General features: G+C 39.7%; 1 protein-coding gene and 1 long non-coding RNA gene across 3 annotated transcripts; one reads left to right on the top strand and one right to left on the bottom strand.

The window, feature by feature from the left end:
- Nucleotides 1-7,790: 7,790 nt before the first annotated feature.
- LOC138068196 (uncharacterized) lies at nt 7,791-53,048 on the top strand. The gene is made up of 4 exons (XR_011142890.1): nt 7,791-8,117; nt 37,036-37,177; nt 42,256-42,430; nt 52,725-53,048. It is a non-coding gene; the product is annotated as an uncharacterized lncRNA (long non-coding RNA).
- On the bottom strand, nt 20,626-47,016 carry AGTR1 (angiotensin II receptor type 1). Of its 2 annotated transcripts, none has more exons than XM_068954646.1 (3): nt 46,901-47,016; nt 41,426-41,557; nt 20,626-23,038 (listed from the first exon to the last, which is right to left on the bottom strand). In XM_068954646.1, the coding sequence occupies exon 3, from the start codon at nt 22,984-22,986 to the stop codon at nt 21,946-21,948; it is 1,041 nt and encodes a 346-aa protein (XP_068810747.1). In that variant the 5' UTR covers nt 22,987-23,038; nt 41,426-41,557; nt 46,901-47,016; the 3' UTR covers nt 20,626-21,945. The 2 variants fall into 2 exon arrangements, with proteins under 2 accessions (XP_068810747.1, XP_068810746.1); XM_068954645.1 differs by having other exon boundaries at nt 41,426-41,543; nt 46,901-47,006.
- Nucleotides 53,049-60,948: the final 7,900 nt, after the last annotated feature.

Genomic DNA, 60,948 nt, shown 5'->3' with positions numbered 1-60,948 from the left:
TCAGAAATATTGTAGTCTCTGTGTGTGGAAATGCTTAGACATCAGAAATGACAAGAAAGCTGCTTTAAATTCAGTGTCTGGATTCTGCTTTATTACACCCATGCAAGCCTGGGTGTTTGAATTGAGTCATTTTGCTTTATTGCTTGATAGAGTATAAATGAAACAATATTATTTTTACCCATTGGATTAGAAGCAGTTTATAAAACTCTACCTTGCAATACAGAAACCATCTCAAACACTGGGACCGTGCAGGGCCAGTTTCAGACAGAGGTTTTTTGTTACTAATTTATCTCTGCTTCCTACTTACATTTCTCTGCACTTCTCAGCTCCCTACCCCGAAATCACATCTGCTGCGAAGGGGTGAGGCAGGAGAGACCCACGCTTTGATCCACTGCCTCCCGAAACATCACAGCTACCTGAAATCCTCGCATTATCTATGAATTATTTAAAATATTTTCTCAAAAAAGATACATTTTGATGTGGAAATGTTGCAGTGCTTTGTGGAAATGGTAGGGAAGGTATCCCACAGCCCCATGCTGGATCCTGCACCTGGTGCGTATCTCCCGCGATGCCTGCGACTACGGACACCAGCTACGCAGTGCGGCAGCTCGGCTCTTTTGGTGTCAGTGGCATCATGAGGGAGCCTGACCAGGTATGAATGTATACATATAGAAAACTATATTACTCTTGTCTTGAGATATTCCATAGGGAAAACGGAGTCCCTTCCCTGCTGTGGTGAGCTGGTTTACACCTGCTTCTCAGCAGCAGAGTGCTCATGGAAGGGTCTGGGAGTTTTTATCCTCTTCTTTGGCTGCCAAAGGTTTTCCTATCGAAGCAAAGTTGCCTCTTAGATTGTTCAGTATGTTATTCATATTCGTCTTTGCTGTCTTACTGGAAGGCTTAAAACAGAATAAATGAAATATAGGATTTTGCTGGTTTCTGATCCACACGTAGTTTTTTTTTTGTTTGCTATTAGCTGTTTTGGCTTTCCCTATGCTGTCTTCATCCCAGCCTATTTTCAGAATGACGTTAAGTGGTGTAAATCCTGCTGTGTTTGAAGAAAATGGTGATTCTGTTATTCACTCCAGGAAAACAAGAACAGGTCACGATGCTCAATACTGCCTCACTGAAAAACAAGCTTCCTGGGTTTGAACTCTGAGAGGTTTTGTTAGAGCTAAAGAACAAAAATAAAACCCAGCAGAGTTTTCAGTCATACCCCAACCCCCTTGACAAGCAGGAAATTTTTGCCCTTCCCTTCAGCTATTTTAAGATGTCTAGACTGATGCTTCAACATGTGCTAACGGAGACTCCTGTCCTTCGTGAGTGATCCGTATGGAGCAAAGGCAATAGGGTGTACATCACATAAGACTAATTCTCATGTAGAGCAGACATGAAAATTGTCCTCAAGAGGTTTATGCAATCCCAGAATAAGGCTTTCAAATCATGATAAATGTATTGGTATTTAAGATGAATGCAGAGGCCATTTTTTTATTACTTGCTTCATTGGCACTTAATATTTGATTTCAACTTGGAAGTGCAGAGTTGGGTTTATCAGAGACATTCATCAGACATTTGGTAAGTAACACATGAAAGGAACTTATTAATGGAACATATAAAGTTTGAATGATTTTTTTTTTTGAAGCTGTATAGTCCCTGAGGTGACATATGTGCAGGGGAAGCTATATGCTCAGAGCCAGTGTCATTTGTAGGTGAAGGGTTTGACTAACATCGCTGGTGAAAAAATATCTGGGCCCAAGCGAAGAAATTCTGCCTCTCCCTATCTTACTGCTTTCTCTGATTCCCCTTTTGAATGAAAAATCCTGTAAGTCCTTCACTGCAGAACTTCATGATATTTTGCAGAGGACAATCCAGCATAGTTTTATGGACTTTCTAAGACTTTTTACAGATGGGAAATCTGCAGATGTCTTTAAGGTGAGTTGCTGTTCATCCTTCTATCTTGGTAGTGCCTGTAGGTGTCTTTTGGGATGGTAACATTGCCCAACCCAAGCACAACATCTCTGCACTAAGAAGTAGCACGGAGCAGAAGGGTCGATGTTTCAGGCTCTTGAGCTCATGAGGCCAGCGTAGCATAGCGTGAAGCAATGAAGATTTACCAGCTTAAGTCCTCATGCAAGCTCGCTGCAGGTTTTTCTGCTGATTCAGGTACTGCAAATACACCTGCTCAAACTAATATATTAGAGGTTATTGTAATACGCTCTGTGTGGCCATTGCATGGCCTGGCAGAAGTCAGACAATTGTCCTGACTTAAAGTTCTCCTATTGGTAGAAATGAATATAACTGAGCAGAAAAAATGTTGTATTTTTAAAGGATTTCCAAGCTAGGGGGCAGAATTCAGCAGAGACGGGAAGCTGTTGCAGTCAGCTTACACCAGTGTTTAAGTGAGCCCATCAGCTACTAACTTTCACTTTGCATGAATTATCATGCCCTATTCTGAGTCCTCCTCTGTGGACAGTAAATGTGATAGACTAATTTGGAATGTAGTTTTAACTATTTTTAATTCATACACTTGTTTGGAAAAAAGCCATTATTCTATCTCTGCTACTCAAGGAGAACAGAACCTGCTTTGAGAAAGCAAGGCCATGTGTCTATGTCACAGAAACCCTAATAAAAATTAAAGGAAGGACATGTCACAGAGGTATGTGCAGGAACAACAAAGGTATAGTCTGCACAGACAAGCGGTGGGTATAGAGATGTCAGATGCTAAAAAATTATGCGTGAAACCTAACATCTTTTGTAAGATTTGGGATAAATGTATCAACCAGCTCATGTAAAAGCAATGGTTCAAACTGGGTGAGAAAGCAATTCAGCCAACATGTTGAACAGAAAAGTTAGAAATAGTCTTTAAAAACTAAAGGTGCTGAGTTCCAGCTGAATTTGTTTTATCCCCTGGCTGATCTGATGTGAACCAGAGAGAACAAATGTTGGAAGCATATAGCTCCAAATAGAGCCACTAAGAATATTTTCCATGGTACCTAAGCTGGTAGATCATGGAGATGTACAATGATGTGAGTTCTTCACATGAGGCTTCCTTATGGCTTGATAAGAAGCAACAAGCTAGTTTGAGAACAAGAGGTGACAGGGACACCGAGACTAGGAAGACCTCATTCTGTCTCTGCTGCACTATCAACAGACTCCCAGTTCATTAGGGGATGCAGTTGTAGCTAAAAACCTGTGGTTGCCATTAGTGAAAGTTTTATCATTGCATGCTTAGGTACCCCTGCAGGATGCATGTGCTCACATTTACTCACTGTACATCTAAGTCTTATTTAAATAAATTCTCTCTTAAGCTGCATGAGCAGAGTAAAAGCAGGGGAAAATGTAATTTACAAACCCAAGTTGTTCAGTGTACACAAAAATTTGGCCTTATATCTGTTACCTTTAATATCCCAGATTAATGTATGCATCCAAATCAGAAAAGCCATGCAGTTCCTCAGCTGAAACAGGGGACTTGTGCTTCAAAACCAGCCTTGTTCTTTGTTTTCTCAGGCACCATACTGTGTTATGCTGTTCACAAACATATCAAGTGCCACCTTCAGGCTGTTTAGCCTGTTGCTCCCACTACTCCTATTGGAAAACTGTTCCCGATCATCACTCTTCTGATGTTTAGAAACTGCCTATTAATTTATAGCCTTAATTTGTTTATGGTAAGCTGATACTCAATTATTCACGTGCCAGCATTATCCCCTAGCTTAAGAAGGGCTTCACTTTCCTCCTAGTCTTGTATTTATGAGGAGTAATCCTATCTCTTCTTAGATTTTATTTTGCTAGACTAAACAAGCCAAACAATTTGCTGGATAAAATAAGCCATTTTTTTTGTGAAACGGGCATGCACTCCATTCCTTGCTATCTCGCTCTATGAAGTCTGAACTCATTTCTAACCATGGCTAACCAGACTTGTTCCCAGCGTTTCGAAAGAGGTCCCACTGGAGACTTTGCTAATAACATTAATGCTCTCTTGGCTCCTGGCAGGACTTCACATCACACATCCTACCACTGCAATGGCTTTCCCATGGCAGCATTGTACCAGAAGCTTGTGATCTGCTTGTGTTTGACCACAACTGAAATAAGCATACGTTTCTGTAGACCAACAGCATCTTAACCAATTGATGGAGAATACGTAGGTCTGAGGGTTTTGGTCAGTCTTCTACTTTAATCTTTTTTTTCTAGTTAACTGACAATTTGCAGAGCCCATTATTTCAATATGCCACTGGTCATTTTATAACTTTCATTTTAAAGTCACACAGATACACAAAGGAAATTTCCTGTAAATGCTGGGATTAAGCTTGAGAATTTGACTGCAAAAAAGCTAAAGCATTCAGAATAATGGGTACCAAGTGACTGCAACAGGTCTACGATATTTCACCTTTCAAATACCTATTCAAAGGCATTGCTTTATGCAAGGGAGACAAGATACCATATTTGCAGGAAAAATGACTGCGTGTTTTTTTCTTTTGAGCTTGCATTTTCAGCCTCAAAGCTTCATGAAACTATGGTAATTAGCTTGGCTTATTGGCACTGAAAGTAAACAAAATTTACAGTGCAAAAATTTGAAGAATGAAAAATAAATATCACTAAACACAAGAAGAGCCTTGGTTTCTGCACTACAGCAAAGGTTGAAATAGTTCTGGCTCAAGTTCAAATATGAATTTTATGCAGAAAGAAAGATGAGAGTTGGTTAATTTTCATCAACTTTTTCTCCTTCTATACATTCTAAAATGCCACCCTAATATCCAAAATTGTTAAAATAAAGATCTTTCTAAATGCCACATTTCACTAAATTCTGGCTGAATGAGCGCTGGGTGGGAGATGGATCACTTTGTTCCAGGGAAGTTTCATCCCATATTACAGGGAAATTACTTAGAAGAAAATCAATTTCTTTTGAACCATTTAGTAATGCAAATTCTTTGAAGCTCTTTCTTGTCCCTTCCTAAAAGAAAATACCTGCCTCATTCCTCTCCCTCCCCTACCAACTAACCAAATCCTCGTTTAATCCTTGTGCTCAGCTGCAGACACAGAAACGTTGGGGTGAAGCTGCTCACTTAAATGCTTTCTTTACTTCTTGTTCTTCTCTGGGGACCAAAGAACCACAGAAAATTTTGGGAAGGTAGATGGGAAGTCAGAGACATCTCAGAGCCTACTCATAGCAGCAAATCAAAACTGAATACCTTGAGTGATAATAAAATAACTGAGTTGGTAAAAACTTGACTGATGGAACTCTTGTGTGGAACATACTGTGTCTACAGTGTTACAGGTCATTTCCTCCGCCTTTCTCTATAAACATGTTTTTCAAATTGGTTTCAAGTTGGTCCAGCTGCTTCAAGCACAGTATATTGAAAGCATATTAATATGACAGATAACTAGCAGCTGTTGCTGGAAAATTGACAAAGCAAAGGATAGATAATGGAGGATGAACTTGTGCTTTCAGTCACAACATCTTCCTGGATATTTTGCCTCTCTATGAGTTTTTTGTTGCAAAGGCTGGGCCAGTGACACTAAGAGGTCACTTTCTTTCCAGATTTAGCTCTAGCAAATGTAGTCCTGCCTTATGAGAAGCAGATATGCTGATGGACTCATTGTTCAAGGCACTGAATAAGAGAGAAAAGGTGTTCTGTATCTCTGCAATTGCTGCCACAGTTAAAAAAGATATTGTCAGATGTTAAATTTGCTTCTGATTTACACTTATCTGTAAAAGTATTTCTGTGTTGAAGATTTGGAGATAGTGTATGCAGCAATACACATGCTCCTGGAGAATCTCTCTGTTCCAGAGATGATCTAATCCTTTTTAACCGTATCCTATCTATCTCCTACCTCTTTAATTCAATATTTGTCTTAAAAACTGCTTTTTCAAATATAGGTCTGTTAAAACACAGTGAAGCTACAACCTTCACGACTAGGAGAAATATCATCTTTCCTTCTAACTATGGGTTTTTATTGTGTCTTGGCCAAAACACCGCACACTTGGCCTGAGAAGGAGAGAAAAACAGCACAATCCATTTAACTGGCAACGTAACTTTCTTACTTGCATTTAAACCTTACTTTCATTTAAGCAGGACCCATGCTGCTTCAAGTTTATTACTGTTACGATCCTACCAGTTTCACACAAGTGACATTGCCTGTGGCTGTCAACCACCGTACAGCTTCCTTAATAATAGACAATAAACAAACACCTATTTTGATTAGCTTCACTGTTTCAAATTTCAAATGCACTCTGAAAGCTTTTCATGGGTTTTCAAAAGCTAGTTATCGAGAAGAGTAATTATGAAAGTAACAATTTTCTCACTGACGCTATTTTTCTATAATTGAGAGTTAGGAAGTAAGAGCATTATGTTTCTTTGTATTTGTTCTACAGTATAATCTGCAAGGACTTTCGATTTGTGTCATTTTTCTTTTATAATTCAATCTGCCCTGAGGAACTACAGGCGAGCAGAAGGCTAGGAGACCTGAAGAACGCAGACAAACTATAAGCATATACAAGCAACCTGACAAACACAAAGCATTATAGAAATAAAAGTCTGCATTTCAAATAGGCTCGCATCAGGAATTCTTAAGCTCATTTCTGGAATAGGCCACATGGTTAGAGAAAGATTTGCCTTGTGTAGTATGTTTCTGCCTATTCAGAAATTGTGCTGACCTTCATTCCTTTCATAATTTCCTAGCATTACTGCAGCAATTACTTACATGGAAAAGTGTTTAATGTATGTTGTACTTCCTTTAATGCAGTTTAGCATCTGGAAACTTGAAGGAAACAGTCTGCTTCCTAGGGATCCCTTTCTGAGAACTGCTGACTTAGGCCACAGTGCCATGGAGTCACAAAAATGTAACTGAATCTATACATATTACAGAATATATTATACTGTATTATTAGAAATAGAATATTGTGAGTGCTGCGTGGGATTTTTTTAAGCTCTTTTAATACTTTCAGGTGTTCACTTAGTTTTTTCCAGTTGTCCTAAGTTGCACATGAATAAAATAGCTGTTTAAGGTTTATGCCCTTGCAGTAAAAATGCATTTAAAGTGCTATGAAGTAGCCCAATGCTGGGAAAGGTTTGTTTAAAAAGAAAAATTTAAGCTCCTTAAATAACATATGTGAAACGTTTCTTTTTGCCTTAGCGTCTCTGAAGTCCTGTTTCAATATTATTCAGAAATAAATAGCTCTGGCAGCTGAGCCAGGTTTCTGAGGCTGAGGGAGAGGAGGGAATTCTGTTTTACGCAGAGGGTCAATTGAATGAGAGGTTTTGTAATCTTCACAAGGTCTTCATTGCAGAATCCAAACAGTTTATAAGGTTTGAAGGATTTTACAAGCTCTACAGGGAAGATGATGAACTTTGTAATGCACATGTGTCCAAAACACAAGGGATCCATCATAAGGATGTCGCCATGACTCATGCCTCTTTCAGACCGTACTAACAAACAGCATGGAGCAGAGTTTTCCCTGACTTCTTTGAATGGTAAATTCCACCATCAGCTTTTGTAAGCTGTTTTTTGGGGGAAATTGCAAGCTCCACAAAGATTCACAGATTCGGAGGGCATGACAACACCTTAGCTTTCTCATGATGCCGGAAGGTATCTGATGGAGACTAAAATCTACCTTAAGGTAGTTCAAGAGTATCGATCTTAATTATTTCTTGTGAAACACCTGTTGGAGGACTGATGCCAGGCCGGGGCCGGGGCCGGGGCCGGGGCGGGGAGGCCGCAGGTGGGACTAGGCAGGGTTGTTAAGGCCGTTAGTGTTGGCAGGGCCCTGGCACTGGCTTAGGCAGTGGCTGGAGGAGGCTGCAGTGAGGGAGACTGCAGCTGCCCGGTCTGGCAGGGCTGCCACGGCATGGCCGAGGCAGCCCTGAGCGAGGGGTTCAGGCTCCTCTGTGGCCTCGTCCGTGCTGGGGTGCACCTGAGTGAGCTGGGACCTCCGTGGGCCTTGTGCTGGACAGAAAGTGAGCTCCTTGGGCTGGGGGAGCGAGGGGCTGGCGCAGGTGCCCCGCGCTGAAGCAGGCGTGTGGGTGCAGGATGCGCCGTGGTCTAGAGGGGGCTCGCAGCAGGCTGGAGCGCTGCGGCCTCGGGGGCCGTCGGCTGTCGGAGGCAAGAGGATGCCAGCGAGGGTAAGCTGATAATTTGGTGAGCTTTGGCATCACAGACTTACAAAGAGCTCTTTTCCCTTAACGCTGGCTGATGAACGACATGAATAGATGTTAGCGCTTCATGTTCATCGTCCTGATGGACGCCCTAACGTGGCATTTGTGAGCCGCGGCGGGTGGGTGGGCGGGCAGGGAAGGCGAGCTCTGCCGGCAGGGCAGCGACGCCGCGGTCTGCCCGTCTTATCTGAGCGCCTGCAAGGACTCACGTTGCGAGGGCTGTGCTCGTCGGGCTGGGAAAGAAAACCCGGGGCCAAACTCTGATCTCAGTTGCACGTGGGCCGCTCCCCGGGCGGGCGGCCGGGCTGCAGCTGGGCTCAGCCCGCGTCGCGCTGAGGCCTTGCCTGGCGGCCGACGGTGGGGATGGCACGCTGGAGAGCCTGCAAACCCCTGCTCCTCGCGCCGCGCTGGTCTCTGCGCTCCACCATCTGTTTTGCTTCATCCTTTTTTTTTTTTTTGAAGGCAAACCACAAATATTTTTTTCAATAGGGAGGAGATAAAGAAGAGCGCTTATGTTATTTAAAAAGTTCTGGTGTGGGGGGCGGGGGGAGAGGTGATTCCTCTGGTGTATAAAGTCCTTATATTTGGATTTGAGTGTTAATTCACAGATTGTCTCTCATTGTTTTGTTCCCAGTGTAGGAAATCCTTTGGGGTTTTTTTCCTCCTCAGGAAATCACATGTGGTGATGTCTTAGCTTGATTTATTTTTATTTGTGTATCTAGCTTTGCACAGAATTGTCGTTCACAGTCGCGTTCTTAATGGAGACTTGTGTTTGAGGAGTACTTTATAAATCGTCAGTGAAACTTTAAGTCAAATTTGTTGAGACTTTGTGGATGCCCTTGATACCAGGGTGACAGGTGTGATGTAGTAAACTAAGTAGCTATCCTAAAGGGTCTGTGGTCAAAAGATCGTATTATGTTATTTCAGTCCTGAAACAGCCTGAGAGGAAATGTATTCTAGTAGCAAAGAGTGAAGGGCGTACAATGTGGTTATACAAAAGCCAGGTCAGCCTGAACGTGGTCTTGTTACTTCTGTAATGCTTTGCATTTCTGTAGTACTTTTCTGTCCTGGCTTCTAAATGCATGTTACACAGACGCGAAGGCAGCAATGCACGTTGAGAAGAAGTTACAGCCCTTCTGTCTTCCTTGTTCTTGAGACGACATCAAAGGAAAGGTTTAAAATGACTATCAGAAAGTGTGTTTAAGCTGTGGTGGTTTTTAAACATAGTAAGACTTCTTCAAAAGGTAAATAACTAGAGAGTGTCTGAGCTTATCTCAGAATCTACTCTAAAAAGAAATTCTCATTTTTCATGTAGTTGTCTGGCGGCTCGGTGATTCTGGTATATCTGAAGCAGGATTTTCAAACATATGCTATCTTGGTTTGGGGTTTCTTAATTAGGTAAATGCCAGCTTATAGTTTTGCTTTTTATTTAGCATCATAAATGCACACAGGAAGTTACAGAGCAAATGCCTGGATAAGAAACGAGTCCATGCAATTTTCCATTCTAAGATTAGACATAACAAAGTCAGCAACAAAGCAGGGGAAATGGGTGAAGCGTGGGTTGAAAGAGGATAGGGAAATCACAGATTATATAAAATGATTGCTTTATGTTTCTTAGAGCTGAAAAGGATGAGGTTGTTTGAATTCTAAATCCAAATTCAAAAGATTTTAAAAGATAGTTATTATTTCTCATTGTAGTGTACACTTGAGCCTGGAGGAAAAAATAAATGAGGGAATAGGGTGCAGAGGATCATCCAGAAGAAGTAAGGTGAAGTGAAGGTGAAAGAAAGCAGATAGATAAAGACTGAATAAGAAAAAAGTACAGGGGTTTGGGGAGAGGGGGAATACACTGGTGCTGTGCTGGCAGCAGTGTTATTGAGGTGGTCGCTCACAGATGGGTCACTCGGAGGCAATGCTAGTACGGAGTAATGTGTAATCCATGTGTATCAGTTGGGGAACTTGTGCTTGATGCTATACAGTATGCTAGAGGTCCTAACCCTCCATCTATTTGTGGTTGTACTGCTGCCTTTTTGGTATGCAAACCTTGCCTGGATGTCCCAGCTCTGAACTGAGCAAGTCCAGGCACTCGAGGAGGCACTTAGGAGTTCAGCCTCATGCTAGTGCAAGGTGAGCATACCACCTGCAACGGACCTGGGGCTGCTGCCAAGAACACAGGCCCTGTCATAGGTAGGGCAGCCAGCTGAAAAAGACCACATGTGGCACTAGGCATGCCTGAGCACGGTGTCCTTGCGGCGCTCTGCTCTGATGGGGCTCTCTCCTATTTGTATGCAGCTCCATGCTCTCACTTGAAAGAGTGGGACAGGAAAACCCTGCTTGTTCTAGAAATCAATGGCATGAGCATAGGTGATCCCCTCTCTTTCTCCTGGACAAAGCGGCCTGCAGTATTTGCCCGTTTGAGAGATCTATCTGCTTGGCTGGGTGGAAAGGGGCCTGCTGCGTTTCTACCTGGCTTCTGGTTGCATGCAGGTGGATAGCTCTGAAGAGGTGTTTGGAGTTAAGCCACTGTCTCTCTGAAGCCTTGAGCAAATTATTAGGGAGCTTAGGGTTACAGTTAGACCTGGAATAGATAACTGAAATAATGTGATGAAATGAAAGCCAAGATTCTAATGTCATTAAAAAGACTAAGAAACAGGGCCTTGTTTTGGGAACAAAAGAAGTATGTGCCTGGATAAGGAACAGATTAACTGGGAGGACCCTGTGAAGAGGAGAACAAGAGACTATGATGTTTGTTTTCTCATTTAGAAGAGGCTCAATCACAATAAAAGGCGGGGGGGGGGGGGAACTTCAGACTATTTCTCAATACTGCTTTTCTGCATTAAGCAGTTAAGCAAAGCAGTATATTAAGATATAGTTGCTGCAGGGATATCTTGTGATTTTTGAATAGGTTAATGACAGGGAAGGGACTTGATCCATGTGATGATGTGTCAGAACTATGGTCCCTGCTATGAAGAGTTTTAAGTGTTCTCTGTTTTATGCAGATCTTGTTTTTCCTCTTGGATTAAGATCATACAACGCTTCACATGCCATGACTGAGTAGCAGTAACTTTTAGCTACTAAGAAAAAGTTAAATCTTTGTCTGCATCAGGGTACAAATTTTACTGAAGTGTTTGAAAGACCTCACATAGCATAGACTTTATTATAGTACTGATTTTTTCCCCCCTTTTTTATCACACTTATCTTTCTGTAAGTGCATCTGGCTGAATTTAATAAAATTGTTTCCCAACAGCCTTTTCCCTAATAATTCCTTCACTATAATTGGGTTATATGTTTTCCGCTTTTGTACAGTACAATGTAAGTACTGGGTACTGAAGTGCATATTATTACTTTGAAAACTCTGCTTGGGTGACAAGAATTAATTACAGTTCTAAATTATTACATAAGTCTCCTATTCTACAGTGGGAGTTTGTGAAATGCTGGCACTGGATAATTACCCAGCGCTAATCTGTCTCTTCATTTTTGGATAGTCCAAAAAAAATTTTATGTTTCATTTCCTGAAATAAACAAAAACAGCTTCTGAACTGCCAGAAAATAACAGTCGTTCTTGAGGGCTGATCATTACCAGCCTTTGTCATGGGGTTGTAATTGTTTCATGAGTTCTGCTTCAATCAGAGGAGAAAAAGGCTTAAGTGCCAATAAAAGTTTTTATGCTGCCGTGATTTCCTCCCACCTCATCTTCTTCCTCCCAATTTATGGCTTTATTCCACTGTCTCTGTTACTAAGCAACACTGTACATGGTGTTAATGCAAATTATTTCAAACTCTCTGATACTGAGACAGAATAACATCAGGTTAACTTCCTGATTAATATATGCCACAAACAAGTGCTATGCACTATTTTAAAAAAAAAAAAAAAAGGATGATAGCTAGGAAGTGCCTTATAGCAAAAAGGAATAAAATATTTGATATTTTTGTTATATTTCTTAGCTTGCCATGTCTGTATTTAATGCATCCTTTCCAAGCAAATGAATTCAATGCCTGGCTCCACCATTTTGACTTGACCTGTTTTGTGTTGCATAGCTCAGTTGTTTGCACAGTGCTTATCCCATGAAGATACAAGTAGTTTTCTTGTGGCTGCATGCTATATTTTCATATGTATAAAAGAGGAGACAAAGTGATTGTTCAGATGTATTTTTGCTTCCCCCCCCCCCCCCCCCACCTAAAATTAAAGGTTCTATGTGCTGTTTTCAGGACTTAGTTATCTCTCTTCATTCAAGCTGACAGTAAAATCCCAACTGACGTCGGTGGGAACAGGATTGAAACAGTTCATGATTTTTGGATAAACTTCTTTCACAAGCCACAGTACCAGTCCCCATATAGGTAAATCTCTCTTATATTGTGCATTGCAGGTGATTGCATGTTCTTTTCCTGTAGTCTTACATACAAAGTCTCATTTTATAGGCTATAGAAATTATAACTATGTCCATACCACAATACCATTTTAGATGGAAACAAGAGAAATAGATTTCAGTGGAGCAGTACAGAAATCATAGGAGTGATGTTTGGACTGTTATGTTTGCTCACTGGAACAAGTTTGATAGGCTTATGGCTCGTGTTTTCGGAACTGCTTTGACTTCACTGCTCTAAATCAATGACAAGGCTTGCTATTAAAAGGTGGGATCTTAAAGTCTAAGTCAAAGAGTTTAAAGTAAACTCAAATGCACGTCTGCCTCTAATTACTGCCATGCCTGAGCATTTCTACTTTTCAAACAGCCTGAGGTAACATTGAGCCTCGCTTTGTCCAGACAGGTTTTCCCCCCTTTTAAAGGGAGCTAAGACAAGTTCTTACTCTGAAATCTACTAATTTTCACTGTATTGAAAATACTAGTGTGCCATGCAGCTCTAAGAACTGTATCTGCAGCTGACCCTTCTTCAAATTTTTGGATTTTTGTTTTTACATTTTTTTCTTCTGTGTTTAAAAAATGTTATTTCCTGTTACTGAGAGAGGTCCACTGAAGGAGAAAGAAACACTGAAGAGACTGCCAGCAGAATGCTGTCAACAGACTGAATAATAGAAAGGAACTAGTTTAGATTTTTAAATTGTGATTAAGTTAGGATAAATTTGTGCATAAGAATGCTAGTTTGTTTGTTCCAACTTGATAGTGACCTCCTGGAAGAAATGCACAGCACTTTTGGGAAATCAAATGTTTCCCAAACTTAAAACATACCAAGAAAGTCTTAGATTCCTTTGTGTTCTGTGAAAATGCACGTTAAAACCAATGCGTTATAGACCACATCCTTAATACTGTCCCATGTGTTTTCCTCCATTGTTACAGCAGACTTAACAGCTATGCATGGAATATTCCCTGCAGATTAGGGAATGAGCATATAATAGAGAAAACAAACTAACTGTAGATACAGTAAATTAAATACAAGCCTCTGCCAATCCTAAAAACACGCCACACTGCATTTGGTGTATATTTGCAGCACACTGGAGTGCAGCAGTGACACAGACATTATACATGCTAGATAGCCCTAAGTATCGCATGTTATCAGGAAATGAAATAATGCAGGCATGACTGTAGATGAAATATAGGGAAGACCCTATCTACAGTAGAGTTATTCCAGGATTTCACTGCCTCTGTGGCTATATTGAGCCACATGAGTAAATTTTATTTGCAGTAAGTGCAACTGGACCGCCTAAACATGCGCCGAATGCAGTACTGCTCTGTGCGAGTGTGGATGTTCGGTGGTGGTGATCTGCTTGTGGCTGGAAGTTATGGAGCTCTGCAGTATCTATTAGCCTTTCCTGTGACATAGGCAGATCATCAATCAAATACTATCACAAGAGCGATAAAGGCCTATTCTGTCATGGAATAACCTTGTTAAAATATTTGAGTTAAGCTGGCAGAAAATTTAGCCTCTAAACGACTCCAAGATAAGCAGTGGAGTGTAAGGAAAAATTTATCTTGCGTGTAATTTATACTAAAGTTTGCAGTCTTCCCCTGGCTGAAGGTAAGAGGACAAAATGGGAATGACTTTAGATTGTTTTTAAATGTACTGTATACTCTTCTAGCGTTTGACAGTGTCATGATTCAGGTTTCCCATTTAAATCCAATGCTTACTTGTGTGTCACAATATTGAGCATTAAGGTGGTTTTGTGCTATCTGCCAAGCTTTTGGAAATTTATTTGATAAGCACATTAGAAGCGAGTGCCGTAGGAATACTGAAATTAGATACTTAAAGTATAGGGGAAAGCATGTAGGAATCCTTGGTAGGAGATTATTTACACTGTAGCAATAAGTACAGTGTACTTTTCTAATAAACATTTAAAGTTTTCTTTAGTTAACACGAAATTGATTCACAGGCCTTCTTGATCAAAACAAAAATTGCATTACAATTTCAGACTTTCTGGGGTATGAGGTATACAGATAACGTACACTTCCATGTGGATCCAGCAGTCTTGTCAGACCACCTGCTTTCTTTGTTCTGCTACCTATGTTGGGAGCTAAAGCTAAAAACACCTTTACTTTGGGTTTGAGAAACAAAACTTGGAAGAAACAAGCAACCATGTGATGTGAAGATTAATTTGAACCATCACTTATTTAAATGCGTTTTAGGTTGTTTAATATTTTCCACACTTCAAAATATGATCGCTCTGTTACAGATAATGTTTCTGTGAAAAATGGTTACTTTGTTGCAGAATTATCATTGTTAGACATAAACCTGTCTAAAACTTGGTGAGTTTCTCTGAAACAGCGCAGTGACATATGTTATCCACTCTTCTGTAAAAACTGAAGTCATACAGAAAGTTACCATAAATACTCAGAGAAATTCAAGAATATCAGAAACAGCACATCCCTATATCAAACATATATACACACTGGACTGTACAATACAGTCCAGTGTATAACAAAGCATGCATTTCTGCATGATTCTTTGCATTTTTATTTAGAGTAATCATCTAATTAAATTTCACAAAAAATCACAAAAACATTCACAATCGTCTAGTAGACATAATTACATCTCATGTACATACCTATTTACACCCTGTCCCTGAAAGGCATCCTGCAAATCATACACATTCCCTCACTTTATAGGTCCCCCCCGACAGAAGGAGGGCTTCAGGTCTGCAAACTTTTGTCGACCTTGAAGGTTTTTTACAGTGCAAAACTGAATTCTTATAAAAGCTCTCTCTCTCTCTCTATATATATATGTATATATATAAAAGCTATTTGATAAATGAACAAAAACTTGTGAAAACAAACTTATTTTAGATCCCTTAGTATTCCAAAATTGTTCAGCAAAATTATATATAAACATATATAGTACTATAACATATAATATATTGTGAATTTATTTTATCTTTTGGTTTGTTTTCTGTGTTTGTGTACTGTGTAATAAACTAAGGAAGAGGAAAAGCTCAGGCTAGGTAGGCAAAGGTGATATAGGTCTATATGCAGTATATTGTCTTCCTTTCCTGGCCATATAATTATCTGATGGGTTTATAAAGAATAACGTGACTTTTTTCCTTAAAGAACTGTCAATAGCGGCACATCAGCCGCTGATATCTCATACACATTCATTCACCAAAAATCTTTTGGCTATTCATTTGATTTAATAAAAATGGCTGAGTTTACATTTACTTGAGAATATTAGTTTGAGACACTTGAAAATACGGGGAGAGGGGATTTCCTCCCTTATCTTTGCATAAGCTCCCAACATAAAATCTTCCAGTATTTTGCTTTCTACGCTTCTTTTTTTCCTTCTATGAGAGAAAATCTTTTTGGTTCACTTTGTTTTTATTAAAAAAAAAAAAAAAAGAGTTTATCTGCAGAGTGAAAATAAATTTGCAATTTTCTCGTTTGTTCTGTAGCAATCTGTCTTCTATCCTGTTCTAACAACCTTTTTTTTACCCCGCTCATGCTTGATTTTAGCATCACAGCACTGCCAGTATATAGAGTAGAAGAATGAGTAAAATACATACAGCTTACCTACTGGATAACTATCTTAATTTCTAAATATTTTATGTCAAGCCTATAACGGTTTTACATTCTTCTCCAGTGTGCAACACTACAAAACTGAGTATGAGGTGGCTTTGCTAGTGATACGCAGGATTAAATTCAATTTGATTTTTTTGTACATATTTGAAAAGGAAATATTTCTTCCATTCTACCACCCTTTTGGCAAAAAAACAAAACAAAAAACCCCAACAACTGTAAAGATGCTGGAACCTGATCCTAGTTTCGCTGAACCCACCGGGGGATATCCACACTGCATAAAGTGGCACTGCTTAAGAAGAAAGCAAAGCTTATTTGAAAGGGGTGGGTTATTCAGTTTATATTGAATATGCTGGGACAGGTAGCCTGAGTGTGGCTTCTCAGGACTAATTGGGCATAATTTAATGTGGCCCTATATTTGGCATGCTTTTCTGGGTGAATCTCTCCCTAAGATAGCTGTAGAAACTAAATGAAGTGAAATGTCTTAAATTCTGCCTTTAAACTCAAAGCTGTATATAGGAAAATTAGCAATTTGTTAAATATCCAGTCCAAAGAAACTTAACCCAGAACAAGCTAAGCTGATTAACACGAGTGAATTGCTGACCCTCTGTTCTGCGTGCAATTTTGGAGTTAGCTGGTGCAGAGCTAGGTGAGTTTCTCTCCAAAGTTATCCATTATGGATTGCAGACACAACCTGTTCATCTGCGAGGTCAGTGGGAGCTGGGTTAGACTCTGTAGTAAAAAGAATGAGGAATGGTGGTACAAAATATTACAACATTAAACAAGGTACTTCAGTACGGATGATATTGCCTAAGATAAATAGTTAGAGATATACCGATAATGCTTGAGTACTTACAATGAGACAGAAACACTTATCTCTATTTTCAGTGGATTAATATAGCAGTGGAGACGTTTTTGTGAAAACTATTACCCATTGACGACATCTGTTTGTAGTAATACTCCAGACAGTAGAAGTTATGCTCTTATACAACAGTAGTAAAACAATTACAATATAAAACTATTTCTATTGAAGTAGAAAACATTCACCACTGTACAAATTGTGACTGCACAAAGATATTTAAAAGAAAACAACATCTAGTTCTTGTTGCTGAATTTAACAAGTACTTGTAAAGCCGCAGGTCACTGCGCTAGTGCGCTAAAAGGATCATGTAATGCTGCTCTTAAACATGGTCTGCACCCGTTTGCGTGTCCAGCCACATCTGCAGAAGTCAGCAGTGACAATGAGCTTGACAGCTCTGCCATGAACAGTCAGGATTTGTTAGTTCAGCCTTGGTAGCGAGGCCGCTGGTGCAGCGGGCTCGATGACTGACAGAACGACCTCATCGCTCTGCGCAAGCTGATGTGCCCCAAGCTTGCAAGGTGATGCTGAGGAGCAGAGCTGCAGACCCTGACCTTGCGAGTTGGGTAAGAATGGTCTGATACATTCCAAAAGGGACAGGATGTTTTTAAGAAACTAAAGGAACCCCTCAAAACTTTCTTAATGCTTAGCAGAAATATTTCTTATGTTTTTTTTAATCTGATGCAAAAATAAAATAGACTGTTTATATACAGCACAACACTAAATATTTTCAAAATGAGCAAGTCCCTGCTTTAGGATTTATCATTTCTTTTATTTTGCCTTTTTCCAGTATTTCTGACTCCTTTCCATGGCAAACTTCTCTCTGGGAATATTTGCAATTCAGTATATTTAGAAAGGCAGTCAGCAAGATGAATCATTGCTGAAGCTATGCAAGCAAAACTGAACCAAACCTGGAAATTGCACTACATTCTCTGCTGCCGTCACAGTTTCAAGCAGATGATGAGAACCATCATCTAAATAATGATTTTGGTTAAGGAAAGGGACTTTTGACCTGATATTTACTCTGCAACATCTTGATTAACTCTGTGAACATGAGGAAATTTTTAAGCTAAGGAGCCAAATTAATCTCCACTGTATCTGTGATGATTTTGCTGGAATTTAGGCTAATCAGTGCAGATATATAAATATCTATAAAATATGATTTAGGGTAGGTCCATAATAGGCAAGCAAGTAAAGAGTACAGCATGAAACAGGAGTCATATTAAGTATTATTGTACAATAAATAGAAATAAATATTATTCATGTATATGTCAAACACAATGTGATTTAGAAACTATTCTGCCAGCAGAGAGGAAGTATTCATTCAAACAAGCCAACAGAATATAATCGTAATAGAATAGGAGCAGATAAAGCTATTCCTGTGTTTAGGGCTGTGTGCTGTCCCCATGAACATTGGTTTGAGTTCCCACACCCGGAGAGTACAAGGAGAGATTTGGAGTTTGTCAAGTATCTTTCTTTGGTCATTCAGAGAATGAAAAGTGCTTGGGATATTTCTTTTAAAATAGTATCGCATTATTGCATCTTAATTAACTTGTGTGTTCTTTAAGCTAGTAGGAGTTTGTTCTTAAACACATATAACTAGTTCTTATTTTTGTATTGAATTAGGAAGGCTCAGCCCCAAGCTCTTTGGTCAGTGAGAGCCAAATGCTCCTGTAGGCAAGGAGTAGGATCTTGCCCCAAAGGATGTTCTGGCCGTCTCCTGCCTGCCCCTCTGTAGTGGTCACACAACAGTGGCCGGTGTCTGTAATTGGTACCCAGAAGTGGGAAGATCTTTGCTGCTCTTATCTGTTACTTATAGATGATGCACACACAGAAAACAAGTCTTTGCCTCTTGCATGCTGGAGAGCAATGAGACCTAAGTGCTGAAATGGCACAGTGTGACTGGACAGGCCTGATCCTGCACTCCATGGTGCTGCTGCTCTGTGCGCCTTGTGTGCAGGTCTCCAGCACAGCATTTTCAACAAGTAGAGCGCAGGGGAGTGTAGTGCTGAGCAACGTGGTGTTTCTCAGTGCCTGCGTTTTTTGCAGCCGCGTGCATGTTGAAAGTGGTGCGGGTGTGCTGAGGGAAAAGGGGGCTCTTTGCGTAGCCGCCAGCTCGGGGCTTTGCGGGGTGCCTGGAGCTGCAGCACGTGGCTGTACCCAGCAATGCTGACTCTCTGCTCTACAAGAGTTCACTTTGCTGCCTCACAGCTACAGTTGCTGCAGAGTTTAATCTGTGGATTTAGGTGGTTATTTTTCAGCATCTACTAATTTGCTTTTAGTTTTAGCAAGCACTGCCCTATGACCCACTGCATTTGGCAGCTGATGACCATTCTCCTTGCCCTGAGGAGAACAAAAACTTTCCAACATTATTTAACAGCAGCTTTGCCTTCTGCTTGCTTTGCCTATCAATTCAAGGTCAGTCTTCTGTTTAAAGCACACCAGCTGTAATTCCCTCCTGCCTTTCCTGCAGCCTCCTAGCCAAGTGCGCGTGCCCTTGGTTTCCCCCTGGTGCAGACAGGCACAGGTGGCACTAGCAGCTAGGATGTGCAATCTTTTAAAAATGCAGGATCAGGCCTGAAGTGATCAAAGTCATTAACTTCTGTTTTCTGCTGTAATACAGTCATTTTTATCACGGTCACTACTGATTCTGCTTCTCTTTCTTCCAGGTGATAAATGAGTCCTTTCATTTGAATAGTTAGATAGCACTTCACAAATCTGCTTCTGTTTTCTCCTTGGACTGGCTGGCACTTGTAGTAATGCAACCACCATTTTGGAAACGAACCATCTATTGTGATGGTCTGGGACACTGGATGTTGGTGACCAAAAGAATCAGCTGGTGATGGGGTAAAGCTTGCTTAGCCCCTTCCTAGGGAAGTTTAAAAACGAACTCATCCATCTAGGAAGCAGCTATTTCTGTAGGAGTTGCACCATAGGAAAGGATCTGCAGATCCATCAGGAGGCAGGGAAAGAGTCTTTCATCTTAAACTTGTCATAGGAAGAGACACCACGAAATTTATGGCTGCATCCAGCAGGTGGCAAGCGCAGCACATTGAATTATGTCTAAGAAACAGCTACATCTGCCAGGGAAGGCTCCCAGTGCTGCTCGGAGCGTGTGCGTGTGTGTGCGTGCATGAACAAAACGCCATACAGATAAATGGCAAGCTCCGTTAGTCCTTCATCAGCTCACTGAGTGCTGCGGTGGTGTAACTGCTCTGGATACTATTTGTAATGCACAGGACTGTTGTCCTATTCATTTTTATTGACTGATTCACATGAATATCTAAGGATAGACAGAGGCTAAATGTAACATATTATATATAATGAGAATAATTTACCTGCCTCTTTAAATGACATGTATCCAGGTTTCAAATTCTCAGCTATTAGCCTACTATTAACATATTAAAATAATGAGCTCTTTAATGTAAGGTTCATATAGTGCTTTAGAAGTTTTACTGAATCCTCGCAATGCTCTTGTAAAGTATGTAAGTGGAGACTGTTCCCATTCTGCAGCTGGAAGAACAAAGGCACAATTCAAGAGAACTGCCTTAAAGTAAATGAATAAAAGATCAGGACGAGGCATCAGGTTCCCAGACCTGCTCCCAGTCCCATTTTTAAAGCATTAAACTATAGAAATAACTTCTCTTGTGGTATTTTGACTTAAGATTATTTTAACTTTAGGAAATAATCTTTAAAAAAAAAATAGTTGTGTATATGCAAGACACTGATAATCAGAAGACAAGGATAATCTAACCATTTGCTAGCTGAGTCAAAATCACATTAAATATATAATTTTTAAGACTATGAATACTGCATATTCTCCAGGATCATATATTTGCCTACATGATATATGTAAAATATTGGACTTTTTCTTGCATTTTGCTACGTTGAAAAGTATTTATGAACTTAGTTATTTTTGAAGAAAATAGATGAGACTGAATTAAGAACAAATATTTTCTGGAGTTCATTACTTGAGGTCAGAAGGGCAGATGAGTACATCATTAGCTGAAAAGTCCTACAGTGGTTATCACCTTTTCCCCCTCATTTGTGAGGGGAGTTTGAACCAAACCTTGTTGACTTATACTAGTGTGAATTTGAAATAGTTCCATACGCGTCAGCGGGAGTCCTACAGGGAGTAAATGCTCCTTATTCCAGGAATGGTTTTATATAAATAGAGAGTAACTCCATAAAAATCAAGAACAAAGTTTGGTCTCAGATGTTTAGTGGTGTGACTGACAGCCATATTAGTTGAACTACTTGAAATCTTTGAGTAGGAATATAAATCTAGAAATATATTTCTTCTATAATTAATAAATAAATCTGCATTTATTGCATGTATTATAAACTTTTGCCATTTTTAAATGAAAAATAGTAGCATAACGGGGAATTAGACCAATTTCAAGGTCTTTAAATTTCTATCCAAGTTTGGAATTGGGCTTGTAGATGTAACATACATTTGAATAACAAGTTATATTATAATAATATATGTAATTACAGAGAGAGAAAAAAAAAGCAGTGCATGTCTTCTGACTCTTTGAACAAAATTCCACATACTTACAATAAAATTGCTCATGTATGTGCAAAACAGGTCCTTCTCAATTAATATAATTTACACATGCTTTTCCTTTAACTTCAGTTCAGAGATCTTTACAGTTTTATCTACCCTCTCTGAAGTAAATGGCAGGATGCTGAGAATAACCTCGCACTACCTGTCCACTGTTTATGTTGCTTCCAATAGAGAACAAAATGAAAACCAAGCAGTCCTCTTCACAATATAAAACAAAAGACCACCGCTAAATCCTTACAGTATGACTTTTTTGAGGTGGTTTAATGTTTTAGTAATGAGCAGTAAGCTGTGATGTTCAGGACTGCAGATGAATTCTGTCACTCTTGCTGCTTCGTTCACAAGGTTGTTCTGAAAAAGTATATTGCAAAACACATCACTCGCTGTCAAAAGACCCAGCAGTCTTTTTAGTGGTTCATTGTATGTTTTCTGGTGGTCGATATGAGAGGGAACTCATTTTCGTTGTTAAACTGGGATGTGCACTGACATTTGGTGGAATGTATTTTATTAGCTGAAGAAAGTATTTTTTAAAATTTTTTCCAAAAAAAACATAAAAGAAAGGATTCAAACAGTTGTTAAAGTAAGCAATGCAAATGGTGAAGGGCATAGCCGTATCCACAATATCAGTGATTTTGCAGTCTGTTATTACATGTAATTGAATTAATACATCCAGAAAAGTGAACACTTGATGAGGAATCCAAGAAAAGAAGAAGAAAAATACTATTGCCACAATCATCTTAAAAATATCATCATTTCTGGTCTTATTTTTTTGAATTTGATATGCTTTCTTCAGGGTCTTCCAAATTAAGGTATAGCTTGTTAATATGATCAGAAAAGGAATTAAAAAGCCCAGCAAATTTTTGGATAAACCTAATCCGACCCGGAGCGTTGTATTATTGTTGTCGTACCGAAAACCACAGACTGTCATGTTCAAGTTCTCAGCAAAGAATATATTCCGGTGAATGATGACAGGCAAACTGGCCACGCCGGCTAGAAGCCAGATGGCAATGCAAGTTATTCTGGCAACAAACATGGTACGCCGAATTCGGGACTTCACGGGGTGTACTATGGCCAGGTACCGGTCAATACTGAGGCACGTGAGCAGGAACACACTGGCGTACAAATTGAAACTTATCCCCGCTGACGCTAACTTACATAAACAGTTGCCGAATGGCCACTGGTACTCCATGGCTGTGTAGGCTGCCCAGAGTGGCAGAGTTATGAGAAAACACAGGTCAGCCAGGGCCAGGTTTAGCAGAAAGACGCTAGCTACTGTTTTTAATTTCATGTAGCAGTAAATGACAATAACGACCAGGCTGTTCCCAAATATGCCTATGATAAAGATGATACTGTAAACAGTTGGAACCATAACGTAGATGTAACTGTGCCTTCCTGAAACTGGACAGTCAACGTAGATTCTTTTAACAGTTTCTTCAGTAGAATAATTTGGGACCATCTTGATCTTTTCCTCTGTTGCCTAGTTCCAGAGAAAAATATGAAGTTCACACCTGGTGGGGGGAAAGGAAGAAAATATTATTCATGAGAATGATTAATCTAGAAAAAAGATTCCAATTAAACTTCAAGACTTTGTGGCTCATTGGAGATCCAATTCACTGTAAGACATTTCAATTCCAGTTCACAAGACATAGAAGAGTAAGAAATTAATCTTTCGTTAACTGACCATTGCCTATGGTTTTCAGTTGAAAACTGGGTTACAGGCCAAATCCTTGACTGGTATTTAGTCAGGAGAACTTTTAATGCAAAACAATAGAAACTTTTTTGTTCTTTTATTTAGCTTTTGTTCATAAACATACACTCTGATCTATTTATTGGCACTTGTTGTTTTTCCATGCCTTTGCTTTATGTAGCTAAAGCTGCCAGTGTTGTATGCTTTTATTTGATCCTGGGCAGTATCCTGCCCTCGTTGTCTGTGAAAACAGAACTTCATTCCAAAAACATGAGGATAGGGTTCTCTGCTGGTTTTGGAATAGAAGCAGTAATCTAGTCTCAAATCAGCAAGTGCGATCTTGTAGTTCATTCTCAGCATAGTTTTAGCCCAAAACTATAGATATGAGCTGGCTCAGTTATGAAGCACTTTTTTTGTCTGGAACGTGCATCATCTTCACTGGGAAATTCACACCATGCGTTTCTGTTGAATTGTTTTTATTTGGAAGGTAGGTAGACAGAACTAGATCTTATCTGGCCAAATATTTGCCAGAACTTAACCAACGGCTCCTGTAGCTTTAATCTTCTTTGATTTGGAGTGGGAGATGAGATTATTCATTACAGCCTTGATAAAACACCTACAGCAGTCGGCAGGAACTTTTTCATTGACTTTATAGGGAGCTGGAATTGAGCCACGGTTCACAAATGCAGCGCGTAACAGTAAAGCAATAAATAAACCCCACACCAATCCCAGCCAAAGGGCATGCTGATTCTCAGCCCACAAAAAAAAAAACTGAGAAAACAAATAAATATATCACCTATACTAGATGTAGTAATGTCAGTGCTGTTTCATTTGAAAACCTAGCAACTGCAGAACCAGTTCCTTCCCATTCTCCAGACTGGTAGTCACCTGCTAATCTACAGTATTTAGGGGAAAGCCAGCAGTCTGAAACTGAGTCCACATGAAGTATGACTGATGCAGATTTTTCTCAGTTTTTTTTTTAAGTGAATTCTTGTACATAAAGGGAAAAGTTTAATTCAGAAAAGATTATTATTTTTTAATTCCTATTCCATTATCTTATCGATAGTATTGCCAGAAAGCTAATTCCCATGATTCCAAAGTCCTTGCTTTCTGACCTTTTAAATTATGGGGAAAAATAGATTAGAACACTTAAATTAGTCTGAAACTCTGTAGTTGTCTCTGTCGTACGTCTGACTCATCTGTGGTAAACGATGCATATTGCTAATGGGCGGGTAGCTGTTTTGGCAGGGTTGCTTTTCACACTTTATGATTTGCTGACCAGTACAGCTCCTTGAAAATATCCAGAAAGCAAAGGGGCACCATCTTAGCTGATATAAATTCATCAGAATTTCAGAGGATCCAGGAGAACCAAGACAGAAGTATTTAATTTTTCAGAATTAAAAAGAAAAAAAAAAACTTGTAAATATCTTCTCAACCAATTTCTTTTTTCAGTACAGATTTTGTCTGTAAAACAGTACAGAGGTAAGAACATTACGATTTGGCCTAACACTGTTAGATTCTTTAGAATTAAATGAAAACTAATTTCTTTCAATTACTTAACAAGGTTCCAATTTAAAATAAAACTGGTTAATGAACATATGTCAAAAAAGTAATAAGAGAATCAAAATAGCAGATAACCATAATTTCTGAAGAGTTTTTGGCTATGTAGGGTGGGGTGTTGTTGTTGTTTTCAGTAAATAGGTGATATATCTAAGGGATAAAGTTATTCAGATATCTCAGAAACTATACTTAAACATTTTGATGACCAGTTCATTCTGTAGAATGATAAGTATAGTGTGTTTAAAAAAAAAAAAAATCAGATGAGGTACTTTTTTTGATCCCTGATGTGAATCACTGTTTTATATATATATATATATATATATATATATAAATGTATGTATGTATTTCTATACAACATTTCAAGCTTAATTACTTCCATCTCTACATCACAGAGAAAGATGAGGACTGTCATACAACCTAGTGTTCCATTGTACTGTAAATATCTTAAATGTGCTCAAATTACCTAGCTTCCCATCTGTCTTGGAAATTATGATATTTAAGCTACGAATAGGAAAAAAAAATTGTGGAAATCCAGACCTGTGCTGCTTTGTTGCACATTAATATCTGTAAAAAGAGTTTAAGGTGCAGGGGGGACCACAATTCACATTGCCCTTTCAGCTAGTGACAGAAATTGTGTGCCTGAGAATTAAAGTTGTTGTCCCAGTATATTTAAAAAAAATATTTTTAGACCACAGAAGCATATGCAAATGGCCTAAAACCCATTTTACAGGGCACCTATTGGGTTTGCCAAGGCTTTTGTGCTCTCCAAGAACGGCTTCCTTATTAATGAGTTGTGACTTTAGGAAGCAGGTAACAAATTTTAAGTGACTCTGATATTAAATCGTTTCCAGGGTCTCCAGAGAAGCAATCTTTCCTCAAAAATTAATGGAGATTTAAAAAAAATGACAGTTATTATTGCAGAGTAGTGTTTATTTCTGTCTGCAGCATCCTGACAGTTGTCAGCCAAAGCAAACTTTTGCTCTCTGAAACCCAGACGCTGGCACTTAAAAAATCAAAACAAAACAAAAAACCTTATAAATGCAAAGTCACTTTTTTATAGATAAATAAATAGACCAAAGACCCTGGTCAGTATACATGCATACAGCAAGAAAAGATATCCGTCCATATAGAAATATGGGCTGTGCTGTTATGGAGGAGGTTGCTCGCTATTGGTGTTGTTCAGCACTGAGGCTCCCATTATGGCAGGGTTCTGCTGTGTGAGGAGTTGAGGAGTTTGAATGCTCTTGTTGGGAGAGAAGCCTTATTGCAAATAGGTTGACTCTTTAATCCTTCTTTTTTAATAGAGAAGTGAGGCATAGATATGTCTCGGCAAAGCCCGTGCAGGAAGTGTGAGGCAGAGCCAGGAATGGGACCCAGCAGATAAGCTGCAGCCAGCCCCTTATGAGCAAGGTCCCCTTTTGGCTCTCACTCTATTAGTTTGTGCTCTTAACAGACTCAGCATATCTTTATTGTTGCTGATGTTCTGTGATATGTTCTCCTGGACTAGAAATAATTCTAGAAATAATTTCAGTAAAGATAACAGCGTAATTTCAAGATTTAGCTTCTTGAGAATTCTGTCAAGAATGGAATAGCTTAATTAAATGCAACTGAAGACAAAACTTCTGTCGAGAATTGCCATTTAATTCTTCCCAGTCTCTCCAATTCATTCGGTGAGTTAGTCTAGTCGTAACAGATGCCTCAAAACAACATTGGTTATTTTTACTGTACTAAAGAAGTGGAAAAAGTCAAGCAAACACAGCTGGCACAAACAAATGGTTATCATTCTGACCATGTGTGGCACTCTATACATCCTGAGCTCAACTTCCTGGCTTTTAAATCGTGCCAAATCTAGAGTGCATGGGGTTTGGCTCTGTGGAAGGTCATATTATTTGTAGGACAGGGAGAGCCAGCATAAAAAGACTGCAAGATAAAGAAATCCTCTTATCTCAGCCCTGGGTCGTGGAAGTGACCAAGAAGTTTTGACAACAACTGATAGATTCTGCAGCATCAAGGTCTGCAAATATTTGTCTTGTCCTGGCTACACGCTGGTGCTGCATGGTCTATTCATTATCATCACCTTTGCTCACTTATTCACCCACTGAGATTATGGCCAGAAGTTAGCAGCAAGAAGCCAAGGTGAAATCTCTGTTAAGAAAAACAGCACTGCAAGCTAGACCTGCAGTAGAGTAGTAGATCAGGGCCCAATTCAGGTGGAAGACGACCTTTCTTCCTGACCAGATTAATTGATGCTATTCAGTGAGTACGTCCTGCTCTGTGTGTACTAACTGGCAGATTTGGTGGCTGACACAAACATAGCCATGTTTCTTGTAGGAAATTAAAAAAAAAAAAAAAAAAAGAAAAGCACATCAGATCTGATGGCGAATACTCCCCTTTCGGTGAGATTGAGTGATTCCGTATGGTAGTAGATGCCGAGGCATCTTTCTCGGTGACGCTTTACCCACCCCTCGGGTGTGGTATACTTCACTGTTTACCTTTCAATTTCCTTTTTCTACCTACGTGGTGGTTAGTGCTTCTCATGCCAGCAGTAGCTTTAGTTGGTGCAATGAATAGCACCTGCACTTTCTCTGTGTATTAAGGACTACGTTTAATTATCAAAAATGTGTTTAAAAAGAAAATCAAGTGGACGTTTGTGCCTGGCTCTGAGGTTCTATGAGCTTTCTGTGAGCTATTCATTTGCATAAACTTATTTTGCAGTCTTCAGACAGTAAAAGTGAAAAACAATTCCCATGGAGAATCAGGAATTTGGCCCAGAAATAGTGTTATATTTATTATCTGAGTAAGGATATAATCCTTCTGGAATTAAAGGACCAGCCTAGCCTTTGGTGCAACGCAGTTGAAGTCAGTGGAACCGCACAAAGGATGTGTTCGGCACATTGCCAGCTGTGAGGTATACCAGGAAATTACAATGAATACATGAAGAAATCCATTACTGTTTCCAGTAAGTGAAAAGGAAGTCGAAATTAAGTACGTAGTTGCTTTTGAGTAAATGGATATGGACTGCAATTTGTATGTCTGAAAACACGGACAGTTTGAATATTGCTGTGAGACTGACCCTCTGAGGAGCCTGACCTCTGAAGCTGCAGTGGGGAAGGCACTGCTAATCCCCGGCTGGATTTTTAGATTCACTGGAATTGTTAGACTTGCCAAGTTAGTCTCAGTGAGATCAGCTGCCTCCAGGACGTTTGTAACCTTAGAGCACCAGAAGAAGCTTCAAAGCTGGAGAGAAAAGTCATCCATTTTGAAGAGTGAGGGCCTGTGGCAGCTATGAGCGCTGAGGCGGGGTGGTGGTGGTGTGAACCGCCTTACAGGCAGTTATTCCTCCTTTATTTTATTCTTTTTTATTATTATTATTTTTTAACCACTGTTATTTCTGCTGTTGTTATCACTTGCTGCAGTTCACTCACTTGTCCCAGGGCCACGGTTATATAGACTTTAGACAAAGCAAATACTTCCCCACGGGAAGTACTCGAGATTATTTAAAAACTTTGCAGACGTAGATGGCTAATACAACTTTATGCTGCCAGAATTCACCAGGACTGGATAAACCACTGGCCGGTTAAATGTACGTATTGAAATTGTGCACATTGATAACTCCATTTAAAGCATCTCAAATGACCTGAGTTAACATAATGATAATTGGATCAGTTTAAGGCTGATACACAAGGAGCTTTTTCTAAGAGGATTGAATTGATGTGACTGTGAATGGTGTGGCAACATCAATCTCAAAGCAAATTATCTGGTGAGCGGCAAACGCCTGTTGTATGTTACTGTCCTGTTTGACCTTTTATCTTTTTTAATTACAGTGATTATAATAAGTCACTGATAATGAAATGCTTCAGAGTGCTCTACCAACTATTATTTACTGCTCCGCTCATTGCCTCTGTTGGGTGAGCATGCATCCTAATTAAACTGCCTGTCGAAACAGCAAGGAAAGCTGGGCCCACGTAAGGTAAACAGCGCTTTGCCTACCGACAGATAGCAAGCACTGACTGTGGCTTCCTGTGAGAGCTTCATCGGCTATAAATAGGGAAGCAGATGTCACAAGTCAAATTTTAAGCGAAAATGTGTTTTTGATATTTGCTTTGACAGTGGCTAAATAAATTCAGGCTGACTGCACTGCGACAGATTAGCCACGTTACCACTAGGTAATGTAAGGGTTTTTTTCTTTCTTTCTTTCTTTTTTTTTTCTTTTCCTGCTGGTAGGTGGATTATTTGCTTTTTGTACAAATGAGAAGATATTTCCATGTTTAAAAGGGTAATGTGCTTTATTTTTATGCAAAATTATTACACAGGAAGAAGAGAGGCTGTAAAATGTTTTGGAACAGTATGCTCAGTATACTGTGTTTACTTTTCACTGTCAGCCTAGTATATTTTCCTTTATCACCAGAGCTTAGTTCCCCCTTTCCTAACTTCTTCTTCTTTTTTTCTGGAAAACTAATGATACTTGCCAAATGTTTTATTTCACTGCCTTTTTCTTTCTACCCAGCAATTCTATCACTGCCTCTTTCTTTCTACCCAGCAATTCTACCTGCCCATTCTTTATCCTCATTGCCACAGTGAGTATCTCTTCTTCCACTTCATATGCCTAGTTCAACCTCTTCCCTGCTTTTCTGTTAGTATCACTGCTCATTTCATTTGGCAATGAGGTTATATTCTACAAACACTCTGCATTAAATGGAATAGCAATCTTTCCAGAGAAAAGAATTACTATTTTTAACAAATATGGATTTAGAAGATATATAAGAAACGTATTGAGTGCTGTTCCTCTCTGAGCAAATATTCTGGCAGGATAGCTGTGTTCATGTATTTATTATAAACCCATGCTCCAGAGCAATGGGAAGGATGACTTTTTGGGAGTCCCGTGGTTGATGTCAGTTGTTTCAACGTGCAGACTTACAGTGAAGTGGGAATGCTCAGCTTGCTGCAGAGTGTCAAACACGGGTCTCCCTAGCTTTGTGGCTCCAACACGGTTCAAGTCAATGAAACCTATGAATGGCATCTGTTCGTGGCCCATATAGAACCCATATACCTCTTGTCAGTCTGTTCCCAGTAGCACTTTAAGACAGAAACATTTTAAATTTCTTAGATTTGGAGACACCCCTATAATAAATACTAGCATTTAATGCTATGCTGGAAGGACACTACGTTCCCAGGATTCTCAAACTGAGCATCCCGATCCTACTTTGCTGAAATCTTAAGTAAGAAAATGCAAAAAGCTGCAGGGATTTTCTTTTAGATTTTCTATGGTTTTGTCCAGCTCCAGTTAGCTTGTTCCTCACATCCTCCAGGGACTGAGCTGAGCTACAGGCTTTCCTTTACACCTCCTATCCCAGGCACTGGATGAACTTCCTATGAGAATAGGAAGGAGGAAACCTCCCTGCCCCCTCTAGTTTCCCACTGGCATCTAGATTGTCTGGACCCACCTATACGAAGAACAAACAAAAACCAGGTACTTTTTGGCAGGTAGCAAAACAGTCCAGAAGAGTGTGTTTGTGTGTGTGTGTCCCTCCAACCTGCAGAGGATGGACATGTTATTAAGCTGCAAATTTCTGCAAGCTCTTATTTCTGCTGACCCTTCTAACACTCGTTTTTTCCCTGGCTTGCCTAAGTGTTTTTAGTCCACAGTTAACATGTGAATGACGGTGAGAGCAATGCCACATCACACGCTTAGGCAAGTAAAGGCACACAGTTCAAACTGTCGTGGCCTTGCAATCTGCATAGGCTTCCTGTCCCACTGCCACTATCTTCCACAGAGGTCAGTGTCTCAGATGTCATGTTAAATGAGAATAAATCAAAATATTACTAAAACGAAATGGCAGTAGCCACTATAAAACTGGAGCATTGTCTGTACATCGGTTCATGAGCATCAAGAACAGAAAGCAAGCTTCAAAACTCTTATCAAAAAGTGGTTGTTGCTTTTGCAAATTTTGGATCAAAAGGTGGCATGGCATGAAAACAAACAGAACCTGCAGGACCTCAGTGCTGGCCTGGGCTGCTTTGTTTTTTTTTGTTGTTTTTTGTTTTTTGGTTTTTTTAATAGCTGGCCTCCTATTCAGTCTTTCACAAAGAAATTGCCATAATTGGTTGAAGTTACTGTCAGCTTTGTGGTGTACGCTTTTTTGCTTAACTTCTGAGTTATATTAAGGTACTTAACCTTATGGTTGAGAAGTATGCTTTGGTATTTTTGAAGCAAAAAGCAGTTATTAACTGTATAAATGTATAGTTGCATGACCTATGCCAATATATTTCTGGGTAACTGTATTAGTCTCAGTTAGTTATTACTCTCAATTACTCCATAAGTTAAGTGGAATGTCTTCCGTGCTCATGTTTTTTTTGCAAGAGTGGGGTCCTGATCTGAAATAAATTTTAATTAACTTATTTCATTATGTTTTGCTTAGCCTGCGTAACATGCAGCAGTTATGATAATTTTCTGCTAATAAAAGTTTAACTATCGTAAGCTAGAATCATGCAGAGGTGAAGCAGTGTTTTGTTTTCTGGGCAATCTAAGATTGAAAAATGGTATTTTTAAAAAAAATTTATTTTAGCGCAAACTATTTCTCTTTTGAAGGCTCTAACCTATACGTGGATTCTTTTAGTCTTTCACTTGCAATGGCAGGAGCTGCTCTGCTTCATTAGTGCTAGCTCTATATAGCTGGCAAATAAACCACCTGTAATATTTCTAGAATACAGTTCTTCTTTTAGATCAAACTCTAAATGGCTTATTGCTTGTTTTGTGCTAGCAGTGGCCCAGTGACTGTTTCACTGTAAACTGTGTTTATGTACTCTGACCTTGAGAACTTCTCTCTGTATTTATTTCCTCCAGCATACTTCAAAGCAGCCTGTCCTTATATATGGTGGTTTTCACAGTTTATTCTGAAAGGAATGAACATCTCTCTTCTGTCTGTTGTCACAGGCAAATCTCATCAATTTTCCATTCACTTCCCAAGTAACTTTCAACTTTGCTCAATTTTAGTCATAACATTTCTGTGCAAAAAGGACAGATGAAAGAACTTTTTCCCTGGAAAAATCAATGCTTGCAGAATGACTAGACCGCGGAATTAGGGGGACATTATTTTGAAATTCTTTGGGTTTTGTTTTTTGGGGGGGGAAAGAAAATATAAAGGAAAAGGAAAGTAACATAGTTAACCACAGTGACATTTAAATTGCTGTGAAGTTTAATTCATATTATATACATTTTGACCACTAGAGGTCTATATTTCCTATTTAAAAATAAGAGAATTGCTTTATTTTATATTCAAGAGTTGTCACTTAGCCTTTTCTGAATATCCTCTTCCTTCAAAATTATTTCTTTAAGAGGCAACCGAAAAGACCTAATCTGTACTTCTGTATTTAAGTATAATGTACCAGAGGCAACAATTTTAAGTTTATTGTAGTATCTAATAGCATGTATCTATTTTCCTTTATTCTAGTATATTCCTGGTTCTACTAACCTTCAGCTCAATTCTTGTGCTAGCAAGTCATGGAACAAGGCCCTGACATTTTATTTTTTCAAAGACATATACAGCTTAAACACTCTGGGGTTTCTGAGCCAAATTAAGAAAAGAAAGATTTTTAGAGGGAGAGTAACATTATAGTTTACTTTAAAAATGTAGATGAAAACTAATGACACCTACTCATTAGTCTAAAAGAGTTTTTAAAAATTACTAGGCACATTATTAATTATATAAGTCTTATTTTCCTTCCCCCCCCACCCCAAATATCAGCCAGAATTACTGAAAGTAATTTTAGCTAATTCTAGGTTAACTTCACTTCTCAGCTAACTTGACTCAAACATGTATTTTCCTATTTAGAGGGAGGTGTGTTTATTGTTAAAAATGGCACTACGGAACTATTTTTAATCCTTTCTTTTTTTTCCTAAAGGAATTTGAGGAATTTTGGAAGGTGACGTGGCAATGTGAGCCTACACAGATTTTACTATCCGAATGGTGTTCTTTAGACCTTAAGTGCCTTATGTATTTTATGAACTGTACACAATCATATAATTAAAAAAATTATCTATCCTTTCCATTTTGCTCCCTTCTGCCTCTTTCACTAATACACCAGGGTTTCTTATTACCCCTTTGGACATTGACAAGAAATGGTGGGGTGGTGTTCTGTTTCAAATGATTTATTTAGCTAAACAGTTCTCTAACGCTAGTGACAGCAAAAGCTCTTATAAGCTTTCTTCCACTCTAGACTTTTCCTAACCTGTCAATCTAGATAGGAAGAAAAAAAAAACCTAAAATGGCTGTGAGTGCTACCTACGGTGGTATTTATTTTATTGAGACGAGTAGATGAGCAAAGTAGAACCATGGACTTGAAATGAACTATACCACTTTTTGCCAGATAAGCAGAAATAATCAGGATCTTGCCCTATATTTATGTCAAACAGGGGTTACACAGTGTCAATGAATCCCTATGCACTTAAGGGATGTTTGGAAGAAACACCGTACAAGCAAACGAGGGTTATATCTTGAAGCTGCTAAAAACAGGAGTATTTAGATAGAATACAAGTGCTCTGGGGAAATGGAGAAAAGCTTGGGTAAGTGTGGTATAAAGTCCACACTGAATGGCTAAAACCTGGCTCTAGAGATAGAAAATTAGCAAATAGCTGGCAAAGTTTAAAATGCAGAAGAATCATCTTTCATCTACACAATCTAGCACTTTGTGTTAGAAATATATTGTGGTAAAAGTTAGTGCAAGTGAAAGGCCACCGCTAAACCGCTAGTATCCTGTGGCTGCACAGTAACGAAAAAAAGCTTCTGACTTTTTCCTGAAATGACACTAATGGAAGACAATCCTATACTACAAAGTAAGTTGTATTACAAAGTAAGTTGTTTTTGTTCTGTATTCAGAACTCATAACATTCTTCAAGGCTTCAATTAGCTGAGGCTCTGACTCCGCTCTGGTAGGCTGAGCTACCAGTGAGGGCCTCTCTTGACCACCTGTGTTTAAAAGGGAGACGAAACCATCTGGAGCATCAGTAAGTTATTCTAGTAATCTGTAGGGGACCAGCTTGGAAACTGTAGCGTTTTCCCAAGGCCAGTCCTGTCATTGCTGCCTCTGCTCTTGTGCAGTCCTGAGGGTCCTCTGTTGATCCCCAAGACTTTGGAGGAGTTGAGAGATCTGCCCCATTCTGCAGGGAGTGTGAAAAATAACCAGTTTTGAGAGACTGTGACTCAGTCTAAGTTCCTAAAATTCAGGGGTCTGAAGCACAGTTCACAGGAGATGGAAGCTGGAAAACTCATTGATTTAAGCACATTGTGGATCATGTCTTGAATGAAGAACAAGCCGAGTGCTAAGAAACTCTTTAAAGAAGAAAAATGTTGGCTTTAGGAAAGCAACATCTTCAAACCATGCTTAACAATACTACAACGTATAATTAGATGTGACAAATTTTTTACTTTTTCTTTAACAACCTACAGTGCAATAATTTCACAGTTAAAGGGTGTTAGTTGTAAAGACAGTGAAATCTTGGACTTTTTTTGCTTGCACTCTGGTAGTACTTAAGAGTCCAGGAACACTGGAAAAATTTCTTCACCATACTTAGCTCTTTGGCCAAAGTTAACTCTACCAATTCCCTTCTCTTGTCTGTTTTTTTTTTGGTTTTGTTTTTTTTCCCCTCAGGAGTTGGGAAATCCTGATGTACACATTTCCATGAAATTTTATTCACAGATGTTAGTGCCAAGGAAAGATTGCTCAACTTCACTATAATTTAATGGTTTAGCGAATGCTAGTTTGCCACTGTGTTTGTTGTTGAGTGCTTGTACAGAAGTTTGCTGCTGACTGATCCACAGAGCCCTTGTTACGGTTAGCCAAAACAGTACTACTCTTAACTTTCAGCAAAGTATTTTAGTTTACAGGTTTCATTTTTTTTTCAGATCCCCTAGGTTTAGCTTTAAAAGCAAACTTTATTTTCTGGGAACTTGTCTTTTGCGCACATGATTTTTTGTCTGCTGTTCAGGGGAGGAAAAACATTCTTGTGTTCAGTAAAGGTAGAACTGAACTCCAAAACACTGAAGGATTAATCATTCTATCATTCTCAATGTGCAGTGCGTTCATCTAATCTCTTGGGGAAGATCAGTGAGGTAGCAATTTTAGAGACTACCAGTTTAGCTTAACAGTGTACCCAGTACTCCTGGTATCTTACATTTTCCACATCACTTTCTGGTCTCTTCCTTTCATGTTTATCTTTCAGAGCAATCTCTGATTTCATTCCTCGACCAAGACTGTATGAATGTGTTGCAAATTCTCTAATGTTTAATATGTCTTAGGATATATGAATATAAAATTATCCCCACAGCAGTACTTTAAAGCTGAAAAACTGACTAAATGAACAGAGAAAGTAAAATAAACTTTTAGCTTAATACTTTCAGTTCAGTACTTCCCAAACTAAACATCAAAAGGCTGAACTTCAGTATCTTTTCTGTGTGTTTGAAAAGTGAATCTCTGTGTGACGTCCCCTTGTCCCAGTCACCTCAGTTGCTCTGTCTTGACAGGAATGAAGACCACCTTTTCCTTATCTCAGTTATTAAACCTATAATTGAATTTATTTTTAAATATAATAAATCCACTGTCAAAGTAGCAGGAAGTCACTCTTCTTGTTCATACCCCAAGGTAAGGAATTGCTCTTTTTTTCCTAAAAGAAGTTGAAGATGCTTGGATATATTAACGATAGTTAATGCCTTCATTTCAAAGTCTTATCAGTCCAGCATGGATTTTTGCACCTTTGTTCTAGCCATTAGCTTTACCAGAAAGGAAGGATGTGGCCCTCCCTAGGAGAGAAAAATGATGAATGATTGGTAGGCTGACCAGAAGCCAGGGACGTATCATCTCATTTTACTGTTAACAACCTTTTTTAACTGCACATTCACATTGGATTCCAGAAGAGAAAAATAAATCTATTTCTGATCAAGGTAGTACTTGAACTCTTGAAGGTTCTTGAAGGACAACACAACATAAGGTATTGTTTTATTAAGAACACACAGCTTCAGGTTAAGAGAAGTGATCTACTTTCTCAGTTTGGAAAGTTCTGTGCTGGAACAGGAAATCATCATCAAAGAGGAAATACATGCATAGTAAAACTTCAAATTTGATGCCTGGTTATGTATTATCTTTTGGGTATTTAGAAGTACCCAACAGAATCAATAGTTAACAAGATTAAGCCATCAAGTCCCAAAACAAATAAGAGTGAGATTAGTTTGGGCTGTGAAAGGTGATATGCTGCATGGTTACTTTCTCTGAATGACAGTAAAAGAATGAATTCACATTTTCCCTTTATTGCGGCTGGTATTGACTATATAAAATAGTGTGCCCCATGTTGTCATTTTTAATAAAAGAGAAATCAAATTCACGTTTGTTAAGAGTGAGTGAAATCATTTGATGAATTCATAAGTTTCTGTACTGATAGCTTAGTTTCATGGAATAAGTTTTCAAATATATATATTTTTAAAATTCCACAGCAATGCACATTCCTACACAAATGCAACTTGTGGATATTTAAGATCTAAAGGTCTTAGATAAGAGATAGACCCTTAGATAAGAGATAGACCCTAAAATCTATCTCACACATGTAAAATTTCTGTCAGCACCATTATTTGCATAGATGAATGAACTATAAGCTTCTACTGTGAGCTCCACCAGCCTGATGATTGAGGGAGTTTTCATCTAGTGATGCTCAGGAATCCAAATGCAAAGGTTTTAATGGGTCAGATGCACCAAAAGTGGCAGGCAAGGAAGAGTCAGGCCTTCCTGTGTGAAAACATACACTGAGAATTCACAGCATGTGGAAATTACTTCACTATGGGAGAAGGGAATGAGAGGCTGATAACCTCAAGAATGCTATCCACATCTTTCTTTCGACAGTCAAATGAAATCCCTGTCTCTTTGGAGGTCATTTGTACTTTTTGACAATGACAGCTATGGCATACATAATGCTCTGGAGCCCTGACCACCAACTATTTCATATATTGAAATCATTCTGGTAAATAAGTAACAGCAACTCACATACACTAAGGCTTGTAAAACTGAGCCACAAAATATTAGCGTTTCATGGGGCTTCCTTGCTCACAAACTATTATTCCCATACTGACTCCAACACATAAGAGAGGTCACATGTATAGAGGCTCTTCCTCCCAGGCTATGCAGCATGTAACAGTCTCAGACTTTGCTGTATTTTAATTTGAAGGCAGCTATATTATAAACTTGCATCACACTGAAACATTACTTTTTCTGCAGGAAAGTAATGCTACTCCTGCAGAATAGCATGCGAAGAAGTGACAGGTACCAAGTTTGTTTTTCTTCTGGACTCTCCTGCCTCCGACACTGAAGACTCTCCACACCTTCAACTTCTGCTGTTTCAGATGAGTCAATGAAAAAGGTAAGTGGCCGTATCTCTTACTGCGCTTGTTAAGGCTAGTTGTACTGAAGTGTAATGCATGGTATGTATGTGATGAAATCTGGGTCTTTTCTGCTTTTCAGTCCAGGTAGGAAAAAAATATGGTAAAGGATAAAACATCCCTAAAAATTCTGCTGAGAATGTGGAAACCACAAAATGGCATGGTCGTAAGGGGATAGAAAATAAGTGATAGCATAGGGAGGCAGACAAAAAAATTCAGTACCACCACATTAAAACTGGCTATAAGAGGAGTATTATAGTGTAGCACATCTAAATAAGGCTATTACAGTCTAGTCTGTGAAAACCCAGGTGAATAAGTATACAGATACCAGCCTATGAATAAAAATAGATAAAAGCTGCATAATTTCAATATCTTTATTATATTAGTAGTAGCTGATAATTTAGCAGAAAATAAGATGTGTGCATCTAAATTAAGAATCATAATGTTCTGAAATGGTTAATTCGCAAATGATATGTTCACAGCAAAATACAATCATGGTCATTATCTTTCCTGTCACTGGTGTAGCTCACACTGGAACACCAGATGGAAAGGCCAAAGCTATATTGTCTCATTGTGAACCAAATCACCCGTTCCTGGGAGAAAGGATTTTTCTGAGAATCTAGGTGTAGGTTTAGGCCTTCCTCTAGTTTTGTGTTACTGTGAAAAAAGCAACTCCAATAAAATCAGAGATGTTACTAGTATAGAAGTACTGTAGGGATGCTTTATTTAAGTTTCTATTGCTTCTTCAGCTGGTAGGGGACACAGCTAAATTTGTGGACAAAGATGGGAGGTTATAGGGATTCTTCATGGAATTTCAAGTTAGTCCAAACAGAGGCTTCCCTGCTTTTTCTTAGTAGTTTAACTTACTTGGAGACCATAGTGCAATTTACCTATATTCTCACAATCATGTTACTCTTCTTCTGCAAAGCTGGAAGATACAGAAGTGAAAGTTCATATCAAATATGTAACATAAGCACTGAATAATTTTCCCTAGTTAAAAGTGAGATGATGAGTCATGAGTTCTACAAGATAAAGTTACTTATACATCTCTGGTGCAAGGAGCTGCCTTTCTGTAAGACTTTCTTTTAAAATAGTAAGAAGAGTGCTACAAGATCTTATGTACACAAACTTGCTTTGAGGTGTGCAGCAAAACAGAAACATTGAGGTCTTGCCTATACATTAATCAAGGATACTTCCCTGCCGTTAAGCTAAACCACCAGGACAGAGCCATGATGTACCTGAAAGCTCTATAGGTTTAATGTACAGTCCCTTTTGCAGGCTGTGCTGACTTTTTCTGCTGCAAACATAGAAGACAAGTGTACATCAATGAGCAAAGCAAGCCAGTGAAGATTTCTCAGACTTCAGCAATAACTGTGTTCTTCTGTCTCACTTTCTGATCTAATGGAAATTAGCCTAGTTGGTTGTGAGTAGTTCATGTTGCACATTATGCTATCTAAAAAGACTCCCCCGCCACTAAAATACTCTAGCAAATCACATCCCTGTTTCTTACCTGTCCAATGTGGTTAAAGTCACTAGCAGAAACTTTGTTTGAGCAATGAAAACAGTAGCTGAAAATCTAATACTTTCTCATGCAGATATGGCATTCACATGCAGACACAGACATATACCAGTATGGTATCACTAAAGTATCTCTCATGTTAACCAAACCGACTAGCGTGCAAGTTTTAGCACTATTTTCCCCATAACTCCCTGCTAACTAAGGTGTTATGGCTCTGGGGAAAAACAAACCTCTTGCGATTAAATATTTTTTTTCCTATTTCATTCTGAAAAGTAGTATTTGTCTTATTGCACAAATTTTAAGGTGAAAACAAATGCATTGTGAATTTAGGTGCAAGACAATGATTGCTAAATTTTGATTCTGTGATTCAGAGAAAGCTTTGTCTTCCCTGTATCATAATTCAGCACTGCTTAACAGGACTTGGTTCACTGTGTATGACTGAGACGCTTGATTTTTTTTATATACAAAAATTTAGATATTCTTAAACTGGGAAAATAGTGCACTAAGACAATATACATCAAAGAGGACTTTTTTCCTTAAATGAGAATGTTAGTAACAGCCTGGAGGGAAAAGTTAAAAGATTAAAAGTTATGGATCAGCATGGAGGCTTCTTAATGAATGCCTCATTAGGGTCAGAAAAAGGAAACCAAAGGTAGAAAGGAAAACAGTATGGGTAACTGATAAAGTACAAGAGCTTATTCAGACCAAAAAAATCTTTTAAAATGATAACACAGCTGAGCCTAAGAAAAACTAGTAATATTGTGAATGTTAGCAAGTACAACATAGAAAATGTAGAGGCCTAATTGTGCTTTCACTTACACAAAATCCCTATTTAAGGAAGGTCATATGAAGGCTACAAGGAAATTTGATGACTAGCCAAATAAATACAAGTAATGTATTCATGTTTGTGTAATTCAGTGGGACTAGCATGGTGCTAAGGGGTTAATCAAAGAGAAAGAAAGTCAAATAGAGACAGCTTAATCCATGTCAGAGTGAAAGGTATTATCACCCATGATAAAACAGACGCTGCGATCCCCAGTGCTTTGTCTGGAAGGCAGCACACTTAATAGAATTATAGCAAAATAGATATTCTGCCAAATTTGTACAGCTTGTTTCCTTTTTTTCCCCTCCCAAAATAAAGTTTATTAGCCAATTTGAAAATAAATTCAGTAATTGGTGAACTCTTTACTATCTCGTTCCTCACAGATGCTCCTTTGAGGTACTGAGGACCAGCAATAGAGGTAGCCAAACTAGGAAGGATGGAACAACTCAAGAAGTGAAATGCCCTTTTGTTGTTGTTGTTTTTTTCTTTTTCAAGCACTTTACACTTAAAAAAAACCACTCTTCACTTCAGAAAATAGCATTCTAGTGCCTAAAGAACAGGTGCCTCACTGTTACAGCCAGAGCGCGAGCTGCACTGAAATGCCTGAAAAAGGTAGTGCTGTGCTGTCCGAATGGTCACATGCAAGCTTTACTTTAGCACCAGAAGAATTACTAATTGAGCTGAGCGAATGCTTGGATGTGTGATTGTCCTGTACTGATATGCCTTTTTTGATAAGGCGTTTAAGAACAGTTGGTGAAATGGAACAGCATGATAAAGTGTATTGAAGCTCAAAATATTCTTGAACCCTTCTCTAGAAGGTGCTCTGTAGGAGGCGTATGGGTTAAGAAATATGTTTAACCTGAATTAAGGCCTGATTTGAGAAAAACGGTAATTGTCTTAACATGGAAAGTTGCTAATTACAAAGCTAACAGTAAAATAATGAGAGAATATTAATGCTAGAGCTAGAGTGCCCTTAGAAAGCTTTTTGTGCCTGCCCTGTGCTCTCTGCTTCTGACTGTTACACACTAAGGAGAAAACCTAGGGACAGAAAATCCAGAGGAACTACTAGAAACTCAGTGCTGTCAGAAACGCATCTACTCCCACTAACTCTTGGGATAAGCATACCTCCAAGAAAAAAAAAAAGGAAAATTGTATGAGCTTTTAGGCTAGGGTATCAGGAATGGGAGAGGAATGGGGGGAGAAAGGAGAAAAAAATAGGATTTTTATTAAGAAAGACAAAAAGGAGAACCCCATGCTGTAAACTCTGATTGGGAGGGTCATGCATGGTTTCTAAATAAACAAGTTCAGGCTGCATCTTTGTACATTCTGTGCTGAAGCTTTGAGCAAAGGGTCTGGCCAGGCTGTGAGGATGCTAGAACAGGGTTAAGCGGAGGATAACTGCCAACAGAACATTTTTAAGGAAGTCAGCTCGTGCATTTTTCTCCCTTGCGTAAGCCCCCCAACATGAAAGAACAGCTGTTCAGTGGTTTTCTGGAGTGTTTTACTACTTGCATGGGTGTTTCTGAGCTAGAAATGCTGAGGCACAGTACTTTCATTCAGTGTATCCCTCTGAGTTTTCTACAAACGAAGGGAACTCAGGAGTGCTGTTTTATATTCTATTTATGTTCCTATACTGTATCTGTTGATTTTATATTCCACTAGTCAACAATATATCAGTAACTGGCAAATTTGTACCATCTAGAATAGAGAGGAACTAGGAATCTAGGAATAAAGAAAGGAATTAGTTAAAATTGGGGATTTGGTTAAATCATTCTTTGATCTGGCCTTAACTTTAATTAGAGCCTTCCTCTCAAACAGTGAAATACTGACTAAATCTTGGTCTTGCCCAAATTCAATACCAGTTTCTTTAGATATTGCCAATGTTACCTTTTGCTGTAGCTTGCTTTTTGTCTCGTCTTCAGTCATGCCACTCACTGACGCACTGCCAATCTGATCTCACTGTCCTGCTGTGAGGTTATCTTCAGTTATTACCCATTTTCTGTCCCTATAAGAGAAATGCTACTCAACTACAATAAAAGCAGATAAACACCATAAATAGTAACCAAGCATTCTAGCCAGCATTTTTATATAGCTGATACCTGGACAGTTTTGCTATCAAGCACAAACCAAATGGAATGAAAATTGTAAGAGGCCTGAGAGCCCCAAATCTGTAGTACTTTCAGATGATGGTGCAACAGAGAACAGTAACAGCATGCCACTCTGAGCATTACATTTTCCTACCCATGGTTATGATTCAGTTGAAAGCCCAAAGTAATTTTAGTCTAATCCATCATTTATCTGAAGATAAGTCAGTAAATGATTAGACCAGCCACTCTATTTCATATGCACTTTGTCTCAAACAATCACAGCTGTTAGGATTTACAATAAAGGTAACCTCTTAACTTACTTGTTACAGCTGAGGTAAAAAGCAGAGCATGAGTATTGTACCTTCTCTCGTTTGTCAGATTTGTTAAATTCCCTACAATGTTCAAAAATAATACAGATTCTTCTAAGGCACATCTTTCATTGTTTTCTTTGCTAAAAGATGATTTTTAGAAGATGATATAAAACACGGCATAAATGCTCTGAGTACAATGACTTCTGGATAGACTGTGTGTATTGGTAAAAGAGATCTTATGAGACAAATTTGTTGATGTAAAGTGAACTAAAAAACATTGTGGTTAGCAAAACTTACTGACTTGTTTTTCATCTTGCAGGGTTTTTAAGACCACAGGGAAGACACATAAAATAAGATGATTGGTAACTTTCTGTGCAATAGCAGTTGTATACAAGAAGACAGCCCTGTTGGAGCCTTCCTGGTCTTGGCACTCACCAGGTTGCTGTGTCTGGGCAGCCTCATACACAAGGTCTATACATCTTTAAGCTCCAAGAGTAAGTTATGCTGCAGCCTACTCAAAATTCTCCAGTGTGTTTGAACTCAATCTGTGCTACATGCTAAAATTTCTACTTTGCATAAAATGGTAGTTCCAGAACTGGGATCTGATTCACCTTGAAAATAGCATCACGCTTCTAGAGTGAAGCCCTATAACCCTAGTGTCTTGATAAGTAGCTGGGGTTCAAAATTCTTAGCAATAGCAACCTCTGCTTACTCCTGTTAGCATGGTAGAAACCAATGCTGCAGGGAGGAGGGAGGAGTAAGTCTTCCCTCCCCTTTCCCCTCTCTTTACCAATACTCCTTATTTCTAGCTTTATCTTTGGAATTCTGCAATATTTCTAAAACTTCCTTTGTGATGTTCTGCAATTTTCTCTCACCTTGTTTCTCAAAAGTGATCCTAAAAGTGCAGAGGCTGACTTTAAAAATCCCATAGCTTTCCCAAGGAGGAACTGTCCACAGGTCAAATCTGCTATCCAGGAACACTGCAAAACTGTTAATTTTTATTTGGGAGAAACATATGGCAGAACACTATCATCAGTAGCGCAGAGGACCACTTCTGATGGAACTGTTGCACAACCAAGAGCGCGAGGCATGAACAAGCCTTATCTAACTTACTCTCCATAAGAACTGAAACAAGATTAGCTAAATCTCTAGTCTGAGTAAACACACAAGAGTCTACAGTATATGTAAAAATATGATGTGCTCAAAACCAGATAACAAGATTGGGAGTTTTACAGCATGTCTGCATGGGCACAGCATTGAACTAATTCCTTAGGCCCTTGCTATATACTTCCAGAATATAGACTCCTCATCTCTTTCTTCTTCATAGAAATGGGCCCGTGTCACTCAGCTGCCATGGCTGTAGTGGCCAGGCTATACCCTGTCCCAGTTCACACAGATGTAAGCACACCCCTGGCAACTCTGAGAGGATTCTGAGATTACACTTTGGTTTTTGGAGAGATGTGATACTTCAAAATAAATGCAAGATGTAAAATAGAAGCAAGAATTTGCAAGAGGTCTAAAGCACAATAGTGCAATTACTCTTTAACTAGCATTAGAATCTAGATGCATTAATATTCTCATGAATAGTCTAGGTGAATTAATAGTGTTCATTTTGCTTAGTTTTTCCCCCTCTTTCTGCTCTCAGTCATTCAGATTCTATTCCCTACAGAATATTCCCCACAGTCTCTTTTGCTCTGTTCATGCAGTTCCACTTACCTGCCTGAGCTCCATACGTTATGGTTAAGGAAAGAAGCATTTTTCATAAACTTCCAGACCTCCTCTTAGGTAGCACTGCCACAAATAGTTTTTTTGCAGGGTTTTGTTTTGCCTTTTTCCCCTCTCCTCTAATTTGGCTATTTGGCCACTCTCTGGCATACCTAATATTCTGCCCGGGTAGATATTTTCTGATGTCAATGAATCTTGTTAAGCCATTTCCCCAACCCAGCTTTAGGTGTAATATATTCAGATTAAGTTATAGCCTATTTCTCCTCTTACTGAGGTGTCTCTTAAAAGACAATAACCAAATTTGGCCAAAAAAGCACAACGAGATTAACCAAGTAAACTGAATCAGATGTGATATTTTATTATAGCAGTGTATAAAAATCCATGGTCTCTTTCCAACCTGAGACAGAACTTGACCTTTCATGAAATCATCAGGCAAGAAAAAGAGATGAAGTGTTGGAATCATAGGTTCAAGGCAAATACTCGGGGGGAAAAAAATGGTGTTTTCACAGTCTGATTAGATACCTTAAAATGTGTGCAATAATAGCCCTAAGACAGATTATGAATACTCCAGGTGACACTCATAGATTCTGGACCTCAAGATGGTTCAGAGAAATAGTAGTGAGGAAATGAGTATTCTGTGACTATTTAAAACATCTTCACCTGAGACTATATTTTTGCATAATAAGAATTTAACCAGGACAGTGTAGTGAGAGTTTGTAGTTTATGTAACTAAGTTACCATATTAATTAGCAGAGCTGTAGTAAAGAGCCACAGGAAGTACCAGTGAAAAGGATCACCTAAATGTGTTCCTTTAAGAAACATAGAGGATAAAATTACCACACTGCAGAAAAATCCGAAGTGTAGGAAAATGCAGTTACTGCATCTGAAACGAAACTTAACATGAGGCTCTCCAACATTTCCACGTGTGTGTATGCAGTTCCTACATTTCCAGACAATTGTTCTAGAATATGTGGTTAAATTACCAGCTTCACATTCTGTATCTGCCTCTCTTTCTACAGTGCTACCAACAGTAGCAAAAGAATGAGCTACGTATCAGTTATTGACTATAATTCATTCAGCAGATAAGACATAAATACAAATTTTTTCCTGTTCTAAGAGAACTATAAAAACAGATTGTGGCGCTGTAACATGTTAAACTGAGAGTAGAGTCGTGCCATTTTTAAACGGAGAGGGGTTACACTCCTCTTTCCTGCAATGCTGTGGATACCAGCATTTCTGCCTGGTCTTTACTGGCTTAAAAGTGAGCAACTTTCTAGTTGCGCTTTACACGTGCTGTCCAACCCAAGCAAAGCATTGCTGCCAGGCAAGAAGGCCGGGCATCTCACACCGCTGGAAGAGGGCCCACTCCTCTCTCCTCCAGTTAATAAAGAACTAACTCTGTTTCTCTCTACTACCTTGACAGAAGCAAAAGAAGACTAACTATATTAAAGTTTCATGGTAAATATGATTTTTGTCTTTCTAAGTTGTACAGGACCAGTTTGCTTTTACAGTTTAGCAACATAAACTGGGAAGACATAACTCTGACATTTTGACTGCTGTGTCGTTTGTGTTGTATATAGAGAAGAACATGTACAGGAATACCACATTCCTGCTGAAAAGGCAAGAAGTTAAAACTATTAAGAAATGAGCAAAAATTTAATTTGTAGACACTGTTTTTAAAGACACAGTAATTTGAAAGACTATGATGGCAACAAACAAAATGGACTGCCACAGTCAGGAGCATGAAACATTTGTCTGCCACTAAAACAGAGCTGTGAGGCCCTTTTACATCACCACGGTAATTACCTGCTTCTGGCCATACTCAATACTCCTTATTCAGGCAAAAATCTAATCATGTTAGTGGTACTGGTTCATACAACTAAGTGGAAAGAGAATGACAACTCTCACCAAAAAAAAAAACAACAACACCAACTCCTTAACATCAGCACTTAAGGGTTGTAATTTTACTGAACCCAGTTCCTAGGCGGCCCCATGCTATGCAGCACAAGAATCCCAAAACAAGTACTGCTAATTACAGAAGTGAGGGAAACTTACAGTGAACTGCAGCACACTCTGGACAGAATCCTGCTGTCACTTATTCCCATGTAACCCATTAATTCCAGTGAGTTTGCAGAAATACAGAAATAGGCATAATCTGATTCTGCAAATTTACCATTTGTACATACTTGGAACTGACTGACTTATCTAGTTACTGATAAGTCAGAAGAATTTATATGGCTTGTGCATCTGTAAATAACTGATAACATCTAAACATTTTAATGTATGGAAAGTGGGAGGATACTAAGTATGTTACAGAATTTGACCTGAACTTGCTGAAGAACTTTAGTCCAGCTTTGTTTTTGAGAGTCCACGCTGAGTTTGGAAGCTGAATGACACCAAAACAACCAGTTTAACTTATACTAGTTAAAAATTTCTGAGTGCAAGTTGCTCTGTTCTTTCAGAAGTGGGATAAAGTCTGGTTATGGACAGTGTATGCTACAGAATTTAGATGAAAGCATAACCAGTTGCTAAATTATATTGAAATAATACATTATATATATTATTATATATATATAAAATAATCGATATATATAATATTATATATAATTGAAAATTATATTGCCCACCTGTGAGACTTTTTTCCAAGAAAACAGAGGTGTTTGTACCAGTCAAAAAATGATCAACATCCCCTTTAGTGATTTTGATTAATTTGTATCAGGGGCTTAGTAGATTTTTAATAAAGACTTCAGATGCTCATCTGATCCCAACTAGAGGTAAAAGAGCTGACTCCCGCAGGCTGTCAGGAACAGGCAGGATGGTCAAAGGGGGATATCGCTCCAAGTGCCATGCCTGCTGTCAAAGGGTGTCTCTTTCTTCACCTTGAGACTGTTGGCAAGACACCAGAGCTCACACACATGCCGTGATCGTGAGTTTGTGAGCCGGACCCGTTTAACTGCCTCTAAAATAAAGATAAATTAAGTGTGGGCTTAGAGAGCTGGCCCCCAAGGCGAGCCCCCTTTCAACGTCTGCGTTTTGTCCAGGACAAGAGACTGCCAACTTCACGCAAACAAAGTATAAATTCAGCAGGAGACTATCAGAAACTATAAACGCCCCCCCAAAACGCTCAACGCTCCCCGCTCCGCCCCCCCGGTCAGGGAGAAGGGCTATGAGAGAGCAGTATCCGTGCGGAGGGGACCGAGGAGCGGGCCGGCAGCCGGCGTCTCCGCGCCGCGACTCACCTGCCCCGGGGGGCCGGCGCCCGGGCGCCTCAGCCCCGACGGCGCCCGCTCGGCTCGGCTCGGCTCGGCTCGGCTCGGCTCGGCTCGGCTCGGCTCGGCTCGGCTCGGCTCGCTCTGCCTCCCCGGCCGCGCGGCTCCTCTCGCTCCGCGGCGCGGCCCCTCCATTTATAGCGAGGGGCGTTGCTGCACAGGGCGGCTCGCCCGCCTGCCTCTCCCCACCCATCTCCCGGGAGAGACCCCCCGCTGGCCCGTCTCCCTCCCTGCCCCCCCGCCTGCCCCCCGGCACACGCCTGCGGCAGCGCCCAAGGGCGGCGGGCTGCCCCGAGGGGGGCTGACCCGCCGGCGGGTGCCCGGCGGTGCCGGGGGCGGGCGTGGCGGCCGCTGGCTGCTGTCGCCTGCACCTTGGGTTGTGGGTGCTGCAAGGGGCGCACCACCGTTTCCGGCTGCCCTAGGAATCCCCAGGCCTGGCTGCCAGCGCGCCTGAAGTGATCGGAGCATCGCTAGTGAAGTTGCACTGTATGGAAAACCGCCATAAGCTGTCAAAGTTTACTCACTGTTCTGGGGTGGAGGGGAGAAGGGAACAGGCGTCTTAACCCGCCTTGGAACGTATGTCCTGGTAGCTACGCGCTTGGAGCCAGGGCTGGCTGGTGAAAAAGGATGTTATATGTGAGGGATTTTTTGTTTCTCTCTTAATCTGGATCTGGTAAGCAGGACATGGAACAACTTCTCAGGCAGGCTTTCTGAGATTGTCATTATCCTGCTCACCAGGAACAGGATTTCGGAAATCTTATTTTATTTTAGAGTCATCTGTCTGTAGTTGTGGACAGAGCTAATGCTTGCAATGCGACCTGCGCAACAGAACATTGCTTTCTAATCTGTTTTTATACACCCAGTGTGTTTTTGAAAGCCCTCTTAAGGAAGGCTTTGTGACCTGGGACTGTAATATCTTTCAAGGGTAAGCAGCGTAACTTTATTGTAACTAATAGTTATTAGGATCCACAGCAGTCTTAGTGATAGAGGTAAGAGAAGGTAAATCAAGAGGAAACATTTGGACTCTACAGTAAGAACAACTTTAGCTGGAATAAAATAATTGCTCTTCAGCATCTGCACATGTACAATCAGCAGGGAATTGTCTGGCTATAATTTTTTTCTAAATGTCTGTAGCTAAATCAGAGGTTCAAACAGAAATACAGAACTGAGGAGCATTACATGAACTTAGTTGTTCCAGGCTGTCTCTGATGGACCATGAGTGGATTACATGGATACAAGAATTAACCTCTGGCAGAGTCTCTTGCTCTGATTTTACGTCATGTCAAGAAAAAGCATCTGCATTTTCATCAGCACAGCAGTCAGGATCTAAGTAGTCTTACTGGCAGCTCACTGCCCTCCTGCCACTTGGGGAGTTTGTAATTGGCTTCCTCTCTGAAGTGATCATGCTGAGATACCATCTAATGATGAACTATGTGTGTGTTCACAAATTTACCATGACAGGGACTGCAAGCTGCTGCCACTAAGTACCATTCAGGCCTCTGCAGTCCTGTCAGCTGACTACTGCAGGTTGTTCTTCTACTCCCATACATGTTATTAGTTGTATTACACGGGACTCCTGCCAGATGAGACACATTTATTCTATCCAAAAATTTCTTCGCACATGTGTGACTGATTGCAAAACTCTACCGAGTATCAGTCTATTCGGGGGATGTTGCCAGTATAACAGCCATGACTCTGCCTCAGTCTGTTCTGTAGTAAAACCTGCAGGATGGAGCTGATGGAGAGGAGACCTTACTAAGGTGATGCTTGCAGTGGTTTGTCCTCTAGCAGTCTCTCAGGTCTCCTGGAGCTGGGCTAAAGGAACTAAAGCCAAATCCCAATGCCAGGATTAGAGAAACACTGACTCCTTAGAGTTACAAAATGACTCTGAACATGTGAATCACGGGCAGGGACTAGTTGTTCCCTTCATTACCTTCATCATCCCTTTTCCTCAGAAAAGTGATGGGGAAAGTGAATTACAATTGTACTTTTAACCTGATTAATATGAAAAAGGAAACATGTTAATTTTCATTGGATTTTTTTTTAAAGGTGCGTGTGAAGTTGAATTTGGGCCTGCACATCTCTATTGAGTTCTAGTCATCTCTGGTGGAAATTCACATGGGAAAAGATATTGTTTCGTATGATTTTGGGACTATATCCTCATTACCAGCAGTTCCGTGTCTGGAATCCCTGGAATGCTGATAACACAATGTTGACATGATGAGCATTGAAACATGCACTCACTATAGAAATGCAATTTACAGGAACATCCAAGAGATAATAGACTTAGGGACTAGAATTCTATTTTTATTGAATTGCTATAAATAAAGAGCCTTCCCACCAAAATTAATTGAGATGTCTATAATGCAGAAAGGGCTTTGGAAAGCAGGTTTCATTCCACTGCCTGTTTTTAGATCAAACAGCTACCATTAAGAAAGTGACTGGACTCAGTAATTTAATTGCTATCGATAGCTTTTCCAATAGTGACGTTTATTAAAATCACTTGTAGTGTATGCAGAATAAATTATTTAAAATAAATCTTCATTGAGACTTCAAAAGAACACTGCCTTTAAAAGCCTCTGATTTTTAGTAAGTAATGATGTTTTGCATCTGAACATTTTCATTGTGTTTTTTTCACATTTTTTCAAGATTTCTTCTGCAATAATGCGATGTAGAAAATTATTTTCTTTGCTGAAAGCTAATATTTCATATGCAGATCCCCATGCCACCGGACTTCAAGAGCCAGGTTTAAGGAAAACACTGCAGATTTTAAGATTCGTTTCATGCTGTTTCTATTCTACCATATTGTTTTAAGTATATTTCAGATACAGTTTCCCACTGTTGCTTATTTCAGAAAGCAGACTGCACTTTTGCACATAGAATATGGCTATGCTTTTGTTTAATAGAAAATGAGTAATTCAGGAGTAGGTCTTCCCCTCTGCTGGAAACCTTTACAGCTCCTGGTAGCGCACTGATTTGAGTGCACTGAAGATTTACCTGAAGGTGAGAGAACTTACCAACACTTCTTTAGGAACACTTCTCTTCAAAAGACACGCTTTCTGCCATGAGTATTTCAGTCACATCCTGTTCATATATTTAGACTTTTTTCTGAGAAAAGGGACCAGGAATCAGTACCAAGTCACTGCATCTATTAGTTAGGCTGTTTCATTCTCTTCAGTCAATGAACTGCATTTCAGTGTGTGTTCTGTTTCTCCATGTCTACCACCGCTGAAAGTGACTGGAAAACGTTAAGGAAAAGAAAATTTGGAAGAAAAAGTAAACATTGCTATTCTTGCTGGTCCCAGCCTTTTCCAGCTCGGAACACTGTTGGGAGCTTTTCTCATAGGAATATGAATGTATATCACTGCTCTCATGTGCTCTTTTTGCTAAGGCTAGAAGACTCTGCTAAGGGTAGTATGTATTTGTGTATGTGAGAGAAGGAGACAGCAGGAGCAGGAGAGATGTCTTGTGGGACAAGTGAAGGAGGTAGTTTTTAGATGTTTGAGCAGCAGTGGTCCTGATATTCACAAGGCCTGCCTGCCCAGAGCTATGGAAATTTACATTTTTTTTTTTTTCTGAAAAGGTCTTTGAATAATTAAGGTAGTTAATCTCTTTCCAGGAAACTATATGCTTTAACTTCTAGTCTTCCTCAGCTGGTATGCTTTAATTGTATCACTTATAATGGTTGTGGCATACAGCAGAACAAGAGGCTGAAAAATCTGAAGACTCCAAGAAGCCAATGTTTCAATTTGTAGCATTGCCTCAACACTGTAAAGTTAATAGGTTTTATTTTGATAGATAAGTAGTAGATTTTTTTGACTGATTTCTGCTGTGAATTTAGGAAGCTGGACCCTTGCTTTTTAAAGCTGTAAAACAGGGTGATTATGTACTTATTTTTCTGTCTAGATTGGGTTTTGCTCTTTGTCAACTTAGCAACAACAGCAACAGCTTTGGGGTTTGGACCGTGGAGTTTGGTGGCAGCCACAGCAGGCAGAACAGGCTCGTGGCGCAGGCGTCCCCGTGCAGGCGGCGGAGGTGCGTGTGGCTCTGTTCTGGTGCTGCAGGGAGAAGAAGCAGGAAGACTTGAAACTCCCCCGTGTCCCCAGAGTAAATCCACGCTCAGTAAAACCAGCAGGTCCCCAGACTGACAGAGAAGCCAGGCCGAGCTCTTTCTGCTTTCTGGGACAGAAGGAGGTGCTGCCCAGGTCCTTATGTGCCTGAACGGGGGCTCCTGGTGGATCTGAGGGAAGCAGAGATGGCAGAGCCACGTCATTTTCTCACCGTCCCAGGGAGCGCATGAGAGAGACCCAGCCTTTTTTGGAGGCAGGGATCTCCACGTCAAGGGTGAGCCTTGGGTGCTGGGCTGCTGGGAAGCCAGAGCCGAGCTGGCTGTGCGCACACACGGACGAGGCGGGATCCAGGGACCGCGATCCGCTCTGCAGTCCGCTGGGTTTAGGAACCGTAGTCAGCTCCCTGGGAAGATGACTGGAACGAAGAATAAATGGAGAGATACTTCCTTTTCTTCTCAAGACTTGCTTAAGGGTTTGTAACATAAAATTCATCTGCCTGGAAAATCCTAGACAGCACTGTTGAACCATGGTACTGTTCAATGAGTACGTCTACTCTTAGCCGGTTTGCCCGGCTGCCCCCTTAGCTGGCGCGGCTGCGACCGGTGCAGGGCTGCGACCGTGGGGTGCGGGCGCAGACCGGGCGCCCCGGCGGGCGTGCGGAGGACGCGCAGGGGGCTCGGTTTGCTGCTCACGCGCTGCTCGGTCTGGCCGCAAGGTCACGGGGGCTGCTGGGGGACTGGCGATTGCAGAAAGCAGCCTTTCGTCTTCCCATGTGGACAAAATGACCGTGGCCAAGCTGGAAGTAAAACAGACCTGGGGTTACTGGACTCATTGTTTAGCTGAATATTCAAGTAGACAGGAACGAGCTCTTTTTTAAGTGCGGAATGTGTTTCTGTCCCTTTATTTCCCTCATTCCTTTGCCTTTCTTGTTCACGTTAAAACTGCGGCGCGTTGGTTTAGCTGAGGGAAGAGCCTGGTCTCAGAAAGCGACCCGTCGCTCAGTTGGTGCTGCCTTGCGCCTGATCAGGGCAGGCAGCGCCAAGAGGAGGCGTCTTTCGGAGAGCCGCTAAGAAATATCAGCCTCTAAAGAATACCAGCCTGAAGTAAAAACATTCTGTTTGTGCCGAGCCGGGTGCTTGGGATCGCTTATCTATCCAAACCCGTTGCTGTGCTTTTGGCCGAGGGCCGGTGGGGGTTGTGGGGACCGTGGCCCGCAGAGCTCTCCTGCTTGGTTCCCAACCTTTTGTGTGTCTGTATGTGGCTGTTTCAGCCTTCCCGGCAGCTTTCAGCGGTACAAGCTTCACAGCTAACACAGTTCACTTGTACGAAACCTGGTTTGTTCGGGTTGCCTGGTAGTGACTGCGGTGCTGTGGTTTTTGTTCTTTTTCACTTTGGAACATGGTGACAATTTTCTAAACTTCCTTGCAGAATTCGAGACGGTTTCTCTTTAATCTCGAAAAGATTTTTCTTCTCAAACTTACAGGCTTTAGTTTTTAATAGTGTTTCATTGTGGGCGCTTCGATCACTTAGCTTGGCTTTGCCATTTAAATCTGGCCCTGTGGATGTTCACCCGTCCTGCGAGATCATGGCAACGTTCTTTCCGGGAACTGGAAGCAAAGTGTTATATTTTAAATGTGTTTTCCAAAATGCTGCATGCAGTTAAGTAAAATATTATATAGATCGTGACATTCAAAGTATTTTTTTTTCTTTTTTTACGAATTCAGCACACAACCATGACCGTTGACTGGCTTGGCTCCCATTTCTATCAGTCGTGTCTGCTCCAGATTCCTTTTCGATGTCCGCACAGTGCCATGCTATTGGCATGATTTGTTTTTCAGGTAATACCAGGAGAGAAATTGAAATAAAAAACAGTATTTCTGTAGAAGGAATTCTATTTACATTATTTAGAGTTGGAAACGGTGATGATGGTGGAAAAGTATGCTGGAGGAGCACGCAGAGACTGTGTGATTTATTCTTGAATAAACGTTACTCCTCCTTTGAAGAAATCCATCCCGTCTGAAGCAAAGTGTATGTAAAAATGATGTTCAGTGTACAGCTAAGTTAAAATTTGAAAGCAGCATATTAAATATTGAAATAGAGAAGTCTAAGTTGTAAAATTGCTTTCTATATTTTGGTTCTTTTACTGTGCAATAAAACAAGATGGTTTGGAAACCTGCTGATGACACAAGAATGTTTTAAGTCTTTTGTAGTTCATAAGAACTATCCCATTTAATTTTTTACTGATCATAAAATATCAATTTCTGGAAGAGTCTGTGGTTATGCAAATGCAAACAGCTTGCTTAATCATCTCCGAAAAATGGGTTTGGACTAATGTGTAATTAGTAATTTTAAAAATGTCTTTTCTCAAAACAACAAACAAGATTTCCCGTTGTGGTAAACTTAAATGTATTCACCATATGTATTCACAAAAACACATCTGGACTTTGGAACAAGAGGAGAAACAAAAACTCGTATTTGAGTGGGCCTCTAATTCTTGCTGAACCTAATCATTGTGATTAAAAGTTGATGGATAGTGTGCAGTGGTACGAGTGATAATTATTATTGTCAAAAACTCTCCTCTTCAATGTAAATGTGTTAAGACTTAGAAGTCAGTTTTTACCTCTGTAATTCCCTTCAATTTACTGCAAATTACAGCTATAAGACCCTCTTAATGTTACTTACCATGTTCTTAGAGCTAAACATAAGCACAAAAAGATGAATCTGCTTTTCTGGAGAGATTATTTGGAGGAAACACTATTTTGTAGTTACAGAGAATTTTTACTGTTTCCGAAAAAAATGTACCCAACGGGTGACTAAAAGGTGGTATTTTTAACACAGAACTATTAAGCACCTTCTTTTGCTTACCTACACAGAAACATCAGTTTTTCCTCCTTAGGACATTAAAGAGATGATGATTATTGTACTTGTGGCTGAAGGCCCAATTGTTCCAGGCACTTAGCAGTCATCAACCTAACCCTGCTCGGTTCCTGTGGGATAAAAATGGACAGGGCAGAGGTACTATTATCTCCATCTCATAGGGGAATTAGGCTACTTAATTGCTCAGTAACTTCCTTGAGGTCCCCAGGAAGCTTATGGCAGAGCAAGAATTCAATACCCTATTGTCTCAGGCCTAGAGCAGCACTATCTGCAAACCACTGCGGTCTAAGAATCAGCACTTCCTAATCATGTTATTATAAATAAAAGCAAACACAATTTTATGAAGTAAGATAAAGACTAACCAAGTTCAAGTATTCTTCAGCCTGGTATTGCTAAAAATAGGTGCAAGTTTCCAAGTTACCAAACATGGAATGTTACCTGTGTTATTGCAGAAGTAATCCTTCCTCTCACATCTATCAGTTTAATCAAAATCTAATCAAAGTACCCAGTATGCTATTTAAAAGGTGTGTATGAGCTACAGAACCAAGGACCCTGACTCCTCATTGCCTTATGTCACTGCTTACACCTGTAAGGACTAGGTGTAACATCCTACCAGAATGAAGCAGGAAGCAATTAATACCCAACGTGCACATGTGTAAATGGCTAGAAAATGGGAACTACCATTTGATCACAAATTCCCACCTTTCTCACTTTACAAAATGTGTGTTTTTCCTGAACTGGAGCAAAAAGCTGGTTGCTCTTGTGGTAGGAAAATTTGGGGAAAAAACTGGTCTAGAATGATTGGATTGATTTATTTGAAAGATGATAATATTGAATATTTTATACATTTTGTAATAAAGCTGCTATGCAATAGTATGCTATGTTATTTAGGATAATATGAAAACTAAGGATCATTTTTACCTTTAAAAACATATCATTGGTTTATTGAAGCAACTTAACTCATCAGAGTGATCCTACTGTTGTACCAAGATCATTAATGAGGATTTCTCTTTTGGTATTTCAGTGCACGTGAAGGACCTTTTACTTGATTTAAATAGCATGTCTGGCTGTAGCATAAAAATATGGACTTTGAATATGAGATGAATTTTAGTACCTTGGATCATTAAAATCTTAATGTGTTTATAAAGCTCCTGAACACTTTCCTGACTCCCCTGAATAGCTGTATCACCTTCTAGGATGCTAAAAATTATCTCTACAAAGTGTTGCAAAAACCAACTTCTCAGCATGTTGTATTGGTGTCTGCAAATGTATTTTTCCAGAAACTGTGAATCTGGATCAGCTTCCAGTTTTCAAACCATCCTACAGTTTGGAGTGTTTGCACTGGAGACGGAACTTTGGGTTTAGTCCAACTTGAAATGGATAAAATTCACCACAGAGATCTGTTAGGCATCTAACGTATGTTTTGAAGTCCGTAGATTGTAGGGTTGGAGGAGCACCAGGGCGAACAGGCTGTGGTATGAGCTTCCTCCTTCTATATTTGCCCATGTGGCAGGAGTTCCTGTCTCGTACCTCCTGCGTAGTCTTGTGCAGGGCTACAGCTGGGGAAAAATTCACTCCTCCTGCTGTACTTTTTCTCTCTGCCCCTCCAGTATCCAGCACAGAGGGTCAAGGGTCTCAAGACACATTGTAGCGCTGCCTTAAGAATGGGGTGGGGGGGAACATTGCTGTAGCAGAGGGTGGGAGAAAGAGGCTTATGAGAGAGGCTAGCCTCTGCCTTGGAGCCATCTTTTCCCAGGGTTAATCTATGTCTAGAAGACCTAGCTGTTTCTACTGCTTTTGGTTCTTAATGATTCAGAGAACTGGGATATTTCTTTATATGATTACATATGATTTAAAAACCTAACTTAGATGGCTGCTTGCTTTATTTAAATCTTGGCCAGAACACACTCCCACCCCTATGGGGATCTCGCAGTGTCCTCGGACAGCCTAGCCAGGCGGGGGTGTGCCTTTGACACTCCTGCTTCATAGCTTTCAGATGTTGTCCATTTTCACTGCATGTTTGGGGGGCTGGGTTGTTTATCCAGACATTGTTTTTCAAAAAAGTAAAACTAGTTCCTAGGCAACCTTAATGAATGGTAAGAACATGTTAGTTTGTTCATAATTTAGAAGACCTTGGCTTGTTTACAGTAATGTTTGGTTTATTGCAATGGGCTGGCTTGGTTTATTAACAGTTATCTATGTATATACAAGGATGAGAACAACAAACCAGCAACAAAAGAGGAGTGTACCATAGTTATTAGGCTTTTTTTTCTTTTCTTTTTTTTCAAGTGTTTATATTGGATAGATTTATACTGTTAAGAGTTTTTAACACCAAATAGCAGTATTCAGAATGTTCTGATCTTTAGAAAATATGAATTCTGGAAAGTAAATGATGGTTTCGTAAAGTCTCTCTTGAGTATACATACAAAGGTACATACAGATGTTAAGTATAAATGTATCTGTGTATTTACATACATTCTCCATATGCTTATCTATAAGTACATGAATAAGCATGCTATATGTTATAATTTTCATCCAAAGTACAGAGCTGTCTTTTTGATGAGGCTACTTGTGATAGCAGGAGCTTAGAGTAGTGAGTGTAGGTGAACAGTTCCAGTTATAAATACTAATGTTCTTAATATGCTCCTCTGAAAAATACATAAAAGATCTGCATCATTCCGTGTTGTCCAGCCAGCAATTATTAAATGTTGAAATCATCTAATGGGTGATTTCAACATGTTGAAATCAAATGCTGCAATCAAAATACTAGCACAAAGACACTTATCTAAATCCTTTTAAAAATATACTAGGAGAAATATATGTACTTTCTACTTGTAAGCAGGGAGTGAGGCTGTACTTACAAAGGCATTTTATCACTTATGTCAGTCTTTTGAAGAGGCTGGGGAACAGAATGTGTTTCTCCCATTCCCAGTTTATATTCACTCCAAAGCATGTTTTCTTGACCACTTTGCCAGGACTTGGATACCTGTAGTCTGAAGGAGGTGCTGACACAGCCCGGCTGGAACATTGTCCTGGCACTGAAGGAATGTGGAACAACTGGCGTAAAACATACTTACTACCTCTCTGCTGTGACAGGTAACTCTAAAGCATAACTCCCCTTCAAAGCCTATACAAATTCTAGTGAACTGATACTACTCTAAAAACCTCCATTTGGAAGTGCTAGGTATATGTCATTGTTCATGTTTAAATAAACTATTCATAGACATCAAGATTCTGCATATTTGAAGAAATTGGACAGCATTTCTTTTACAGTACTTGGATTTTTAATGTTGAGCACTTTGAGCACAGGGTTATAACCACAAGTTTTACCTTAACATGTGGGCAACTTCCCTTGTATCTGAGCAACATGAAATCAGTACTGCATTTTGCTTTGTCTTTTTCTGTAGGGCCAAAGCACACCATTCTTTCTCTTACTGATTAGTATTCTGTTTACTAGTTAGCCCATTTATTTCTATCGGCCTGTTCAAGGAAAGCGCTAGTTCTCACTTGGAGCAAAATGGAAGAACCTGGTCCTAGAAGGACTGCCTTTTACTTACCTAGAACTTGCAGCCGTAGTGAACCCCCGAGACACGCATGTGGACAAGTGACCTAGCCAGGAGAAGAGCTTACTGGCAAGTTGTTAGCAGGTCTCATTTTTGTTGCAAACTCTTACACTTCGGAGAATCTAGAATTTGCAAAGTCACAGAATCAGGATAAGGAGCTCTTGTTGCCTCACAGGAGAGGTGTACAATTGGCTTCAAACCCTGAGCACACTTACAAAATCTTGGGCCAAACTGTGCCAGTTCTATACAGTTTGGAGAACGAGGGGTTCGCTATACCAGACTGTCCATGGAGGTATTTTCATAGCTTATAAAAGAAACTTGCCACATGGCTCCTGTCTTCATTACGCTGTGTCTGGGGCAGGGATGAAATAAGAACTGTCAGTGCCGCTTGTAGGTTATTTAAGAAGTCAGAGTCTCACAGAGCTCGGTCTCTGAGCATTAGGATGACATTGCACTTGGGCAGGGAGCCTTGAGGCAAATAGGACTTGCTCTGTGTACTGATCTGTGTACGGATCAGCTCCTTAACCTTCGTTCACAGGCTTCTTGATAGGAGCCCTCCTGCAATAGGCATATTATTTTGTCTGTTATAAAGGATTCCACCCGCTAGCAGTGTTCGCTTCCCTTCTCTTCTCCGGCCTTTTCCTCTCTCCTTCAGTTAACCGTATTTATCTACCTTTTCCTCCTCATGGTTTTGCCACCTCAGCTTATCAATATTAGACCAAGTTTCCTACCCTTTGTTCACTTAGGGAGATCTTCAGGATTTATCTGCCACTATGCCTTGTTTTGGGGTCTCTCCTGCTTTTATGCTCCGAGGAAAGTAAAAGAACAGGGTATTTCTTACAGAGCTAACTTCAAAATAGCATTGAAAATGTAGAAAAGCCTACAACAGTCAGGAAATGAAAGAGAAGAACATCAGCTCACAAGTGGTTATTTTAATGCTTGCCTCCATGCCTTCCCAATAAAACAAAGGCCTTTTTTTATTATTGTTATAAAATCCAAATATCTATAAATTCTAATATCTGCAGCATGAAGGTCTGTGACTCTAACACAGATTTTTCAAGTGTTTACATTTCCTCGTGTATCATTATTCTGAGAGATAGTGGATGTATCCCGAAACATAATAAATGGATGACCAGGTGGAAAATTGGTGCTCAGATACCAGTGTCAGGTGTTTTTGGATTACTCCCAAATGTATTAAATTAGGCAACAAAAACAAAAAAAAAAGCAAGCTTAGGTTGTTCTGGCTGAGTGGCAACCTGCCTTCTTGGAGATATGTTCTCTCTGCTAATCTCAGTGATCACAGAGACTGAAGAAAAGGTGAGCAAAATGAGAGGACTAAAGTCCTATTCAGCATGTCTCTCCCTATTCTTAAGGATATGTGTCAATAACTTGTCAGTAATGGGAAAACTTGTACTAAAAATAAGAGTTCAGCTAGATGCAGTAGGATGTTAAAGGTGTTTAGGACACCTTATTACTCGTGGAGACAGAACAGAGAGAACTGGTTAGGAAGTTTCGCAATAACTCTTTTTTTTCCCCTCTCTCTTCTCTGCCCCTTTTTCCTTCACTTTGCTGAAATCCCATAAATGCTTACTAGGTTCTGTCCCTAGTATCTCTAAGACTCATTTTGAACCTTTCTTGGGAGGTTTTTGTTAAAATGGTTAGGGCCTAAAAATGCAGTGGAACAACACTGAATGCTTTCTGATCTGTAACTTATATTCCTTTTTGACATTCCTGCACTACCGGAAATATCACTCAGAAGAAAGCAATCTGCTTTGAAGGAAACTCTTTAATTCTCTTTAGGTTAAGTGAAAGTGATACCATGAGAGACAATGCTGGGCTTACCTAGTAAAAGTCATAACCTTAAATGATGCTGCAGGCAAAATTGAATTTGGTAGAACAAAATTGGCAGAAACAAATTACAACAGGATTTTGTTTAAAATGTTATTTTATTAAAAAAGCAATAAAGCTGGTCAGGAATAAAATACGAATGAAAAAGAGCTCATCAGAAAAACAAAACTTTGCTAGAAACAGTACCTACTTCAGGAATCATTCATCATCCATTTATAAACCCCAATACTATCACGTTCAATTCTCCTATCATTGAATTAAAATGCAAAGGTTAAATGAACCTGAATTCTCCAAGTTCCCTTTTCTTATGGCATAACTCTGAAAAATGGGTGAACCACTACCTGATTTATTTTCATGCTGTTTTGTGTTGTCTCTGGGATGCTTGTAGTTGCAAACTGGAGCTCCCTGTTTTTTTTGTTGTTGTTTTTAAAATTTCTCTTCTAAATACTGCTTTATGGGGAAAGTGGGAGGTTCCTGTAGTATTTTTTAATGTGCATCTCCTTAACAATTTGATACTGTGCTAGCAAGTACTTGAACTAAAGAGGTTACAGTATGCCAGAATTGCTCTTGACCCTATGGGGTAAGTGTGAGTGAAGAACTCATGTAGCTCAGTTACTACAGACAGAAGGCAATTCACTTGGTAGATTTTGTTTGAACCTTTTCTCAAGCTGCAATACTGTTCACAAATCCAGAGGAGTAAACCAGTTTTGTCCAAGCACAATGAGAGGACGCAGAGATGGCAGCTGGGGAACAAAAATGTTTGAAATGCATACAAGGTTATAGAAAGGGCTGTGGAAGATGAAACCAATAGAGAGTCAACAGCGGGTGTTTGGAGAGCACAGGCTCGCTCTTCCTACCCTGTGACTACTTAAGTGCACAAACAGAAGCTAGAAGTTCGTAAGAGTCACCTGTAAGACTTCTTTGATGTTTGAATCCATTTTTATGACTACTGAAACTCTCACCTAGGGGAGCTGAATGCTCCAATCCTATCATTAGTTAACCGTTAGGGATTGTGCAGTGCAAGGTACTGCATACTCCCTTATGCAGAGGAAAGAGTCCCAGCTGGTGGAATTGCTGAGTGTAACAGTTTTCTTTTAAAAATGAGTCTTTAAGTGCAAAGTGTGGTGTGAACACTTAAAAGGTAGCAGAGAGAATTAGTTCATATTCTTTTATGAAAGAAGGGATGGAAATGGTAGATACCCCAAGGAAGTAGCTGATGTAACTGTGGAAAAGCGGGAGAGAGAGCTACATTGTGACAAATTAACCATGGTGAATCCAATTGGCTTGCTCTAGAAGAAAATAAATGGAAAGGGAAATGAGACAGGAACTAGGTGAGGGTCTATTCTAATCACAAAGATAAGAGGAAGTAGAAACTGGTCCTAACTAGGATTAGGTAAAGAGAATAATTGTTGGCAGCTGCAGAAAGGAGGAAGGACCTCTTCAGCATCAGGCTCACAAACTCCTGATGGGCTGGAACCAGCTGACTTCCCGATGGATGGAGACGAGCTGGAACTGTAAAATCTGGCTGACAGAGAGAAGCAATGAAAGAATGACTTGGAGATGAAGAGACTGAAAAGAAACAAGCTTAATGAGAGGTGAGCTGTAGAGAGGAGGAATAAATAAGTAGTTAGTGTATATATAAGAACATATGGGAGGCTGA

This window comes from Struthio camelus, chromosome 9 (genome assembly GCF_040807025.1).
Source record: "Struthio camelus isolate bStrCam1 chromosome 9, bStrCam1.hap1, whole genome shotgun sequence".
In the NCBI taxonomy this organism is placed as follows: domain Eukaryota; kingdom Metazoa; phylum Chordata; class Aves; order Struthioniformes; family Struthionidae; genus Struthio; species Struthio camelus.
Note: the sequence above shows the minus strand (reverse complement) of the source record. Positions and strands in the feature narration are given on the sequence as shown.

Coding starts and splice junctions, on each gene's coding strand:
- AGTR1 (XM_068954646.1), bottom strand. CDS start 22,986: ATGGTCCCAAATTATTCTACTGAAGAAACTGTTAAAAGAATCTACGTT.